The 71838-nt window shown below is 41.4% G+C and overlaps 4 protein-coding genes and 1 long non-coding RNA gene across 12 annotated transcripts in view; all 5 read left to right on the top strand.

Moving 5' to 3' along the window:
* pnpla7a (patatin-like phospholipase domain containing 7a) overlaps positions 1–5064 on the top strand; it is a 19668-nt gene extending 14604 nt beyond the window's left edge. The window contains exons 28-36 of one of the 2 annotated variants that reach the window (XM_085164590.1): positions 127–243; positions 321–390; positions 588–704; positions 853–1001; positions 1122–1274; positions 1486–1605; positions 3148–3232; positions 3691–3803; positions 4316–5064. In XM_085164590.1, the coding sequence (XP_085020716.1) occupies positions 127–243; positions 321–390; positions 588–704; positions 853–1001; positions 1122–1274; positions 1486–1605; positions 3148–3232; positions 3691–3803; positions 4316–4321 (930 nt within the window). In that variant the 3' untranslated portion in view covers positions 4322–5064. Of the gene's footprint in view, positions 1–126; positions 244–320; positions 391–587; positions 705–852; positions 1002–1121; positions 1275–1485; positions 1606–3147; positions 3233–3687; positions 3804–4315 lie in introns of both variants that reach the window. The other variant, XM_085164589.1, reaches the window with a different exon arrangement.
* An 11258-nt stretch (positions 5065–16322) lies between these two features.
* On the top strand, positions 16323–19497 carry LOC146514447 (uncharacterized). 2 transcript variants are annotated; one of them, XR_014875220.1, is made up of 5 exons: positions 16323–16462; positions 17803–18823; positions 18922–18987; positions 19094–19170; positions 19300–19497. It is a non-coding gene; the product is annotated as an uncharacterized LOC146514447 (long non-coding RNA). The 2 variants fall into 2 exon arrangements; XR_014875219.1 differs by having other exon boundaries at positions 16323–17931; positions 18072–18823.
* A 59-nt stretch (positions 19498–19556) lies between these two features.
* On the top strand, positions 19557–30056 carry LOC146514446 (uncharacterized). Of its 3 annotated transcripts, none has more exons than XM_085167530.1 (3): positions 19557–19726; positions 19976–29453; positions 29645–30056. In XM_085167530.1, the coding sequence occupies exon 2, from the start codon at positions 20217–20219 to the stop codon at positions 25947–25949; it is 5733 nt and encodes a 1910-aa protein (XP_085023656.1). In that variant the 5' UTR covers positions 19557–19726; positions 19976–20216; the 3' UTR covers positions 25950–29453; positions 29645–30056. The 3 variants fall into 3 exon arrangements, with proteins under 3 accessions (XP_085023656.1, XP_085023655.1, XP_085023654.1); XM_085167529.1 differs by having other exon boundaries at positions 19557–26181; positions 26431–29453; XM_085167528.1 differs by having other exon boundaries at positions 19557–29453.
* A 10433-nt stretch (positions 30057–40489) lies between these two features.
* LOC146514445 (patatin-like phospholipase domain-containing protein 7) lies at positions 40490–46626 on the top strand. Its single transcript, XM_085167526.1, has 3 exons — positions 40490–41101; positions 41250–41398; positions 45816–46626. Exons 1-3 carry the CDS (start codon positions 41017–41019, stop codon positions 45975–45977), a joined length of 396 nt encoding a protein of 131 aa, XP_085023652.1. The 5' UTR covers positions 40490–41016; the 3' UTR covers positions 45978–46626.
* Positions 46627–70471: 23845 nt separating this feature from the next.
* nsmfa (NMDA receptor synaptonuclear signaling and neuronal migration factor a) overlaps positions 70472–71838 on the top strand; it is a 51755-nt gene continuing 50388 nt past the window's right edge. For 3 of the 4 annotated variants that reach the window (XM_085169070.1, XM_085169071.1, XM_085169069.1), the window contains exon 1: positions 70477–70818. In XM_085169070.1, the coding sequence (XP_085025196.1) occupies positions 70748–70818 (71 nt within the window). In that variant the 5' untranslated portion in view covers positions 70477–70747. Of the gene's footprint in view, positions 70819–71838 lie in introns of all 4 variants that reach the window. The other variant, XM_085169072.1, reaches the window with a different exon arrangement.

The following is a 71838-nucleotide window of genomic DNA, read 5'->3' as shown; positions in this document are numbered from 1 at the left end:
AATGAAGTTAAACTTTTAGGGATTAATTCTGCTTTGCACTTAAGCAAGTAGATCTTGAGTTGCTTAGAGGTGGGAAACATTTATTTGAACCTCGTTTTAATTTGACTCTTTTGGCTTTTCCTGTAGGAAATGACTTCAGTATTTAGGAAGGTCTTGGATTTGACATATCCAATCACATCCATGTTTTCTGGTGCTTCCTTCAACTCTGGCATAAACAACGTCTTCAAAAGCAAACAGATTGAGGTGAGCTAAATGACAGTAGGTGTGACCCAGCTGTTGGAATACTGATCTGAGGCCAGTGTAAATTCTGTGTCATGTAGGACCTTTGGATCCCATATTTCAATATCACAACTGACATCACTGCCTCTGCCATGAGAGTACACACTGATGGTAAATACAGTGTTCAGTTTATTTATTTTGAAAGAATCATTCTGGTCTTGAGTTTTCTGAATTGTGTTTTTTGTGGTCATAGATGAACTGACTCTTTTTAATAGTCTCTGATTAATTTTCGGTTGATTCAGATTGGTTGCTTGCAGTTGGGCTTTATGCCTTTTAAGTAAGTTTAAGTTGCTTGTTTGTTATTTGAGGTTCTCTATGGCGGTATGTCCGTGCTAGCATGTCTCTATCGGGATATCTCCCTCCTCTGTGTGACCCGAAAGATGGACACCTGTTGATGGATGGAGGCTATATCAACAACCTGCCTGGTTTGTTACATTCAGTTTGTACTTTCCCTTATTAAGTATTAAAAGTTGCCGTACTTTGATGTAGTTACTCAGCTGTTTGCTTATAGCAATATATTTTTAATTTTACCAGTACTGTATGCTGTTTGTCTTCTTCCCCTGATTCTCCCAGCTGATGTTGCACGCTCCATGGGGGCCAAAGTGGTAATAGCTATTGATGTGGGCAGCCGGGATGAAACCAATCTCACTAATTATGGCGACTCACTCTCGGGCTGGTGGCTGCTATGGAAACGCCTTAACCCCCTTGCTGAGAAAGTTAAGGTGATGGATTGATTAGGAGTAAAGACGCACCATGCTGTGCAGCAATGTTTTTAATTCTATCAATAAAAATAAGGATATTTTTGGAAATCATTTCAGTGATTTATAAGTTAATTTCAACAGGTGCTAAACATGGCAGAGATTCAGACTCGGCTGGCCTATGTGTGCTGTGTGAGACAGTTGGAGTCTGTGAAGAGCAGCGATTACTGCGAATATATCAGACCTCCAATCGACAGATACCGTACACTAGAGTTTGGCAAGTTTGATGAAATTGCTGTAAGTTTCAGAAATTTGTTTTCACCTGAACTCTTTTACCCCTGATCATGAACAAGTATTGAAACTTTCAGATGTTGTAAGACAAAGGTTTTTCATTATCTGACACACTAGACCAACTTTTAAAAAGAACTTTTTTGGCAAATAGAAAATGGTACTGATATGTGAATATGTTTGTGTGATTTTTTTATTTTTTATTTTTAATTTTTTTTAGGAGGTGGGGTACCAGCATGGCAAGACTGTGTTTGATGTGTGGCGTCGCAGTGGTGTGGTGGAAAAAATGCTGAAAGACAGACATCAAGAAGAGTTCCACAACACGCAAAGCAGAAGCAATGTAAGGATGTTGGCAGTGAACAACACATGGACATACACTAGAACATGAAAGAGTTCAATAAAAATCAACAGCACAGTATAGACTTTTCTTTGACGTAAAACCACAAAAATATTGTGATGCAATACAATATAGTATATTGAACTTAATCAAGTTGTTTTAAAATGCATTGCTTTAGGGTTGTAATCACATTGAAAACTTTTGTTCTCTAGCTTTTAGCAGCCAGATTTTGAGATGCAAATTAAAAATGAAATACTAGTAAGTAGCCATATTCAAATCTCACTCCTCTGAATCTAATGTAAAAGCAACAAATGGACTTGTAAGCAGTCCTATTACAAATCCCTTTAAAAGAATACAGCCGTTAACAAAATGTGTCAGGAAAAAATTAGAGGGTATAAAAGCTATTTTCTACAAAAGGGAAGCTCGAGGAGGAGAACACTTCTCTGCTGTAGTTTATGGTCTTAAGTAATCTTACGAATCTGACTAATTATCTTCAAAATCCACGTTCCTTTCATCCAGAGTTTAATAAACTCACTTTAAGATACAATTTATTTATTTATTTAACACCCCACTTGCAGTCCTTTCACATTCAATTGACCAGTTGGTTAATTAAATATTTTGGGATCATTTTCTCACATTTTATTGGTTGTGCTATATGACTTGCTGTTAACAGTGCAACATTTTAGACCTTAAGCTCTTTTTTTCTGACAAAGTAATAACAATAAAACTATGAATTTGCTTTTAATGTGCACAAAAATAGATTTTTGTGCACCAGATTTGTTCCAAGCAATGTCACAGAAAGACAAAGCTCCTAACCAAAAGGTGACGAGAATGATGAAGAAGTTGTTTACTCCCAGTTTGAGCAACAACACAAGGATGAAGGGTAAAACAGCAGGACTCACACTGGCAACCTCCCCCTCCCTGATAAGAAACAACAAAGGCAACAGAACAATTGCTGAAAACAGGATGGAGCCACTTTTATGATTGCAGATCTGAGACCGTAATGTTTAAGACTAAATAGCTTCGGTTCTCATTCTTTTAAACAATAGGCATCCCACACAGTTAATGAATGCCTTTCTATTTTCAGATGCTACTGGAGAGTACAACAACCAGGGGATGCAATGCTTCTCCTTCTGTGATACATTTGATACTATTTATTTGTATGGATGCACAAAATGCAGATCAAGACTTAAAAACATAACCAAGGTTTTGGGACTAGTCGAGCTTAAAAAAAAAAAAAAAAAAGGCAAAACCAGATGTGCTTCACCAAAAAGCTGAAATTGCACAAAAGTCTGCAGCAGATTTATTTATTTATTTATTTATTTATTTATTTTATTTTATTTTTTTGATGCAGTTAGTTGCCATTATACTTTGCTGTGTGTTGGAAATTACAGCAATCTAGAGGAGGACGACTCCATTATAGTGTTTCTTGCAGCTGGCATGCTTTGCACACAGTTTGGAAGCTTATTCAAAGACAATAAAATTCCATAATGCGTCCTCAGTAGTCCCTGTAACTGACTGTGGCTTTTTTTTTTTTTTTTAAAGGTGGTGACATGTCCCAATGCTTCCTTCACTGACCTGGCAGAAATTGTGTCCCGCATTGAGCCCATCAAACCTCCTCTTGTGGATGGTAAAACTACTGACACACACTCCAACACTGCAGCTTTCAGCCACACTCAAAGTACTTTTTAAGTACGCTCAAGTCTCCATGTTTATATTTGTCATTCTTGACCTAATGAAAAACAAATCAACCCCACAAACAAAAGGTCATATTTTATTAGGTCAGAAGTTTAACAAGTCAGGAGACTGACTTGTTAGCCTCAGTGTAAAACCCGGAAAAGGGAACGTGTTTTTATTGTGCAATTTAGTAACTAAGCATTTACAAACTTGTTCTTATTCCTGTTTTCTCTATTTATAATGCATTTGTCATCCATCACTCATCAAAGTCCACTCTGTATGACATTTCTAATGTTCTGACTTATGCACCTGCACACCCACGTGTATTTGTCACCATTCTGCACTCCAAATATTCCAGTTTATTCACCCACAGTGTGCTTCCTGTCCCCCACTCTTTCCTTGCATCAGAAGAATCCGACTACCACACTGACTATGAAGAGGATGCACTGGAGAGTGCTCTCTCTGACATGGAGACGTATAATCGCTATGGAGAGCATACTGAAGGGGAGGAGACGGCTGACACGGTGCGAACTTGTGGTAGTAAGATTAGAAACTGTGGGCTCTCTTTAAAGAGAAGAAGAGCAAGCAACCACAGTGAGGAATTTGTTTTTACTAATGTCTAAAACAGGCTTTTCAGGTTCCATTATAATTAATTTTATTGTTTTGCAACACAAATTTCCATTATTGCAAAGGTTTGTCTGGCTTACAATGACAACACACTTGATCGGTCCTCTCGGTAAAAGGATTTTCATAAATCACTTCTTGGGAAACCAGACTATCCTGCTAGCTACTATTCAAAGTCAGATTGAGGTTCATACTGGAGTCTGGCCAGTTTATGCTTTAAAAGTGATTAATATCATTAAAATAAGTTTGAAATTAATTTTGAAGCCGTTGCAGGGGCACCTAGTTCAACTAAAGTGATATAATTTAGAAGTTGGGGCTTGAGAACATTGTATACCTGAAACAATACAATTCAGGTTGTGTTTTGTATTTATTTATTTTATGGCTGTCTGACAATTTAAACATTCATTTTTAGATTTAACAAAGAAAAATGGGGATGACTATGCACGCCTCAACCTGATTCTCAGGATGTAGAACTGGATGGGAGATCGACATGCTCCATTACCCCGCCCCCCAGCTGCCACCATCAGTTTCCGGCTATCCCTAACAGTTCACTGGAAGCGATGTCAAACCAGCAAGTAAATTCCAAGTAGTTTGTTTTTTTGAATGGTGGAGTAATAAAAGTTGCTTAAACAGGTTAGCACAATGGAAGCATTCTGTCTTTGCTACATTTTACCCTCCAGTGTGAAAGACCAGACTCTACCTGCAAAACTTGTCATTTTGTGTGTGTGTGTTTTTTATAACTTGCATTTCTGCCGACGCCTCTCGTTATCGATACAGGGAAGAAAATGAGCTAGCAACATAGGGTTGACAAGCAATTTCCCTGCAGAATAAGCGAAGCACAAACTTCTAACCTCCTTAGTCACCCTTCATGCAGTCATCTCACTTTCATTTCCACTACACTGTTTAACATACTTGTGTGGTTTTTTTTTTTGTTTTGTTTTGTTTTGTTTTGTTTTTTTTAAAAACAAGCTGAATTATATCAAAAGGTATTTTAAGGAGCAGTTATCTGGACTGTTAGACAGTGTAAGGCTAACATGTCCAGCCTTTGAGTTTGAAACTTTGTTCTGGCCATGTTGGATTGGAGCTTAAAATATTTTCAGTGGTTGCAATCCACTTCAAAAAACTAGTTTCCCCGCTTTTCTGGTGAGAGCCCCCCCCCCCCCCCCCCCCCCCAAAAAAAAAAAAAAAAAATCTGTTTTGAGGCTGCTCAAGGCTGAACAGCAGACATTGTGGATCTGTCAAATGAAATCTGTAGCTCAACTTGTCTCTACATAGTTTATGCACAGGAATATGTGCTTGACCAAGTGTAGGTTGTTTTTGTTTGTTTGTTTTTGTTTTGCTTGTTTGTGTTTTTGTTTTGTTCTTACCTCTGCGATGTAGAGCTAGGGTAAATAATTTTTTTTTTTTTTTTTTTTTTTAATTAAAAACAAGTTATCTGTGCATACAGATTTTTCAATGTAGTCAAAATATATATTTAAAGAATATATACATATTTTATATATGTGCCAATTATGTAGGCCTTCTCGATTAAGAGTTGTTCAGTCATTCCAAAAATGCAATTCAATGCACAATCGGTTAAGTACATAGCTTTGATTAACATGCATACTTGTATGACACAATTAAATTAATACACTGCTAATTTAATCTACATAGTAACAAAAAGATGACTCAGAGGAAGGATCTTCGCCAAGACTAATACTCCAATAAAAGATTTTTCAAAAAACACCATGCTCAAATTCATGTTATTTAATAGTAAAGGAGTACTGTATTTTTCAGACCATAAGGCGCACTGGATTATAAGGCACACTGTTGATGAACGGGTCTGTTTTCATACATAAGGCATACCGAATTCACTTGGAGCTGCTCTATTACGATGTTGTTGCAGTATATTAATGACTAACCTCGTATTGTGGATGGATTATCTCAGTTGTTCTCCTGACTGAAGTTTGGTCCATTTACAGCATCCTGCCATGCGATTTCATTTGTCGCTAACCATTGGGAACCCTCACGTTAACCTTACATCTTACTTGAGTGGAAAAAAGTTAGCGTTCATCCACCAGCTTCACTGTGTTTATGTTATGCTAACATAGCTGTGTCGCTAGCAATCACGTAGCAAATCATTATACCAAGTAGGCCGATTCAGTAACCCTGCGAACGTCACTGGTTTTTAGTTTTCTGTCTTAATTTATGTTGGAAGTGATAGCAGAGCTGTACATTTTAGTTTTTTCAGAAATCTCTGTCAGGACATGCTGTATCATGTTTAGGTGGGAACTAGCGAGCTAACTTCCTGCTAACTTCTAACTCAGTTAAATTTAATAAATTCTGTTTTCATGGATGCCTGGATGCTAAAATTAATTGTGTTCATTTGACTTTGGGACCTGAAGCGAACAGAGTTTTGGCTCCTGACTACGGTAGCCGTAATGCTACCATCAAGCGGTGTGGCTTCATAGCTTACTAAAGTCGTACTAAAACATTTTTGGACAGAATTTTGAGCGTCATGTACCACATAAAATCAGTTTGAGGTCAGTAAGCACAACCAGAATTCATACATACGGTGCACAGGATTATAAGGTGCACAGGATTATAAGGCGCACTGTCGATTTTTGAGAAAATTAAAGGATTTTAGGTGTGCCTTATAGAGCGGAAAATAGGATTATGTAAAAGATGAAATGACAAAAAGATGGTGTTCTTTCCATGGAATCCTAAAGTTTGATTTGAAGTCCTGTGTTAAGTCTGTGCTGTAGCTGCACCATAGCCTTAACATGCAGCTTTACAAAAATATAACTTCATGTACACATCATATGCTGTACAAAGTATATTTATTAGCACAATAAATCTAATACAGCTGTGAAACAACATGTGATAGACTGCCAGTGTAGACAGCTCAGCTTAGTTTAACAAGTGACTAACAGGTGACTAAGCTAATTTTCATTTGGCTGTTTTAAAGGGGAAGCTCCACCGCTTAATCCTGATGTCCAACAAAATGTAATAAATTCTTCCTTTGCTCGTTTTTTACCTCTCCAAGTGTCTTCATATGTGACTTCATATTTTTTCTTTTTGTGTAATCCTGCTAATATAAGAAACTACAACAAAAGCGTTATGTCTGTGGTGGAGGTAACTAGTGCTGACTATTATTTCCTGTATTTATTCATGTATTACTTGAAACTAAATTTGTTTTGGTTTTTACACCAATAGAGAATGATAAATGTGAATATGTAAGTTTTTTTTAATGTAACTTTTTTTTCGTGGCTAACATTCAATGATCCAAAGATTCTTACATTAAGTTTTTGTGCTGCTTTTTTTTTTTTTTAAAGACATTATACGAGGTGAATGATTATCACATTGCTGTTGTTGAACTTCTAATTGCTTTTTCAGTATTACCAGAACTCGACCAAGGCTGTTTTCTCTTGTTGCTTTTGTTTGCAGCAGATACAAACATGGACTGAGTGTGCGTAAATCTAATTAGAACTTTGCCGATGCAACTTTGCTTTCCTCGTCTTTAATTTCCTTATAAACTCTGATGCTACACTGCCTGCAGCCTTACATTATGTGTACACTGTGACAGAAACCTTGTGATAAACACTTTGGGTTCTCATATGATGTTTGGTTAAATATGGTCTGTACAACAGCTCGAGACAAGAAAACGTTTGCTGTTTACCAATGAGGTGATGGAGTTCGCTCTGATATTGTTTGTACATAACCCTCTGCACAGGGAATCAATCTTGTCTGGCAGAGTGAACGTCTCATGGATGAAGTGCTGATGTAATGTGTGGAACTGTGCCATGAATTTAATGCAACCTTCGATGACCCACGTTGGGGGAGGGGAAAAAACGACCACTTGTGCCCTTATTTGACACCCATTCCAATACTAATGATGTAGACTGAAGAAGTTTACTGTTAAGCCTGTAATGTACAATTACTGCCCAAATGTGTGTTCTGATAAGCTGTTATACTAATTAAACACTTTTGCGTTATGTGTGTTGTTTTGTTTGTTTGTTTTTCCTTTTCTCCAATTGTCTCTATTACAGTTTATTGTAAGAGAAATTGAATTATTTTGGGCTGCAGAGAAAGTAACTAAAATGAAACTATCAAGGGCTTTAGTTACTAAAAGGGCATATCTTATGAATAATGTTGTAAGGCACTTGGTTCTTGGTTAAAAGGATTTCTCCATGCCTTCCAGGTGAGGCAAAATATTAGGAACACCAAAAATGTGTTTCAGGAATGGCTATAATATCCTATAGGTAACCAAAAACATTAATAACTGTTATAATTAATATACGAGATCATACTTTTGATTATTTAACAGTCTAAGCATTGTCTCTCAATTTCCCCTTGGCATGAATAGGATTATTTTAATCACCACTAGCCTGCTGATGGAGAGCAGGACGAATCATCCTTGAAACTAATCAAACAAGGGAACACTTTTCCAGTTTTGGTAAACCCTTGTGAATTGTAGCCTCCGTGACCTGTTCTTATGTAACAAAAGTTACACTGGGGGAGTTCAATGTGTTGTGCCTTCAGAGATGCTCTTGCACATACCTTGTTTGTAATGAGTGGTTATTTTCAGTCTTGCTTTCCTATCAGCTGGAATCAGTCTGGCCATTCTCCTCTGACATTGGCAATGCTTTCTTGTGGAGAGAACTAACACTTGATGGGTCTGTCTAGCACAAACCCCTCGCTGGAACAATCAGAGACAATTCTACTACAACGGCAAAAAGCATTAGACACCAGGCAGAACTCTTTGTGTGATCTCGTGCATGAGGGAGAGAACTGTGACGAGCGCTGCTCCTGACGCTCGAACTCCACAGAGATACTCCAGCAGTTAAAGAGATGGTTAGCACACAAAACTTACAAGTAGACGTAGCTGTATCAGTGGATAAGTTAAGCACCCAAGAGTGATAGTGGTGTCTGGTATTTCAGACTATTGTAATGCAGATGAAAGGGGCTATGTACTGAGTTCAGAAGTGAGTGTAAACTCTGTATCACTACACAAGGCTCACGACTGTAGTTTTGAGAGCTCTGGCTGCTCTGCATCAGCTGTTAATTCAGATAATACTGATACTGACCTTTTAAATAACAAGTTTAAGACACTTGGCTTCTACATTTTCAGCCTCTTTAAGGGCATAACTGCACTCTATATAATATACCACATGAACCATATATAATGGTGCCAGGGCATTTCTCAGGACGCAAGGTCAAATAAGAACTATGATAGTGGATGGTGGGGATTACCATCATTTTGGCTTGGCTATAGGTTTGGTGTCATGGCTATCTTTATTCTTGACTGCTTAATTAAATAACACTGCAGTTTAATATAGATGGACTCCCCCTTTTCAAAAGCGGTAGACTTCAGCATTGTCTTAGAAAGCCAAAAAGTGTTGATCAGTTTTTAGGCCCATTTATTCACATTTTGAAGAATGGCATTATTTACAATGGCTGACAGTCAAAGTATGTCCATTTGTGTGTGATGCACCTGCAATAGCTTTCATTAAAAACACAAAGGCTCATAATCATTATTCTGGTTGTGATAAATGTGTTCAAGGTGGTGAGTGGAAGAACGAAAAGTTAATGCAAAGTTAAGAACCGCTAATTGTCACTTAATGACTGATGAAGACCACCACTTGAATCAAATCAAACTCCCACTCCCTGTTCATAGCCTTTACATAGCTTGTACTCACTACAGCCTGTACATACTTATAGTTATAGAATATTCATAACATACTTCATACCGTGTACATTATAACATACCATAATAGACCCATTTCTGTAACATACTTACATATCTATATTATTGCTAATATATATTGTAATATATCTATATCACTAAAGCACTTCTGGATGGATGCAAACTGCATTTCGTTGCCCTGTACCTGTGCATGTGCAATGACAATAAAGTTGAATTCTATTCTATTCTAAATATTGTCTCCTTTGGGTGGTATAGTGAAAAGGGTTACAATGTTTCCCTTAGATTATATGCATTTATGTTGTCTTGAAGTCATAAGAAAACTCATAAACACATGGATGAAGGGCAAAGTACAGCAGTCTTGGTGTAACAAAGCTCAGCTAAGCTTAAATTGTCCCTTGTTCCTGGATAAATGGGGAGAAGCTTTCAAGGCCTCCATATCCTCCTCTAGAAACATTTAAGCAAAAAGAAGTGAACTCTGTGATACATCAGACTTGCAGTCTGAAGACAAAAGCCAGACCAGTCTAAAAATAACACCACAGAAAGACTGTTTGGACTACCAGCGGACGTTAAAACAATGCAGACAAAAACGTAAAAAACTAAAGAGTAATTATCAGGCCATCAAAGACTGAAACGACCAGAGTGGGTGCAACCAAAAAGTCTGGAAATGGTACATATTTCATTGGGAGCGACTTAACTTTGAACAAGCAAGGACATTTCTAATAACTCATTAGCTGTGTCCAAATTCAGAGGCTGCATCTTCCTGAAGCTGCATTTGTAGGCCGATTACGTCACAGTGATGCAACGAAGGCTGTCCAAATTTGAAGACTCCTCCAAATCCGGCCGACAAATGCGTCCTCCTTTTCCCCAGATTTGAAGGCTGGGTCAGGTGTGTCCTTTGTGGCTCAACCTATCCCAGAATTCATAGTGCGGCCCAGCCAATTCCAGCTGGGCCGCAGTTTCCATTGTTTCCAACAATGGAAACTGTCGAGCAGCCAATTCCAGTTTCCATTGTTGGAAACTGGAATTGGAATTGGCTGCTCAACCGATTACAAAAAAAAATAAAAAAAACTTATTGGTTGAAAAGCTGTTGTTCTGCTGTCAGGTGTTTGAAAAGGTTTTACGAGCCAGCCCTGCAAGGGATAAACTGAGTCTTCAAGGATGTAGTAAGCAGTATTCACTGAACCTAAGCTTCTCATGTGAGCTGGTAAGCAGTTTCCCCGGCTGGCTAACTCCCACAGGACAGTCTCACTCACCGAAGGTTGTGTCTTGTTGCTCAGGAAGCTTAACATTTCTTAAGACATACTAAAGTTCTGCAATGAAATCACACCACTGGGAAGCTCGGCTGAATGCCCAGACGGATGATTTGCACCAATAACTTTGCAACAAGAGAGTAGACTTATAGTCAAGACCGCCTAAACCAAGACCAAGACAAAGTCGAGCCAAAAAAGTCTATAAACTGTTCATATATATATATATATATATATATATATATATATATATATATATATATATATATATATATATATATATATATATATATATATATGGATGGATGGATGGATGGATGGATGGATGGATGGATGGATAGATAGATAGATAGATAGATAGATAGATAGATAGATAGATAGATAGATAGATAGATAGATAGATAGATCACACAGGCAAATGGGAATCATGAAGAGGCTGCTAGGAAAGCTGCAACCACCTGCAGAGGGTGAGGCAAGTTCTGAGGAGTCAGCTGAACGGTAAGAACAAGATCCTATGCCCTGCCGGTGATCAGGTACCCTGTTGGGATAATAAGCTGGCCAAAGGAGGCGATAGAAGCCACTGACATCAAGACAAGGAAGCTCCTGACCATGCATGGAGGGTTTCACCCCAAGTCCAGCACCCTGAGGCTGTACGCTAAACAGAAGGAAGGAGGCCGGGGACTGGTGAGTGTCAGCACCATGGTCCAGTATGAGACAGCAAACATCCACGAATACATCAATAACATGGCCCCAACTGACCACGTGCTCAGCGAATACCTCAGGCAGAAGAAACCAAAGAATGAGGAAGAACAGGAGGAACCATCATGGAACGATAGGCCCCTACCACCGGCAGAGGAAGTGGCTGACATCCAGAAATCCTACCAGTGGCTGGACAAAGCTGGACTGAAAGACAGCACAGAGGCACTAATCATGGCAGCACAGGAACAAGCTCTGACCACAAGATCCATAGAGGTTGGGGTCTATCACACCAGGTAAGACCCCAGGTGCAGGCTGTGTAAAGATGCCCCTGAGAGAAGAACTTTGCTAAGAACTTTGCTGTATGCACTGTGGTTGCTTTGATTGCAAGGGAGGGGTTGGAAAAAGAAGACAGGATAGCGTCTTGAGCTGAAAATACATATTCATCATGCATCATCTTGAATTTAAACAGTAGAGGTCACCCTTGATCTCTTTTTGAGCACATCATTAGCTCACCAAGCTTTTGTGTGTTGGTGGCTCCCAGTAGGATTTTCATAGTGTGCACGTTTGGAGAATCAGCCAATCATATCCCTAGAATAATCATGTGAAAGACTGCTGATGCTCCAGTATAATTTGACAGCTTTAAGTCACTCATGCATTTTAAGCATATTTACAGCTAATTTTGTTATGTAGGTATATAGAGCAAACATATATTGAGAACTGTCCTTAAATACAGATTGTATTATTTAATAATAGCATGTATAAAGTGCTAATTTCTATCAAGTTTTTGCTTCAATCATTTTTTTGAAATAGGAAGTGGTGATTCCTAAAATCAATCCATGTACCACAGTGGCATACCCGTCATAACCTCTTTGGAAACCTTTATAATGACCGACCCCCTCAGGCATCTGGTGTCCATCTCCGTCCTCTGTGGCTCTGTCTTGTCTATGAGGAGGCAATGTAGATAGGTCTACCTCTTGCTTTTGACACCATTAACAGTAGTAATTTTATGGACGGTTTAACAGTTACACATTGACTGAAAATTGTAGTTAAATTCATGTACGGCAAAATTGTTCTGCACCCTGCTCTGGTGGCTTCTGAGCATCTTCAGATTTCACTTGGACTGCATGAGACAATTTCTGTAGAGAACAATCGTATTTTTAAAAAGTATTTTAATGACAAATTTGAAATACAATAAGCTTAAAAAGTTGTTTAATAGGCCACAAGTGTAGTGTACCTGAGATGGCCGCAAATAGCTTCTTACTGTACAGTGGACACAGTCATACCTAATAAAGTGGCAGAGATTTTAAAATTGAGATGCGTGTTTGCGTAACCCATACTGTATGTTCACACTGAGAAACTGAGACAGAAAAAAAGTCATAACAAGTGTTCTTTAACCTTAATTAAAGTACCATTGTGTGGGACCTGTATTGTGCCATTGCTGTTCAGATTCACTATGCACAGGGGCCACAACTGGCACTGTCAGTGGTGAGTAATGTGTCATTTGGAAGAGCAGTGCCACTGTGCGGCTGCACATAAGAGTGCCCGCTAGACAATGCACTGGCATCGGTAATGAATCCAGAAGCTTAATATCTGAGAAGAAAGAGAAAGAAAATTAGAAATTTAAAATCATCTTCATGGAAAGTTGCCAGCAGGCGCATGGTTCCTAATTTCTTTCTTTCTTTTCTTTTTTTATGCATATTTCTCACACTGTTCACCAGAAGTTTTTACTTTTACTCCCTCTATTTTGAACAAATATCTGTACCTTCTACTTGCATTTTCAAAACGGGCTTGTTACATTTGGCTTAACATTTGAGGAATGTTATTATTTCAGGTCAGTGCAGCCCTTCAAACATCAAACTGATTTGAGCCTAAACAGTAACATGTGAAAGGCAAACCTGTTTGTGTTATAATCACCAGGGGACCTGGCATAAAAATAAATGAAAGAGGCAAAAACGTGTGCTATAGCGTCTTCTCGTTGGAGAACTCCTCATGTTTAAAAATCACATGCTGGGTCTGTACATGTGGCATTGTGTTTTTTCATATTGTGAAACATGCTGCTAAACAAACTGAGGTTGACTGTGTAATTTAAAAGTTACATAAAAATATTATGGAGTTTAGTGCAGCATAAACAGGTTAGTTTGCTATGTGGTGGATTTAAACTGTGTGTGACTGGTACACAGTTTGCGGTGCTCATGGTCAGAGTTTAGTCACATCTGTGTTGCAGAGATTAATATGAAGTTAAGCTGATGATATTAGATTAATTCACTGAATTCCAGCTTCATACCAACTTTATACCAGTCCGGTTGTCCTGGCTGGAAATCAGCCAGGACAACCGGTAAAAATATCTGCTTACATCTTGTTGAATTCACTTTGGTGAACCTCTGTTCTTTTTAAATGTGCTAATAAAATAAATTGACTTGATCTGCTAATTCAGCTTTAACCCCTGACTGTACTCATTTTCTGTTTAGAGGCAAACTCACCCTCTATAATGTAGGCAATAGGAAATAGAGCTACTTAAAAAAAATTGTTTCTTTTTCTCTGCTCATGTTCTGCTTAACTGATTCAAGCTGAGTGCATTTATTACAATTAAAAATTAAAGTTTGTACTCCCATGTACTAGTAAATTTAATTATTACATTAATATAGCACAAAATTCAGTTAGCTTTGCACAAAATAGCGGGTAGAAAACTACTTTTTACTTTCTTTGAGTATGTGGAGATCAGGGAAATATTTTACTGCTACTATTCATAACCATCATCATTACCATTACATGAATTATCATTTCATCAAAGCATTTATTCAGTAGATTACACATGTTCTTAGTTAAGATTATTACACCTATCACAGAGAGCTTCTGTCTGGCAAAAGGTCAGAAGCATCAACGGGCGGGGTGAGGCTGAGTGCATTTTGAGGTCGAGACATACAGACACACAAACAGTAGTTAGACTCATGTTTAGGTAACAAGTACTTTTTCACTTAGTTGAGTAATGAAGTTGAGTCAGTACCTCTGCTTTTTTAACACTGTCATGAATTAACATTTGGAAAGAATTCATTGAGTGCACTTAACATGTTAAAGGCATTTTTGTGTTAAGGATGCTCAGTATTTAATTTATTGCTAATGTTTAATATCAAATATATCATCTCAAAAGTAATTTTGACCCCAGAGTCTGCAAGATCCCTGAAGGGAGTCTCTTTAAAAAAAAAATTAAACTAAGGCTTTTCAGACATTTAAGACCACTTGGCAAAAAAATGGCAAAAAAACATATTTTGCATGGTTGGATCTTAACAAAGTTCCAAGTACAGCTTTAACATGCAGCAAGAAGAAATGAGTCTCTCACAGCACGCCATCACTGCTGAGGTGGGACACAGTCAGGCAGTCATTTGAAATTTCTTGTTCCTGAGGGTTATAGAACAAAAAAGTCAAGTGGAAGACCCCAAAAACTTTCAATCCTTGGCCCAAATGAATGCCGTGACTGGTGCTGACTGCAGCCCCATAACCATTAGCGGCATCTGAGACTGAAGGGCTTCAAAAACAAAACCCGTCTTCAAAGGTCTCGTCTCCTTGATCCACAGAACTAACTGTTTGGACTTTTCAACAGAGCACCAAATATGGGACATGGAAAGGTGGAAGAAAGTTTTATTCTCTGATGAGAAAAAATTTAACCTTGATGGTCCTGTTGGTTTTTCAGCGTTACTGTCATGACAGATCCCACCTGAGATGCAGGGGGCGCTATAATGGTCTGAGGTACTGTTTCCTTCAGTGGAGCTCAGGAGGTGCAGGGGCGTCAAATGGCTGCTGGCAATGTCCAGATGTTGCAGAGAGCATCCCTCAAGACTGAGGGACGTCGTCTGTGTGGTAAGGACTGGGTTTTTCAGTACATAATGCCCACAGGACAAGGGACTTCTTCCAGGAGAATAACATCACTCTTTTGGATCATCCTGTGTGTTCCCCTGATCTAAACCCAATTAAGAACCTTTGGGGATGGAAGGCAAGGGAAGTTTATAAAAATGGACAACAGTTTCAGACAGTAGGTGCCCTTCGTGCGTCCGTCTTCACCACTTGGAGAAATGTTCCCACTCACCTCATGGAAGCGCTTGAATCAAGCATGCCGCAACAAATTTTTGAAGAGATCTACAATAATGTGCTACTCTACTACTTGGAGCTACTCATTACTGAGTTCATGTTTGGAACTTTGATTTCTGTTTTGGTGGGGTTTACAGTTTTTTTTTGAAGGTGTGGTCCTAAACCTTTGATCAGCTGTAAAACAGCCTGTTTCAGTTTAAGCGTTGTTTTCAATAAATTACATGCTGTAAAAAATGATTTGTCTCACTCATCACCATTTCTTCTTGTTGCATGTTGAAGCTCTGCTTGGAACCTTGTTAAGATCCATCCATACAATATATGATTTTTTTTTTTTTTTTTGCCATTTTTCAAGTGGTCTTAAACATTTGATCGGGACTGTATGTAAATGACATGTTGATCTGCATCTGACTCTCTCTTCAGGCTAATCTTGAAACTTAATTGCTTTATATTGTATTTCTATGTCAACAGCTGTGTCCACTGGTCATTTAATAAGGTCAACTGAAAACTGTACCTAATTTAATTTACATTCATTTTCAGTGTTCTTTTCTATTTTCCAGTTTCCGTGTTTACATCTAATGATAAAGCATGAACACCAGAGGACAGTAGAATAAATAGTAACTACTTAATTTTTTGCCATCACAACAAGTGAGTGGCATCCCAATATGTTGTTGGCTTGCTTAAATTCTAATCATGTCCACTTTTTTACCTTATTAATATTATTTTGTTGGCATCATGTCCTGTATTCTTCTTTTTTGTATTGCAGGATGGCACAGATTCAGTGGTGAAGGATGTCCTCCCCGGAGACAGCGTCCACAGCCTGCTCAGTATTCTGGACACTATCACTGTGAGCTCCTGTTTTTTCTCTCTCTAGGTTATGTCCTCATTTGCCTTCTGAAGTGTCTGTGTCAGTTTGATTTGTTTATTCATTACCTTCATGCCCCTGAAACAAAATTAATGTACTTTGTATTTGCTGTAATTTGTTTATGTCACGATCCTGGGTCTTATGACCCAGTGTTTTGAGTTTAGTTTATTTGGATGTTTATATGATTAAGCTCATGAGTTTTTCTAGTTCTTTGTTATTAGATTCCCCTTGTGTTTTCCAACCCCTGTTAAGTCTCCCCTGCTCTTCATGTGTTTCATGTCTGTGTCTTACGTTGTCAAGTTCTGGTTGTCATGTCTCCATCTCATTATGTTTCCTATTTTATTTTGAAGAGATCTTGTGTTTTTATATTATGGATTATGTTTTGAGTCCCTTGTTGTACTGTTTCTTGTTTCCCTAGATTTCAGTTATGGTTATCATAGGTTTAGTTTTTTGGCTTTGTAATATGGCTTCCCTGTGTTCAATGTTGTTTCTACTGTGACCGTTTTGTACCATGTTTCTGGTCCCTATGTTCTGTCTTCTCAGTTGCTGTTAAGTTTGCATGTTTAGAGTTCAGTCAGTGTGTTTCCTGTTTTACTTTGAAGGTCCATGTCTCATGTGAGTGTTTCTAGTTTTGCTTCCCTTGTCTCGTCCAGCCTGATTACTCCCAGCTGTGCTCTCCTTCTGTGTCTCATTCCCTCGTTATCCCTCTGTGTATTTAAGCCCTGTGTTTCTCTTTGTCAGTGTGGTAGTCTCCCTCATGACGGTGGTTCCCTTTGTGTCAGTTTAGCCACGCCCCAGTTTAGTTTTGTTATATTTTTGTGCCATTCTGCAATAAAGCAGCTTTTTGAGTTTTATTCCTGCGTGGTGAGTTTTGCGTTTGGGTCCTTCTCTTGCCTGCACACAGCCGAAACATGACAGTTTATTTAAAGCTGCATCTTTTGGACTTTGTTTTTCTCTTCTTAAAATACATCATTGTCATCCTTTTCACACACTCAGATTGATGTTGTTTGGAACTGATTGTGCAGTAATGAACTCAAACCACGTATGTAATGTATAGACAAATCAGTTATTACAATAGAATAACTTTTTCATATCTTGTTACTTTGTTGCCATTGCATAGAAACCATTTAAACACTATCACACTTGTGTTATAGAGCTTTGAAGTGTTGACAGTTATTTAGGCCAGGTACACGTACAGGTCACGTAATAAACCTTAGGGAAAGTATCCTTAGCCCAATTTATTACTTAGAGGACAGTTCCAAATAGATAGCTGTGAAAGATGTGGATAAGATTTCTCTGATTCTTATCTTCGATTTTGCCAGGGTTATCCAGCTCCATATAAAACTGTGTCGGCACGAGCTGCAACTCGCTCCACCATCTTACGCTTACCTGCTTCAGCCTTCGAGTCAGTGTTTAAGAAATACCCTGAGACACTTGTACGCGTCATTCAGGTAAAAGAGTGCATGATGTAGTGTTTGTTTTTTCTCCAATTAAACATCTCATTTGGATGTAGCTACAACATGATATTATAACATGATAGTATATTCTGCTGGGGTTTTTTGTGTGTGTGTTTTTCCCCCCCGTGTTTCAGATAATTATGGTGCACCTCCAAAGAGTCACCTTTTTGGCTTTGCATAACCATCTGGGCCTAACAACTGAGCTCTTCAATCCAGTAGGAGGAGATTTAATTAGTGCACACCTACAGTATTTATGTGCATACACATGGTCACATGTTATGTGCTTGTGTATCAACAGGCATAGAACACACACGCACATACACACACGCACGCACACACACACATGCACAGGCTAATTTCGCACAACATTAAGCACAGCAATATAACCTGGTCCATCATAGATCATAGAAAATGCATAAAATAACACTTCAACAGAAACAGGGAGCAGTAACATATATATCTGACTTACCTCTGGATTTATGATTATTAAATCTAATCTTTGATTTAGAGTTAGGAAATTTATTTTTAAAAAAGTCCATATTTCAATGTACTTTAAAAATCTTTAGATTTTAGTTATTCTATATTTCAAACTAGCCTTAAACTGATTAATTCATAAAGTAAAATATTGTTGAATGTGTGGTAGTGACATTATTGGTGACTGTAAACTGTTGATGAGGAATATACTTCATCTGTACAGAGCTCTGTTGCATATTTTAAAAGAAATTATTTACAATTATTTTAACTTGATATTTCCTACATAGTTGTAATTGCCAGCAAACCTTTGAAGATTACCTATCCCGTCCATATTTGACTCATCATTGAAAGATTATTCTCCACTTCCAGGACGAATCACCTGCCGGAACCACTGAAAACACTGCAGAGACAGGTCAAGCACACACACAAACATGCACTACATGCGTTCAGTTTCAGCTTTGTCTTGTATTGAAACTGATCCAGTGCTGGCACTGACTTTGTATTAAACAGATGGTTTAAAGGACAGCCATTCAACCAGGAAGCTGCGATCTACCTCTATGCCCACTGAATGCACAGGTGTGTCACTGCCTTGGACATAAGCGATCATCAAATGCCACATGGCTGTATTAATTTCCTGCACAGATGTACTCATTATCCTAATCCTTTGTTTTCTGAGTTACAGGTAATGACCTGAGCATGGCCTGCGAACGAGCTCGAGTTACCATTGAGGAGGCTCCATCGAGTCCTATCACTCACAAAGTAAGGTCTGCTTTTTACATTGAAGCGTGGTGACAGGTCTTGTGTGTAAATGTAACACAATAGCACAGTATCTGCTGCATCTTACCTACTTCCTCCATAGTAGTTTCTCTCCTGTGCCTGTCTTTGTAGCCTAGTCTGAAGAAGAGTGTGACAATGCAACACACACCATCTGAAGTATTTCACTATACAGACAGTGGAGGGCACGCTGATGCTACCTATCTTGGTAAAAGCGGTGCAATCCTCCAAGCTGCTAAGAAAGACCTGCTGGGAATCATCCAGCTGCAGGTGAGGGGTTAATTGGAGAAAATTCAGCTGGTGTCAGTGTTTACATGCCACAAAATTTATTTTTGTGGCATGTTAAGTGTTATGTTACTGTTTAGTTAATTTCATGTTTTGAATGTTAGTAAAATGTGCCATCCTGTGGCCCCTTTAAGTCGATGTTTTATGACAGTAGAAGAAGAGTTAAACAGGAAGTGGATGTTTTCTTGCTATGCTCTTTCAAGATGGCCGCGCCACATTCATGTCCTTCTTTTGGGTGTTTGTTAAAGCATTGTCTGTAAGTATTTAATGGTGAAAAGCAGTGAGACACTTCAAGTGTTGTCTTTATGTGTGATGGACCACAGATAACAAGTTTTCAATGTGCTATTCATATGTAAATGAGATCGCCAGTTCATATGCTAATTAGCGGTGCTAATCGTCATGCTAGCTCCTCAAATGCATTGTTAGGTAATTGGTTTAAGGCACATGTTGTTGTTAACAGTACAGATGAGTAATGTACATTTCCATATATGCTTTATTGTTACAGTTTCACAAAATGAAAGAACCAGTAAACTTCATAAGCTCTCATCTATTGTCTGGAGTTCCTGGGTTCATGTTTAGCTGTTTGGATAGCTAGTCAGACTTCTAGCGAGGCCATTTACAGTGAAAAGACAGCACCACGGCAAGCATCATAGCTACAGAAGCCACCGCGTGGAGCTACGACCATCCTATAAAGCTAAGTAAAGTAAACGGACGGACGGACGCAATCAAAATACAACAAATCCAAAATGTCTGAAAGTAAATCCTTCAAAGCCGAGACAGAGTCAGTCCGTTCCCACAAACCACCATCAAGAGCAGGCTCGTCAGCTAGCATTGAACTGCTCAGAGCAAAAGCAAAGGCTGAAGCTGCTCAAACAAGAGCCTCATATGCAAAGAGAGAAATAGAAATTAAAGTCGAGCAAGCACGCTTACAAGCTACTCTTGACGCACTGAGAGCAGAACAAGAGAAGGAAGCTGCCATAGCAGAAGCTAATTCTTTAGAAGCTGGTCTACTTGAATTAGGCTTCGAAACACGCAGTGTAGCTTATGGGCCATCCCTATCTGAGAACAAAGAAAAACGCACTGCGCAGTATGTTTTGGAACAAACAGCTATCAATGCAGCAGAATCAACAGCCCCAGTAAAAACTGAATACAAAGACCCTGCACCCGCCTTTCAAGAAATTGCTGTAAAAGAAGGAAACAAAACAAACTGTGCTGCTACTCATAACGAACTGTACAAGCCCCTATTCACCAGCTACAAAGAGTTTACACCTCTTGTTCAGACACCATACAAATCCAGTTGTGCTCACAATGAACATGCCCCGAGCCAACCAACTTACGACCTTGCCAAATATCTAGCCCGCAGCCAGCTCATTACTACAGGCCTTACCAGCTTTGATGACCAACCCATGAGTTACTGGGCATGGAAATCATCTTTCAAAACCGCAATTGCAGGGTTAGACCTTTCACCAGGAGAAGAGCTGGATTTGCTGGTGCGCTACCTTGGTAAAGATTCAGCTAAACAAGCCAAACAAATGAGAGCCGTCAATATCAGATGCCCTGAAGTTGGTTTAGCTATGACTTGGGACAGACTTGAAGAAGTATATGGTTCCCCAGAAGCTGTAGAGCAAGCTCTCTTTCAAAAGGTTGACAGCTTCCCCAAAATCACACTTAAAGAGCCTTATAAACTCCGTGATCTTGCCGACCTAATGTTAGAGCTAGAGGCAGCTAAGCTGGATGGTTACTTACCTGGCTTGTCCTACTTAGACACATCAAGAGGGATCCAAGCGATAGTCGAAAAATTGCCGTACAATCTACAAGAAAGGTGGATGAATATTGGTTCAAGGTACAAGCACGATTATGGCGTCAGCTTTCCCCCCTTTACTGTGTTTGTCAACTTCATTCGCACTGAAGCCAGAACACGAACTGACCCTAGCTTCAGTGTCCACAGCTCTAACCAACCCATAACACCAGAACGAAAACACATGTACGAAAGGTTCCCCAAAGGGTCCATATCTGTTCACAAAACTCAAGTACAGGACAAGGCAGATGCAGAAAAATCCAAATGTGCTGTGAATCCGAATAAACAGTGCCCAATTCACAACAAGCCTCATCCTCTGAAAAGGTGCAGAGGGTTCAGAGAGAAACCCTTGGAAGAGCGCAAACAGATTCTCAAAAAATTAAATGTCTGCTTTCGCTGCTGCTCATCTACTGACCATTTAGCCAAGAACTGTGAATCAGAAATCACGTGCACTGAGTGTGACAGCAAAAATCACATTTCTGCCCTCCACCCAGGTCCAACACCACGGGAGTCTAAATCCCCCCCTTTCCCACAGCAAGGCGGGGAGAGTGACAAAGCAGACACCCAAGAAGTCACGTCTCGGTGTACTGTGGTGTGTGGTGAAGGAGTGAGCGCCAGAGAATGTTCAAAAATCACACTAGTGAACGTATATCCTGCTGGACACAGAGAGCAAACAAAGAAAATGTATGCAATCTTAGACGATCAGAGCAATCGATCGCTGGCACGTTCCCAGTTCTTTGATGTTTTTCAGATCCAAGGAGAGAGTCGCCCGTACATGTTAAAGACGTGTGCCGGACTCACAGGAGTATCAGGAAGAAGTGCTTCTGGCTTTATAGTAGAGTCAGTGAATGGAAAGGCAAGTCTTCCTCTGCCAACACTCCTCGAATGTAACGACATTCCAGATAACCGCTCTGAGATACCAACTCCAGAAGCTGCCAACCACCACGCCCATCTACGACAGATTGCTAACTTGATCCCGCCATTAGACCCAAATGCCGACATACTACTACTGCTGGGACGAGACATGCTTCGAGTCCACAAAGTCCGGGAGCAAATAAACGGCCCAGACGACGCCCCATTTGCTCAGAGACTCGACATGGGTTGGGTTGTGGTAGGTGACGTCTGTCTTGATGGAGTGCACAGACCCCCACACGTGAACAGCTATAAGACTTTCATACTGGAGAATGGCCGTGCAAGCCATTTTCAGCCATGCAACAGTCAAATAACTGTTAAAGAGACATTCACCAAAGCTCCTGAGCACAGTCACAGCCCCTCAAGCCTTCATGTGTCAGGATGTAATGTGGACAGCATTGGTCAGCAGGTTTTCACACGCACAGCGGATGATCACAGACTTGCACCATCACTTGAGGATCTGCAGTTTCTCCAAATAATGGACTCAGAGTTCTATCAGGGCAGTGACAATAGCTGGGTTGGTCCTCTGCCTTTTCGATCGCCACGGCAACGGCTCCCGAACAACAGACAACTGGCCTACGATCGCCTTATGTCACTCCGGCGCACTCTTGAAAAACGACCTGAAATGAAAACACACTTTCTGGAGTTTATGGAGAACATGCTTACCAGAGGACATGCTGAAGTGGCACCAGCTCTCAGTCAGAACCAGGAATGCTGGTACCTCCCTTTGTTTGGAGTTTACCATCCAAAGAAACCTGCCAAGATTAGGGTCGTGTTCGACTCAAGCGCCCCATATGAAGGAGTCTCTCTCAACGACGTGTTGCTAACAGGCCCCGACCTCAACAACAGTCTTGTTGGGGTGCTCATAAGATTCAGAAAGGAGCAGGTGGCCATAACGGCGGACATTGAACATATGTTCCACTGTTTTGTTGTCAAAGAGAGCCACAGGGACTTTCTCCGCTTCTTGTGGTACAAAGATAACGACATGTCTTCTGAAGTTATAGAGTATCGCATGCGAGTGCACATTTTTGGGAACAGTCCCTCCCCCTCTGTCGCCATATATGGGTTGAAGAAAGCAGCAGCGACTGGTGAGCTAGATTTTGGAAGTGAGGTGCGGACATTCATTGAACGAGATTTCTACGTTGATGACGCTCTCAAGTCATTTTCTACTGAAGAAAAGGCTATACAAGTTCTCCAACAAGCTCAACAGGCTCTTGCTTCCTCAAATCTCAGACTACACAAAGTAATCTCCAACCGACCTACAGTCCTAGAGGCATTTCCACCAGAAGACAGGGCAAAAAATATTGGAAACTTGGACCTGTGCGCTCAAGACTCGCCAGTGCAACGCAGTTTAGGGCTGCTGTGGAATGTTAACACGGACACTTTCACATTCAAACTTGACAACGAGCAAAAGGCCTTCACACGTAGAGGTGTCCTCTCTACTGTCAATAGTCTCTACGACCCCCTAGGGTTTCTCGCTCCAATCACAATTCAAGGCAGACTGATTCTCAGAGAACTTACCAGCTTGACGGATGACTGGGATGCAGCACTCCCAGAGAACATGAAAGCAGAGTGGAGTAATTGGAAGGACTCACTTCAAGATTTAGAAGATCTCCAAATACCACGCCCCTACACTTCTCTCTCTACATCTGGCGCCCAAACCAAAACACTTTGTGTATTCGCTGATGCATCCGTGAAAGCCATTGCAGCTGTCGCTTACATCAAACTGTCTACTTCAAACAAAACAGAAATCGGCTTTGTGTTTGGAAAAACAAAGCTAGCTCCTCAAGCCGGCCTCACGATTCCAAGGCTAGAGTTATGTGCTGCAGTGCTTGCAGTTGAAGTTGTGGAGCTGATAGTAGCAGAAATAGACATCACGTTTGACGACATTGAGTACTACACTGACAGTAAAGTCGTGCTAGGCTACATCCACAATCAGTCACGAAGATTTTATGTGTACGTGCATAACAGAGTCCAACGCATCCTCCAATCAACATGCTCCAACCAGTGGAAGCATGTTCCATCCGAACTCAACCCAGCAGATTATGGGTCCCGCTCTGTTGCAGCAGCGCAACTGAGCAGCACAACATGGTTTAAAGGGCCGGCCTTTCTCCTCAAACCGTCTGCACAGTCGCAATCTCCAGTCACGTTTGACCTTGTGGATCCCACCCTTGATACGGAAATACGTCCGCTGGTGACAACAAATCTGACACAAGCCACAAAGTCAACAGTAAGTTCATCTCATTTTGAGAAGTTTTCCAACTACAGTCCTCTCCTCAGGGCAGTTGCCCGCTTGACCCACATTGCTCGTTCCTTTGGTCAATCCAACCAAACATCCAGCTGTCGTGGTTGGCATCTCTGTCAACCCACAGTGGAAGAATTGGAAAATGCGAAGGTTTGCATCATAAAGAGTGTTCAGAGTGAGTGCTACAAAAAGGAAATAAAGTGTATTCAGGAAGGAATCAAGATTTCCCCCTCAAGCAGTCTCTGGAAAATGCATCCGATTCTAGATGGTAATGGACTCTTAAGAGTTGGAGGCCGAATCATGCAATCTGAACTGGGCATCGACACCACTCACCCTCTCATCATCCCTGCCCGACACCACTTGGGAACTCTCTTAATACGGCACTATCACGAGACTGTGAAACACCAAGGAAGACATTTCACAGAAGGTGCCATTAGAGCTGCAGGGTTCTGGATGGTAGGGGCCAAAAGGGCTATCAGCACAGTGCTTTTTAAGTGTGTCACATGCAAGAAATTGAGAGGAAAAGCGGAATGTCAGCAAATGGGAAACTTACCATCTGAACGAATGCAAGTTGCACCCCCCTTCACATATGTGGGTGTAGACGTGTTCGGGCCATGGGACATTGTAACCCGGCGCACGAGAGGAGGACAAGCTAGCTCCAAAAGGTGGGCCGTGATGTTCTCATGTCTGTCGACAAGAGCAGTCCATATCGAGTTGATCGAATCAATGAGCACAGACAGCTTCATAAATGCTTTAAGGCGGCTTTTTGCAATCAGAGGCCCGGCAAGACAACTAAGATCGGATTGCGGTACGAACTTTATCGGCGCCTCTCGTGAACTGAAAATGGACAGATCAAACATGTCAGTCAAGGATGTCGAAGGCTACTTAAGCAAACAAAACTGTTCATGGATCTTCAACCCACCACATGCATCCCATATGGGCGGTGCCTGGGAGCGAATGATTGGGATTGCCAGGCGTATCCTTGACTCTATGTTACAGGACTGCAAAAGGGCACTACTAACACATGAACTGTTGTCAACATTCATGGCAGAAGTCTGTGCCATCATGAATGCTCGCCCCCTGATTCCTGTGTCCACTGATCCTGAGTCACCTCTCATCCTCACGCCGTCAATGCTGCTCACGATGAAACCAGACTCAACAACGCCACCCCCTGGTGACTTTGGAAAGGGGATACTTCTGAAAGAACAATGGAAAAGAGTACAAGGTCTTGCTGACATGTTCTGGTCCAAATGGAGACGGGAATACCTTCATACTCTTCAGTTGCGACACAAATGGCAGGACAAGAAACAAAGTCTCAAGGAAGGGGACATTGTTCTGCTCAAAGACATTCAGGCGAAGAGGAGCGATTGGCCCATGTGTATCATAACCAAGACCTTCCCAGGGAAAGATGGACTTGTAAGGAAAGTCGAAGTAACTACTTCGCACTCAGGCAATAAGAAGACTTTCTCTCGTCCTGTAACAGAAGTGGTTTTGCTGCTGTCCCCCGAAAAGTTTAGTGACTGACAGTTTAATGTGGGATTGTTATAATCCCAAGCGGGGAGTGTTATGTTACTGTTTAGTTAATTTCATGTTTTGAATGTTAGTAAAATGTGCCATCCTGTGGCCCCTTTAAGTCGATGTTTTATGACAGTAGAAGAAGAGTTAAACAGGAAGTGGATGTTTTCTTGCTATGCTCTTTCAAGATGGCCGCGCCACATTCATGTCCTTCTTTTGGGTGTTTGTTAAAGCATTGTCTGTAAGTATTTAATGGTGAAAAGCAGTGAGACACTTCAAGTGTTGTCTTTATGTGTGATGGACCACAGATAACAAGTTTTCAATGTGCTATTCATATGTAAATGAGATCGCCAGTTCATATGCTAATTAGCGGTGCTAATCGTCATGCTAGCTCCTCAAATGCATTGTTAGGTAATTGGTTTAAGGCACATGTTGTTGTTAACAGTACAGATGAGTAATGTACATTTCCATATATGCTTTATTGTTACAGTTTCACAAAATGAAAGAACCAGTAAACTTCATAAGCTCTCATCTATTGTCTGGAGTTCCTGGGTTCATGTTTAGCTGTTTGGATAGCTAGTCAGACTTCTAGCGAGGCCATTTACATTAAGTGTTAAGTGACTTAAACTGTGGACCCCGATCGGACACAGTTTCTTGAGGTATGCCATGAAGGCAAAGCAACACATGATCCATAAGCAGTCTCGCCGTCTCTAAAGCGGTGGGCAATTTGGGCAGAGCAACAAAATGTGCAGCCTTGGAAAACCGGTGAGTATGGTGGTGTTACCTGAAAATAATTACAGTCCAGTTATGAATTCCAGGGCGATGTGCGACCAGAGCCTCCTCAGGATAGGTACGGGCCTGAGAAACCCAGAAGGCAAAGAGTTGGACGTCTTATTCTGTGCACAGGTAGGGCAAACAAAATCATGGACATCCAAAGCAGGAGATGGCCACCAGAACAGACGTTGCAAAATCGTGCGGTGTCCTGTTGAGTGTTTCTGTTCAGGGTCTCTGTCTCCCATGTGAGAGCCCCAATAATGCAGGCCGCAGGGAGGATAGCCTTCTCCAAGGTCTCACCTGATGAGGAAAGCACATGTGGCTTCACATTTGGGAGCTGGGTCTGTAAGGAATGGTTAAATTGAACTGAGTAAAGGACAGAGCCCGCATGGCCTGACGGGAGTTGAGGCATTTGGCTGCTTGCAAGTACTCAAGGTTTTTGTGGTCCATCCAGATGACCACCCGCAGTTATCCTTGCTCGACAATAAGAAAAAGAAAAGCGACCGACTGTAGGTGGAACTCACATTTCTCTCCTTTGACGAAAAAGTCAGTTCTCCAACAACTGTTGTAGTACCTGGCAGACGTGTCCCCCATTCATGGTCTGCCAAGATCAAAATGTCATCCAGGTACACAAAAACACAGTGATTAATGAAATCTCTCAACACGTCATTCACTAGGGCCTGAAAAACTGTGGGACCATTGGTGAGGCCAAAAGGCATGACCAGGTACTCAAAATGTCCCAGGTGCATATTTAATGCTGTCTTACACTCATCTCCCTCCCTGATCCTGACCAAATGAAAAGCATTTCTTAATTCAAGCTTAGTAAAAATGGTGGCCCCTTCAAACAGTTCAAAGGCAGAAAAAAGCAATGGCAGGGGGTACTTGTTCTTAACAGTGATTTTGTTTAACACCCAAAAGTCAATGCGTGGACAGAGAGATTCCAAGTGGGGACTTGTAGGGGCGGATTATTCCGGCAGCTAGTGAACTGGTTATGTATCAATCAATGGCCTCCTGTTCTGGCTTGGAAAGACTATACAGGTGACTGGTGGTGAGAGGCGCGCCAAAAAGCAGGTCTATTCCATAATCGTAGGATCCATGTGGAGGAAGGGAGAGAGCTCAGTCCTTGCTAAATACAACGACACAAATGGAGGACAAATCAGGAACTGTGATTGGTTCAGATGGAGTGGATGGCGAGACACTGGGAGTGGCTGAGTGCAAACAGTTCTTATGGCACCACATGCTCCAACCCGCAATACAACTCTTGGACCAATCTATCTGTGGGATGTGTGTGTTTAACCAAAGGTAACTGCATCCCTACGTTTACCGAAGGGCCTGCTATTTTGGCCGAGCTGGGCATGAGTCTGCATAATGTCCTTTTTTTCCCACAAAAGAAACACTCCCCGTTCACTGCCTTTGATTCCAGTCCGAGCGTGAAAGTCGGGCCCGGCTGAGCTGGATCGGTTGCTCCTCTTCCCAGCAGCCTCCCACCTCTCGGGGCTCTGTCCCCCAGAGGCAACCTCCCAATGGAATCGACAGAAACCGGCAGCTTGCCCACCGTACTCCTGGATGTGGCCATCCATCTTAACACACATTGATAATAATGCATCCAGTGATTTAGGTAATTCTTAGGGGACAAGTCACACTTTAAGTCTTCATTAAGGCTATTGAGAAAAGCCCCTCGGAGACCATTCTCCCCCCACCCTGTCTCCTCTGCCAAAATCCAAAAGTCAGTGTAGAAGTCCACCAAGGCTCTCTTGCCTTGCCGTAGGTGGAACATTTTGTGTGTGGAAGCATCTGGGCTCGAACCTTTGTAGAAAACTCAACGTTCTGTTGTGTTTTCTACAAAGTTTGTAGAGAACACAACAGAACGTTGAGTTTTCTACAAAGTTTCAAGCCTAGATGCTCGACAAAACAGAAATCTATCTGTTTTGTCCAACTCAGCCAAGAATTTCTCCGGGATGGGTAGTGGGTGTTTCCGTGGCTCGGAGGGCACCGAAGGAGGAAGCGGGCAGGCAGCTGCGATGCTGTGTGGCGGTATATGTGGTGGAGGAGGCGCAGACGGGTGAGGCTGTAACATACCTTTAATCTCTGTTACACATTAAAGGAGAGCGCTCTGTTCCTTAGAGAAATGCTGCAGCATTTTCTCATGCCGATCCAATTGATCCCCCTGAAGTGACAGGATCCAAGTCCTTGCTGAACGGGATCCAAGTCCGCTGGGTCCATTTCTGGCTGGATTGTTCTGTCAGAGTGGTGAAAGCAGGACCCACACGCAGGACTTCCTGTGTAGAATAAAGTGTGTTTATTGACAAAAGATGCAAATAATCATCTGTCACAATAATCATTCTTCGTGTGCTCGTTCCCTGCTCGCGTGCTGTGACTTCTCCCGATGTCCATGGTGAGTAATTCCTCTCGCTTCGGTGTTTATGTACAAACGTGCTCGACTCCTTTGAGCTCAGTGAGATTGCAGCTCCCTCTCTATTTCCAAAACACATTTTTATAAGTGAGTGACACACATCCTCACACTGTTGTGATGTTCAGCACTGTAGAGTTGGAGGGGAAAACAAAGATGGCTACTTCTACTTTGTCCTTTTGTGGATTCTTTTTTATTCCTTAGGATAATGCGAGTGGAGCCCAAAGTGGTGCTTAATGTTGCTCATGCTGTGGTTTGTCATCTTTTGTCAGGCAAATAGACTTTGCTCTTGACTGGATGGCTGTCGAAGCTGGCAGGGCTGTTTACAGGTATTCCTCTGCTGACCTTGTGTCTCATGTGTGAAATCAACTCGTAACACTACAGGCATTACTTGGTTCATGTGGGACAAGTTAATAAATACTAATCGAGGGAGGGGAAGCTGAATTTGGAAATGTGATTGTGAGTTGTTTGCAGATTTGCAGTAGACTGAAGTTATCTGTATTTTCTTTTCTTTTTGCAGGCAGGGAGAGAAATCAGACAGCACTTTCATAGTGCTGAGTGGTCGACTGCGCTCAGTAATCATGAAGGAGGATGGCAAGAAAGAGTTGATAGGGGAGTACGGACGTGGTGACCTGATTGGAGTGGTAAGCACCGTGACAGCCAGAGGGAAGACAGCTGGGGAAGAGTTGATGGAAGACTATTAATATCCATGTTGTATCAAACAACACTAGCTGTTTGTTTTCATATAAGAACCTGTTAAAAGGTTAGATATAAAAAAAATTACAGTGTTAATATCACAAATGGAGCTGCCTATTAGCGGTCAGTATACTGCATATGGCTGATTGACTGGATTTCCTGTATGTTCTACTTTCTACTTTCAGTAAATGCAGACTAAGACTAGTACATCTTGGGATATATTTAAACAAAGGGGGAGGGGGGGGGGAGAGAGAGAGAGAGAGAGAGAGACCAAAAAATGTATCCAAAAGGCAGCTGAAATAGAATATGCATAAAAAACAATCCAGATAATTTTTTTTATCTTTTTCATGCTCTTTGTCTCGGGCTCTTTTTGGGACAATTCCAAGTGCATTTAGTCAAAAGCATGCACTAAATTCATTTGCCAGGCTGCCAGAGGAGTGTGGGTGTGCACACTGCAGTAGTTAAATCATTTCTCATTTTGTTTAGTGGCCTTTAATCTGATTAAAAGGAAATTAGATATTCATTCCCTGTTGAGTTATCCAGTATATCAATTCATTTACCAGTCCTTTAAGTATTAGGATAGTTTACATTAACCTGAATATATTGAAACACATAATGTGGAGATGGCTAAAGCGGTTGACACTACATAAATGTGCCACACCAGAGGTTCAGTATGTCTAGTTTTACATCAATAAAGCAAGATCTATGTAGATGTTTTAGAATGTCATTTGCAGTTAATGAGTGCCTAAAGTCTTTGAGCCATTAATGCCACCAGATCCTTTTTATCCTTCCCCATTATGTTCTCCCAGCCACCTTCAGCTCTTGTTGCTGTGGGGTCTCTGTTTTCAGTCTAGTCTTTAGCAGGTGGTATGCAGTTCCGTTAGAATAGGATCAGGTGACTGAGATGGACAGTAAAGCCATTCATTCTCTAACCCTCTAGATTCCTTGTATATCTAGGGTTGTTTTCCTGCTTAATAACTAGATGGTCAAAGGAGCTTGCAAAGAAAAGCGTCTGGACTTCTTTAAGTTACTTGAAGACGTTTCACCTCTCATCCGAGAAGCTTCTTCAGTTCTCAGAACTGAAGAAGCTTCTCGGTGAAACGTCTTCAAGTAACTTAAAGAAGTCCAGACGCTTTTCTTTGCAAGCTCCTTTGACTACGATGACCTGGATGACTGAGAACCTTCACAGACTTAATAACTAGATGTTTTTGCATATGTTGTGATCCATTTGACTGGATCCAATTTTGCTAGTATAATACCTCCCTTCGAGTCTCTTGTTTTTTGCTTTTATATATAAAGTTTTATTCAGTTTTGAGCTATGTTTGAATTTTTGCATGCAACACACACAGCTGGCTGAAATTATCCAATTATATTTTTAATCCTTGCAATTTTAGTGCTTTGAACACTTGTTTTTATTTTGATACAAATTAACCTATCAGTTGAGTTTATACACTACATTGGCAAAATATAGTGTTCACATGCAGGAAGTTGAGTGATCTCAATCTGAATCCATAGTGTTTATTAAAATGTCAGTACACACTTTGCATCTATAACCTTTCCACAAGGTCTAGGAGTGTGTTTATGGGAATTTTTGGACATTCTTCCAGAAGCAGATTTGTAAGGTGACCTGGCTCACAGTCTCTCCTCTAATTTATCCTAAAGGTGTTCTGTCAGGTTGAGGTCAGGACTCTGTGTAAGCCACTCAAGTTCTTTCACACCAAACTCGCTCATCCATGTGTTTGTGACCTTGCTTTGTGAGCTTTCATGCTTGAACAGGAAGTGGCAATCCCCAAACTATTGCCACAAAGTTGGGAGCCTGAAATTGTCCAAAATGCTTCAGCATGCTGAAGCATTAAGAGTTCCTTTCACTGGAATTAAGGTCGAGTCCAACTCCTGAAAGACAATCCCTCGCTATAATCCCCCTTCCCTCTATCCCTCCACTGCTCTACAGTCCAGTGTTGGCAATCCGTTACATCGTGCTTGGTGATGTAATGCTTAGATGCAGCTGCTCAGCCTTGGAAACTCATTGCATGAAGCTTGCTATGCACTGTTCTTGAAATAATCCGAAGGCCACGTGAAATTTGAAGGTCTGTAGCAACTGACCTTGCAGAAATTTGGCAACCTCTGCATACTATACACCTCAACATCCGCTGACCCTGTTCTGTGGTTTTCGTGGCAGTTCGAGTTGCTCTTCTTCCCAGTCACTTCCACTTTGTATAATAACACTAATATTTCTCTGTGCAATATTTGGTAGTGAGGAAATTTCATGACTGAACTAACATAAGTGACATCCTATCACTGTAACATGCTAGAATTCAATGAGCTCCTGAGAGCTACCCATTCGTTCACAGATGTTTGTAGAAGCAGTTTGCATGGATAGGTGTTTGATTTTTATACATTTGTGTCCATGGAAGTGATTGGAACACCTGAGCTTAATTATTCAGATGGTTGAGTGAATATTTATGGCAACATGGTGTATGTAGCATGCATTTCCTATTGATTGTGCTTAGTAACAAATCCTAAAGAACATGAATAACTCAACTGCATTTACTTTGTTGTAAAACATTTTAACATGTAATACTCAAAAGTGTTGGGTCTGAAAATTAAAAAGAGTATAAAATCAAAACAATATAATAAAGAGATAGATGCAATTAAATGGAAAATATTTAGAATGAGTTTATGGCCAACTTTTATAGAAACATGATGTGATGATGATCAAATCTGATTCTAAAGTATCTTCTAAATATTTTAACAGTACTGCTAAGTTTTTCTCATATTAAACTCTAAAATGGTATTTTCAACCTGTGTAAAGCAAAGTCACTTGGTTTCACTCACCCACCTCCCTGTTGGCTGGCGTGACTGGTTCCTGTCACAATGCTTCTAATAATACCTGGGTTAATGGATGCTATGGTTACTGTTACCTGGAGGAGAAAAGCTGTCATTGGAGCTTCTGTAATAGTGGCAATAAGATTGTGGGACAAATTTAGTACAGCCGTGTTGGCGTCAGTTTTAGATGAAGGGTAGAAGGGTAGAGGTTATTCTTAGCTCCCCCCCCCCTCTCCCCCCACACACACACTTACTGCATCAGTAGGTCTGTGGACTAGCAAGACTCAAAATTAATTAACTTGAATTACGTACTTGTAGGTGAGCTTTTCTTCCTCTGTATGTGATGTCATGAAACATGGTTGGAAAAATGAGGATGAGAGACTGCAACAATGCCTTTACACACACACACACACACACACACACACACACACACACACACACACACACACACACACACACACACACACACACACACACACACACACACACAGACAGACAGACACACACACACCCTCTCTCAATCCATTTATCTATTTCTCTCAAACACACAGATACATCACATGTTGTTGTTATTTTGTTGTTGCAGTTTGCATTGATTGAAAATTATTTCACACACGCATCCTGGTCCTGGCCCCTGGTAATCACATGGGTCCATAAAATAACAAAACAAGAATTTCATGCATTGGCCTAAAATGGGAAAATAGATGAATCTGGTGGAATATCACAACTGTTCTTCAAAATGAAATGCTGACATTACAGAATGCACGGTTTTATACTGCATTGGTAGAGAGATTTTAAAAAAAATGTGGTTTCAATGCAAGTGAATGGGGCATTTTTGTCCATGAAGGTGTTGAGAGGGAGTCTCTGGCACTACACAAGGTAATCCATGACGTTTTTAAAATGTTCATCGTGTTAAGTTTCAGTGAATGCAACATGTTAATTTTTATTAGTTATTTGTATTATTTTCATGATTACTTCGATTCTCTCTTTTTTTTAAACCAAGAAGTCCCCGAGTGGAACAGCTGGACTACCCTTTTCGGTAGGAATGATGGGTGCTGGTCTTTGGTGCGTTGACTTTACATGCACCTCAGACACTGAAGGTGTTGTGGGAGGAGGCGTTGATGAGCGCACCCCCCCCCCCCCCCCCCCCCCCCCCCCCCCCCCCCCATCGTAGATCGTAACTGGTCTCGGGATTGGCTGGTGGTCTGGGCAGAGGTTGACTGCTGGCTATGGGGGGCACTTGTCCATCCACACTTCAGAGGGTGGGGTGGATGTTTGTCTCTGAGCAGTCTGTGTGTGTGCTTGTTTATGAAAAAAAGAGCAGAAAAAATTGTTGTATGAGGATTTTATGTCGACGAAGGTGTCGAAAAGCTGTAAAATGGATCAACACAGTATGGATGACGCCGGATTTCAAAATTCTGACTAAAAAGAAGAGGAGGGCATGAGAGTTAAACATAAGAGCTCTACTCTGTTATCATTTTCCAAAACTTCTTATCAAGGCATGGAGACAGGATTAGATGTGCTGTCTGTCTTCCATGATGGAAATACTCTCTCCTTAAGTATTATGGATTCCTGTTTGCACCCTAATTTGAACTGGAACTGAGCCTTCAGGACAGATGTTCATTTGCTTTTGGTTAAATAACACAGTACAGACAAATTAACACCAAATTAAGGAATTAGATTTTCACTTTAATGAGCATTAAGGGCTTTAGAGATTGACCATATAAGGAGGAGGACTTTAGAGATTACAAACAGTTAAAAGGTTTAAATGAGGTACTTGTGTTTTCAGTGTAGTACCTTTCCTTGCTTTATTACAATGTATCACATAAAATCCTTTCACCAATGCTTCACAATGTGGTGGATGTTTGACTTTAAAAGATCTGAGATGCACCTGAACAATCAAATCACCTTTCAGCTGTCTTTAACCTGGACGTAACACCTCCTTGAAGTAGACATTCATGGGTGTAATTTATCATCTCTCACATAAAGGTCCCACTCTTCTACTGACAAGTGGTATTATCAAACAGCGTCTTGCAGCTGCTGCACTTGACAGGTATGTTTTGTGCCAGATTCAAACATTTTATGCAATTTTGCAGGTCCATCTTCTCTTATTCAAACCTCAAATAAAATGAGTCTTTTTCGGTGTCTTACTGCTGTCTGTTGGTTTTTATTTTCTTTGTGCTTTGTCTTTCACGCTCATTAAATTCTGCTAAAGTTTGCTCTATTGGCACAAGAGGAAAATGGATGTCTTGGATGCTGCCAGCAAAGCAATGCTGCCTGTCATTAATGGACTCCTTTCCTCTTTAGTGTTCATGAGTACTGTCTGTCCAGCTGGCTGGGCCAACAAGAAGACATCCATCGCATAGTTCTTTACCAGACTGACTACACACTGACCCCGTGGACACAGAGGTGCATCCGTCAGGCTGACTGCATCATTATTGTGGGACTAGGAGAGCAGGACCCTACTGTAGGGGAGGTGAGGTGTTCACTGGTTCCCAGGAGAAGAGAGCGGTGTATTACTAGGAGCTGTTAGAGCTACACTTTCAAATCCAACATTTGTTTTTATATGTACAGTGCATGAACCTCATTTTATTACTAATTTATTGATAATTCATTAGTTAATTACTCTGATATTTTACTGCTGTACCTGCGATGCAAAGACACCCCAAAATATTTTTTAACCTAAATTTAGTGCTTTGCATTCACAGGGACTTACTGCAGAATACCAGTACTATCTAGTTAGTTTAAATATCAAGGCATGTTCACACTGTCATTAGTTTTTATTGATTAAATAATTTGTGACCTCTGCCAGCAAATTAAAAAAACAGGGTAAGTAACTCAGTTAACAAAGATTCTGCAGTTTAATAAAACCAGTTCTGTGTGAAATTGGCAAGTTTGGTACTGGAAGCTTTCTGGTTTCTGTTTTTCTCCAAGTCATTTCTGAACCATCTTTGACTTCATGCAGGAAAGCGGTCCATGTGGAGAAGAACCTCAAAACAATGAGCTTTTTAAAAGAAACCTTTAAAGCACTGATAGACTGCAATTCATGCAGTGTTTGTCAGCCGGTGATCAGCTGATCACCAGCTGATCACGGGGCCGGGTTTAAAAGAGAGACGCCACCCACCTGTTCGCCGCTCAGACATCGTTCTCCTCATGTCAGAAGCTCCAACTCTTTGCCGACGTCAGTGTCCGTCTGATTCAGCAACCGTGAGTGTTTTTCCTCTCGATTCTTTTTCTCATCCCGGCTCCGCTCGCTCTCCGTCTGTAACGCCAGTCCGAAGCCTGGCTTCATGCACTGATCGTTACTAGATTAACTGCGTGTCTGTTCCAACCCATCGCTAGCCTTCCCCGCGTTTGGGTCTAGCCAGCACGCCACACGGGCACGCCGAATTACTGTGTGTAGTCCGCCCGATCGTGACAGGATGTCTGAGCCATATATAGACCCAGCGGAATTCGAACGGCTGAAAGCTGAAGTGACATATCTTCGCGGTGTGGTAGATCGGATGAGCACAAAAATGGAGTCCCTCACCGAAACTGTCCTCCAACTTTCCTCTTCCGTCACCAAGCTGCAACGTCAGCCAGCGCCGGTGAGCGCGGAGCCACGGATGGGACTACCAGATAAGTGGAACGGAGTTGATGGCCGGCCTGATGGGTTGCTTGCCACTTTAGACATGCTGTTTGAATGTCAGCCCACTAAATATGCCACTGCCCGTGCAAAAGTGGCAATGCTGACTTCTCTCTTGTCTGGCCAGGCTCAGGAATGGGCCGCGGCCCTCTACAACAATAAATCTGCGGCTTGCAATGATTATGCCCTGTTCGTGGAGGAATTAAAAAAGACATTTGTTCCCCCGAGCAGTGAAGTGGAAGTGGAGTCACAGCTGCTTCATTTACGCCAAGGCAGTCGACCTGTCTGTCACTTTGCCTCCCAATTCCGTACCCTGGCCGCTAAGCTGAAGTGGGGTGATGCCTCTCTACGCTCCATTTTTCTGGAGGGACTGGCTGGTTACATCCGAGATGAGATGACCGGCCGTGAGGCCCCCAAGACTCTGGATGAGGCCGTGGACCTCGCCCTGAAGATCGACCAACGACTGATGTCGCGGCCTCGCCACACCCCCCGGGCCTTCAAACCCTTCCAGCCTCAGAGGGCCACGTCTTCGCAGTCTCCTCCCCCCTCTGAAGGAGCCGCTGCTAGCTCAAGCAGTGCATCCAGCGAGGAGCCCATGCAGCTGGGTGGACTCCCTAAGGGAGAGAGAGAGAGATGCTGGCGTGAGGGCCTCTGCGCCTACTGTGGATCAGCTCGACACCGTCGTCCCCAGTGCCCGCTACGTCCGGGAAATGACGACGCCAGGTAGGCTGCAGGGGAGTCCCACCTGGCCCTTCACACTTCTCTGGCCCCTCTCATTTTCTGTTACCAGTAACATTCCACCTGAAACACCGCCAGTTCTCTTCTGAAGCCCTCCTGGACACCGGAGCCGCTGAGAACTTCATCGACCAAACACTAGCCTCCCGACTACGCATTCCGTTAACTCCTGTTGATCAATTTCTCCCGGTGACCTCAGTAGACGGGCGACCCCTCCAACCCTACCCGATCCAGTTCCAGACCCAGCCGGTTCGCATGTCTATTGGGGATCATCAGGAGGATATCCGGTTTCTTGTAGTCTCGGCCACTACCTCTCCTCTCATCCTTGGATACCCCTGGTTCCGTCAACACGACCCCCACATCTCCTGGTCTTCCTGCCAGATCCTGGATTGGGGTCCCCAGTGTCCGCGCCGCTGCCTTCTCTCTCGGACCAAAAAGGACCCGGAGTCAGAAGAGGCCTCACCCCCGGAGCCCACTGATCTGGATAAGATCCCTCCGGCTTACCATGACCTATCTGAGGTCTTCAGTAAGAGGCGAGCCTCTACTCTACCGCCTCATCGCTCCTACGACATGGTCATTGAGCTCCTCCCGGGAGCGGTCCCTCCTCGTGGTCGCCTGTTCTCTCTGTCTCCCGCAGAGAATAAGGCCATGGAGGAGTACGTTGCTGAGGCTCTCCAACAGGGCTTTATTCGCCCTTCTACTTCTCCTGCTGCTGCTGGATTCTTCTTCGTCAAGAAGAAAGATGGCGGGCTCCGCCCCTGTATAGACTATCGGGGCTTGAATAAAGTCACCATCAAGAACCGCCATCCTCTTCCTCTGCTATCCACCGCACTCGATTCCCTCTCCCAGGCCTGCGTCTTCACCAAACTGGACCTACGCAGCGCCTACAATTTGGTGCGCATTAGGGAAGGGGATGAATGGAAGACGGCCTTCATCACCCCTCACGGGCACTGGGAGTACCTGGTGATGCCCTTCGGCCTCTGCAACAGCCCTGCTGTCTTCCAACATCTAATCAACGACGTCTTGCGGGATATGCTAGGCCGGTGGGTGTTTGCTTATCTGGATGACATCTTGATCTACTCCCGCACCGAAGTGGACCATGTTCGCCATGTAAGGGCCGTGCTGAGCAGGCTGCTCGAATACCAGCTGTTCTGCAAACTAGAGAAGTGTGCTTTCCATCAGCGGTCCACCTCCTTCCTAGGCTTCACCATCTCCTCTGATGGCCTGACCATGGACCCGCAAAAACTCCAAGCTGTGACCCAGTGGCCTCAGCCCTCCAGCCTTAAGCAGCTACAGAGCTTCCTGGGCTTTGCCAATTTCTATCGGCGTTTTATTCGGAATTTCAGCACCGTTGTCGCCCCACTGACATCCCTCACCAAACCAGCTAACCTGCCTAAGCCCTTCTGCCTCTCCCCAGGCGCAAGACGGGCATTCCGCGACCTCATCCACCGGTTCACTACGGCCCCCGTCCTGCTCCACCCCGATCCTGCCAGAGATTTTGTGGTGGAGGTGGATGCCTCCGATGTCGGCGCTGGCGCCGTCCTTTCTCAACATGGTCCGGATGGAAAACTTCACCCATGCTGCTATTTCTCAAGGAAGTTTTTGCCCACGCAGCAACGGTACGGAGTCGGGGACCGAGAACTCCTGGCCATCAAGTGGGCCTTAGAAGAGTGGCGGCATTGGCTCCTGGGGACGAAAGACCCTTTTCTGATCTGGACTGATCACCAGAACCTGATCCATATTCGGTCTGCCAAGCAGCTCAACCCAAGGCAGGCCCGTTGGGCCTTGTTCTTTGAGCCTTACAATTTCCACCTCGCCTACCGCCCTGGTTCCAAGAACGCTAAGGCAGACGCTCTCTCCAGACAGTTCGCCCAGGACGGCCTCACGTCAGACCCTGGACCTATCCTACCTTCTCAGTGCTTCGCCGCCCCCTTTCGGTGGCCCCTGGAGGACTCTATCCGGGATGCCCTGACCGCCGAACCGCCTCCGCCTGACACCCCTGCTGGGAGGCTCTATGTACCTTCCCGGTGCCGTCAGGAGGCCTTGCTCTGGGCTCACTCCTCCCCGCTCTCTGGTCACCCGGGGCCTGACAGGACCCTGCAACTCCTCCGTCGTGCCTTCTGGTGGTCCTCCATGGCCCGGGACGTCCGTGAATTCGTTTCTGCCTGTGACACCTGTGCTCGGGCCAAGTCCTCCACTCAGCCTCCCACTGGCGACCTTCACCCTCTCCCTGTGCCGGGACGCCCCTGGTCCCATGTCGGCCTTGACTTTGTTACCGGCCTCCCATCCGTAGGCGGTCTTGACACCATCCTCACCTTTGTAGACCGGTTTTCGAAGGCAGTGCACCTGGTCGCCCTGGCTGGCCTCCCTTCTGCCAAACGGACGGCCGAGCTCTTCTTGGACCATGTCGTCCGGCTTCATGGGTTCCCCAAGGACATTGTCTCCGACCGGGGGCCCCAGTTCACCGCCAGGTTCTGGAAAGCCTTTTGCCGCCTGATTGGAGCCTCTCCCAGCCTCTCGTCCGGCTATCACCCGCAGACCAATGGGCAGGTTGAACGGACCAATCAACAGCTGGGGCGCTTTTTGAGGTGCTTCGTCTCTGCCCAACCGTCGCTTTGGCCTCGTTACCTGCTGTGGGCTGAGCTGTCTCATAACCTTCACGTCTCTTCTGCCACCGGCCTCTTGCCCTTTGAAACCTGTTATGGTTTCCATCCTCCTATCTTCGGCCATCAGGAGGTGGAGGTCGACGTGCCTGCTGCTGAACAGATGGTCCGCCGCTGTCGTCAGGCTTGGATCAAGGCGCGGGCTGCCATTTCCCGAGCCAACGCTCTGTACGCCAAGCAGCATCGTCGCCGCCATCGCCCGGGTCATCCTTTTCAGCCAGGGGATCGCGTCTGGCTCTCCACGAGGCACCTGAGGCTCCGCACCCAGGAAGCTCACTCCCAGGTTCGTTGGTCCGTACGAGATCACTGCCCGGCTCAACCCCGTGACTTACCGTCTCCGGCTTCCGCCCGCCATGAAGGTCCATCCGGTTTTCCACGTCTCGCAGCTTAAGCGGCGTGTTACTTCCTCGCTGACCAGGAGATTTGTTCAATGAATGTGCAGCTGATAAATCTGAAAGGATTATGTTTGACAATGACATAATCGTGGACCATAACATCAAAGGAGTTTTTAAAATGGTACAGTCCGCTTGTGTAATCTGTCCCTCAGAGAACTGAGGCGATTTTTGAGAGCAAATTGATGTTTGGTATAGTGCTCATGACATGTATTTTATGTATAAGGTAGAAAAACATGCTCTCATTTAAGAAATCAAGAACCGAGTTGGTATTTTTGTTTAAAATAATTCTCAAATTTTTTTTTTAATCATTTGGGACTCATTTATCTGTACAATGATGAATATAATGACAGGAACCTACAGTTTTGATTCACTTAATGCAGCGAGGTCAGCTTGATTACATGAAGTCATGGACTTATTAATATTACTAGTATAAGACACACACACACGGGGTTCAATGGTTAGACAAGCTGTGAATGGCTTGTACTGACTCTTGGGCATACAGAAGAAGAATGGCTGTTGTGAAAGAGGAGGGGTGTGAGGAAGAGAGCAGAACTTTAAGCACTTTGCTGGTCTGGATCATTCAGAGGTGATTGTGTTACACATCAGTGTTCCTCCCCAGTCAACATCACAGCAAATTCACCTCAAGATCAGGCTGTGCTCAGAGAAAAAACCCATGACATGCATCTGAGACTCTACAAGCCAGTTAGCTTGTTAAAGTTAGCTTGTTAAAAGACTGAACAGGTAAGGCTTGTTTGGAAAACTTACCAGCAGAAAGCCTCCTTGTCCTTTGGACAGACGAAGTAAAGCAGACATGTTCCGCCCGGTGGTGGAAGGGTGATGATCTTGCCTTGTTTTGCAGCCACAGTACCCTGGGCACCCTACAGTCCATGGATTGCTCAAACCCGTACTGAGGCCCCTTATGTGGCAGCTAACACTTGCCTGAAACTGGGTCATGCAACATGGATTTCACCTTCGTCTGTGTCACCCAAAAGATGGACACCTGCTGATGGATGGAGGCTATATCAACAACCTGCCTGGTTTGTTACATTCAGTTTGTACCTTCTCTTATTAAGTATTAAAAGTTGCCTTACTTTGATGTAGTTGCTCAGCTGTTTGCTTATAGCAATATATTTTTAATTTTACCAGTACTGTATGCTGTTTGTCTTCTTCCCCTGATTCTCCCAGCTGATGTTGCACGCTCCATGGGGGCCAAAGTGGTAATAGCTATTGATGTGGGCAGCCGGGATGAAACCAATCTCACTAATTACGGCGACTCACTCTCGGGCTGGTGGCTGCTATGGAAACGCCTTAACCCCCTAGCTGAGAAAGTTAAGGTGATGGATTGATTAGGAGTAAAGACACACCATGCTGTGCAGCAATGTTTTTAATTCTATCAATAAAAATAAGGATATTTTTGGAAATCATCTCAGTGATTTTTAAGTTAATTTCCACAGGTGGCCTCCACGTTGGCAGTAGCTAAAACGTTACTTAAAAAGCCATCTCTAGCTGTATTAGCTAATTGTAGCCAATCTCCAACCTTCCTTTTTATCCCAAAAATTCTTAAAAGAGTAATTGTAAAACAGCTAACTGATCACCTGCAGAGGAGTGGTTTATTTCAAGAGGTTCAGTCAGGTTTCAGAGCTCATCGGAGTACAGAAACAGCTTTAGTGAAATGATCTTCTTATGGCCTCTGACAGTGGACTCATCTCTGTGAGTGTCCTGCTAGACCTCAGTGCAGAGTTTGGTGCTGTTAACTATAATATTTCATTACAGCAATTAGAGCATGCTGTAGGTATTAAATGTACTGTGTAATATCTTTCTAATAGACTCCAATTTGTTCATGTAAATGGAGAGTCACACACTAAGGTTAATTATGACGTTCCACAGGGTTCAGTGCTAGGACCAAATCTGTTTATATTATACATGCTTCCCTTAGGCAGCATCATTAGAAGGCATAGAATACATTTTCACTGATATGCAGATGACACCCACATTTATCTATCCATAAACCAAGATAACACACATGCAGATAGAGGTCATTGTACTCGGCCCTGAAAATCTAATTACATGCTTACTCGGGATGGCATTACCTTGGTTTTCAGTAACACTGTGAAGAATCTTGGAGTTGTTTTTAACCAGGATATGTCCTTCAGTGTGCATATTAAACATATGTACAGTAGAACTGCTTTCTTCCATTTGCATAATATCTCTAAAATTACAAACATCCTGTCTCAGAGTGATGCTGAAAAACTAGTTAATGTGTTTATTACTTCTAGGCTGGACTACTATAATTCGTTATTATCAGGATGTCCTAAAAACACCTGAAAGGCCTTTTTTAAACACAGGGCTTAAATACACAGAGGGAGCAATTAGTGAATGAGAGACAGAAGGGAAAACACTGCTGGGGCAAATCAGGGCTAACGAGACAGGGGATGCATAACCCGATACAGTAACCTGAGACACGGACTTCAAAGTAAAACAGGAAACAGATGCGAACTTGACAAGGGGATACAGCAGACAGGGGAGACACCAACTAAGGAACACAGACAGAAGCCAAAAGACTAAAACTCTAACATAAACCACACAGAGAACCCAAACTCAGAACAACCCTATAACCCAATAGACAAAGAAAGCTAAAAATATAATAAACCAAATCAAAAAACCAAAAACACAAAACCACTGGGTCAACGATCCAGGCCCCCTAACAGAGTAGGCTTAAAATTGTCCTTTTTGATAAAGCATATAGTTAGGGTTGGATCAGGTGACCCTGAATACTCCCTTAGTTATCCTGCAATAGGTCCAGGCTGCTGGGGGATTCCCATGATGCACTCAGTGTTTCTTCTTTAGTCACCTTTTTTCACTCAATATGTGTTAATAGACCTCTCTGCATTTAACCATCAGATATTATTAATATCTCGCCCGTCTTCCACAGTGTGTCTTTGCAATGTCTTCCTCCCCTCACCTCCAGCCGGTCGCAGCAGATCACCCCCCCCCCCCCCCCCCCCCCCCTCTAAGTCTGGTTCTGCTGGAGGTTTCTTCCTGTTAAAAGGGAGTTTTTCCTTTCCACTATCAACAAAGTGCTTGCTCATCGGGGTCATATGATTGTAGGGCTTTTCTTTGTTTTCTTTGTGTTATTGTAAGATCTTTCCCTTACAATATAAAGCACCTTGTGGCAACTGTTGTTGTGATTTGACACTATATAAATAAAATTGAATTGAACTGAAAGCATTGGAGAGGTCAATAAAAAGCAATAGCAGAGTCTGGGCTTGATTTTGTGTGTGTGACTTAAAACCACAAAATATTGTGATAGGCAATGAAATAACTAATCCAAATGCTATAGAGATTAATAACTAAAATACTGTGAGTTGACAACTTAAGTTTTTTTTTTTGTTTGTTTGTTTTTACAATGCATTGTTTTAGGGTTGTGATGACATTGAAAACTTTTGTTCTCTGTTTTTTTCACAACCAAATTTTGAGGTACAAGTTGCATGGTCTGAATAAGTACATTGGGATTTACCATCTGGAGCCTATGTTTTCCTGTGCCCACCCTAGCGGGTGGAGTTCCTGGTGTTTCACCTGAAATCCATCGGGTGGCTAATCAGCAGAGGGAGTCTTAAGGCCAGGTCTCCCATTCTCTGCCAGTTTGTCTGCTACCTGGTGGTAACTGGGCCTCCACGGTCCAAGGTCAACGTGGCTTGTGCTTATACCTCGTGCTTAACCTTGTCTCCTTGTGCCTCTCTGCCACTGCTCCAAATCAGTTCTGCACTGGAAATCTACTGGACACTGGTCTCACCTGCAAAATCCACCTGCAACCTCTTTTTGGAAAGAGGTTACCTGCCTGCCCTCCTGCCTACCGTGCCCCTGCTGGACTCCCTTGGAATTCAAGGTCTGATCTTCAACACACTCACTCGCTCCTCAATCCAGCCTGGACACTCACTCTGATACCCTCCACGAAGCTTCTTACCTCTTTCTTGCAGGTAGGGAAACATCCGCCATACCTTTACTCACCTATAGTTCTCTGCATCACCATTGTGATATTAACTGCCCTTTCCTCTGTTTCAGAGCTCTCCTTCAGAGATCCCGCTCCGCTCCTCTCTCCAGCTTCTGTATATACATACATATCTCGTTCACTCTGTTTAAATAAAGTCTTGTTAAGAACCAATTTTGCATTGAGTCTGCTTTTGGGTCTACAACCTCGTACTGGCCTCCGGTCTTCGATAACAAGTAATTTGTACCACTTATTGGTATACCAGGTAGTCATGCTGCTCTAAGTTCAAAGTACACGCAATATTTATTACTGCAGAGCTTTACATAAGTCAGAGCTTTAAAAAACCCCAGACATTTAACAACATTTTCACAGTAGTTCAGTTCCTGTTTGGACGTATATATGCTGAAGAAAATAGCAGTAGTGTCTTCTGAGCCAAAAATAATCAAGTTGGGCATTGAATTAATAAGCAAAATATTAAATGCTGTAAATTTAAAGCTGATGAGTCTAACTCAGTAATAAAAATGGAGGGAAAAAAACTACTGTGGAATTACTGAAATATTAGTAAGTAGCCACATTCAAGTCTCACATGCCTGAAATCTAGTGTAAAGACAACAAATGAATTTATAATCGCTCATATTACAAATCCATTAAAAACATATATATATATATATATATATATATATATATATATATATATATATATATATATATATATATATATATATTCTAGCTGAATCATTTCAGTCCTTCAGCCCCTTTTTCTGATAAAGTAATAACAATAAAAATAAAAAAGTAATTGTAATAAAATGAAATTGTTTGCTCTTAATGTACACAAAAATAGATTTCTGTGCACCAGATTTGTTCCAAGCAATGTCACTGAAAGACAAAACGCCTCCTAACCAAGAGATGACGAGAACGATGGAGACAGATGAGTTATTTACTCCCAGTTTGAGCAACAACACAAGGATGAAGGGTAAAACAGCAGGACTCACACTGGCAACCTCCCCCTCCCTGATAAGAAACAACAAAGGCAACAGAACAATTGCTGAAAACAGGATGGAGCCACTTTTATGATTGCAGATCTGAGACCGTAATGTTTAAGACTAAATAGCTTCGGTTCTCATTCTTTTAAACAATAGGCATCCCACACAGTTAATGAATGCCTTTCTATTTTCAGATGCTACTGGAGAGTACAACAACCAGGGGATGCAATGCTTCTCCTTCTGTGATACATTTGATACTATTTATTTGTATGGATGCACAAAATGCAGATCAAGACTTAAAAACATAACCAAGGTTTTGGGACTAGTCGAGCTTAAAAAAAAAAAAGGCAAAACCAGTTGTGCTTCACCAAAAAGCTGAAATTGCACAAAAGTCTGCAGCAGATTTTTTTTTGATGCAGTTAGTTTCCATTATACTTTGCTGTGTGTTGGAAATTACAGCAATCTAGAGGAGGACGACTCCATTATAGTGTTTCTTGCAGCTGGCATGCTTTGCACACAGTTTGGAAGCTTATTCAAAGACAATAATTTTTTAAACATAAGAACAGTTGTAGATTCCTCAAATAGCTTCAAACTTGTTTTTATTCCTGTTCTCTCTATTTATAATGCATTTGTCATCAAAGTCCACTCTGTATGACATTTCTAATGTTCTGACTTATGCACCTGCACACCCACGTGTATTTGTCACCATTCTGCACTCCAAATATTCCAGTTTATTCACCCACAGTGTGCTTCCTGTCCCCCACTCTTTCCTTGCATCAGAAGAATCCGACTACCACACTGACTATGAAGAGGATGCACTGGAGAGTGCTCTCTCTGACATGGAGACGTATAATCGCTATGGAGAGCATACTGAAGGGGAGGAGACGGCTGACACGGTGCGAACTTGTGGTAGTAAGATTAGAAACTGTGGGCTCTCTTTAAAGAGAAGAAGAGCAAGCAACCACAGTGAGGAATTTGTTTTTACTCATGTCTAAAACAGGCTTTTCAGGTTCCATTATAATTAATTTTATTGTTTTGCAACACAAATTTCCATTATTGCAAAGGTTTGTCTGGCTTACAATGACAACACACTTGATCGGTCCTCTCGGTAAAAGGATTTTCATAAATCACTTCTTGGGAAATCAGACTATTCTGCTGGCTACTATTCAAAGTCAGATTGAGGATCATACTGGAGTCTGGCCAGTTCATGCTTTAAAAGTGATTAATATAATTAATAATATTAAAATTACTTTGAAATTAATTGGAAGCCGTTGCAGGGGCAACTAGTTCAACTAAAGTGATATAATTTAGAAGTTGGGGCTTGAGAACATTGTATACTTTTGTGAATAGTGGAGTAATTAAAGTTGCTTAAACAGGTTAGCACAATGGAAACATTCTGTCTTTGCTACATTTTACCCTCCAGTGTGAAAGACCAGACTCCACCTGCAAAACTAGTCATTTTGTCTTCTGTGACATCAAATGATCAGACATTTAGAAAACAAATCTGTGGTATGAATTTCAAACCTACAGGTACCCCTTGTTAATAGAGCAGCTGCATGCCCAATCATTTCACATATTGATATGGATTATTTCTTATAGCTTCATCTGAGTCATCATCAGTGGAACATCCCTTGGACCAAAGGTGAAAACTGCATATTTGCTTTTATTTTTATTTGCGAAATTTCAGCTTGATTTTATACAGCCGAAGGGACCAAATTACAACATATCTTTTGCAATCTTCTCTCTAAACACACAAACAGTTTGGGGATGTTGTTCACAAATTTGAATGTCAATTTCTGAGATCTTTGCCTGACAAAGTTTTTTTTAAAACAGATGACCTAAACAAATCAGCACACTCAATTTTCACAAATTCTGTTGTTTTCCTTTGGAATTTCAATATTTACCTCTTTTCTTTGAACTTCAATTCTTTATTAATTGATTTGATTGAATTACTTGCAGCTAGTCTTAACAGTATTGCTGATTCCTGAAATGAGGAATCACAAGTAGAAATGACCTCATTTTATGTGGAACTACGTAGACACAATACAAAACTGGTCACTTTTTAAAATTCTTTTATTATGAGCGCCACAAATACTATTTTACTCACATCACTTATATTTGGAGCAGCTCAGAAACTGGCATCCAAGAATTATAATGGGGTATTAAGGATGTGGAAAATGTTGTTCACCTGGCTGTTGATGTGAACTGAAATCACAACCGGAAAACTTCTCAAAGAATCTGGTTCTGGCTTCATAAATATCCCCAAGTGTGAGTAACATGTGCAGAGCAGAAAGCTGGGCAACATAGGATTGACAAGTAATTTCTCAAACACTGCAGAACACCCTTCAGTCACCCTTCATGCAGTCATCTCACTTTCATTTCCACTACACTGAGAGGTTTTATGGCATACCTGCATTGTTTTACTTATGTCTATTTTTTTTTAAAAAAAATCTGAATTATATGAAAAGCTATTTTAAGTAGTCGTTATCTAGACTGTTAGCCAGTGTAATGCAAAAGTGTCCAGCCTTTTTAAATTGCTATCTGTAAATGGCTGACAGTGGTATTATTGTGTCTGAAACTTTATGCCCTGGCCATGTCGGTTTGGAGCTTAAAATAGTTTCATCCTTAAAAGGTCAGGTTGACTCTTGACCTAAAAAGGTTAAGCAGAACTGCTTGAAAGTTTTGCACACTCATGCCTGTGTAATGATCATCACCAGGAGCAGCTTGCCAAACAACACTCATTTAAAAATAGAAAGAGACCAAAACAAGCAGCATACTCTGCATCCATGGCTGTCAGCACAGTTTTGTCGTACCCTGTGTGCCAGGGACATGGAAGGATTTAATGATTGCGATCCACTTCAAAGCACTAGTTTCCCCCTCGGCTGGTGAGAGAGCCTCCCCCCATCTGTTTTCTGGCTTGAGTCTATTGGACACAGACTGAGCAGCAGACAGTGTGGATCTGTCAAATGAACTCCGAAGCTCAACTTGTCTCTATAAAGTTTATGCACAGCAGCTATGACAGGAACATGTGCTTGCCCAAGTTTTACCTTTTTTTCCTCAAGTGATATGGAGGTTTGGTCGTTTGTTTGTCTTTTTAATTAAAGATATTCAGGTCATACAGATTTGTTGTATTTAGTATTTAAGGAGTAATAAATATACATACCTATTAAGTCTGTTAAGTCTGTGCTGTAGCTGCAGCATAGCTTTAACATGCAGCTTTCCCAAAATATAACTACACATAAATAATATGCTGTATAAAGTGTATTGATTAGCAGAAGGGTAATATGGCCGTGAAACAACGTGTGATACGCTGACAGTGTAGACAGCTCAGCTCAGTTTAACAAGTGACTAACCTAATTGGTTATTGGTCGTTTTAAAGGGAAATGGATAAAGATTGTACGTCCTCACTTACTTGTAACAGGCTGGAGCCCAGAATAATTGTCTGACATGCCGGTTCATCAGTGTCTGGTCTATCTAAAATAATACAAAAAAGTCATAATTTGTGTCAGAAAAATTCAATTCAATTCAATTCAATTTTATTTATATAGTGTCAAATCACAACAGTTGCTTCAGGGCGCGTTATATTGTAAGACCCTACAATAATACAAAGAAAACCGCCTAAAGGGGAAAAACTTCCTTTCAACAGGAAGAAACCTCCAACAGAACCAGGCTCAGGGTGGGGCAGCCATGTACTGCAGGAGGGGGCCGCAGATTAATAATAACTACTGATTCAGTGCAGAGAGGTGTATAAAGACAAAGTGAGTGAAAAAGAAACACCCAATGGATCATGGATTCCTATGACTATACAGCCTAGGACAACTCCAGCGTAACTAAGGGAGGATTCGGGGTCACCTGATCCAGCCTCAATTATAAGCTTTATCAGAAAGGAACATTTCAAGCCTAATTTGAAAAGTGGAGATGGCGTCTGTCTCCCAAAATCAAGCTTTCTTATAAGATTATTTGAATTTCTTTAATATAAGAAAAAGCCCAGTTATATCATTAAATTGCTGTTGTTGAACTTCTAATTGTTTCGGGAGCATTTTCAGTATTACCAGAACTTCACCAAGGCCGTTTTCTCTTCTTGCTTTTGTTTGCAGCAGATACAAACATAGACTGAGTGTGATGGTTTAAAGTTGGGGGGGATGAAAACAAGGCCTTTTAGTGATACCTTTTCTGATCGTAAAAAACTTTCTACACTACCACAAACCCATCTTAAGAATCTCTTTACTTAAAAATTTAGCCATTGTTTATTAGCTGCACCCTACATCAATATAACAATATCTAACGGCGGCCCCCTCGGGCGTAAATCTAATCAGTACTTTGTCAATGCAAATTTGCTTTCCTCGTCTTTGATTTCCTTATAAACTCTGATGCTACACTGCCTGCAGCCTTACATTATGTGTACACGGCGAGAGAAACCTTGTGATAAACACTTTGGGCTCTCATATGATGTTTGGTTAAATATGGTCTGTACAACAGCTCGAGACAAGAAAACGTTTGCTGTTTACCAATGAGGTGATGGAGTTCGCTCTGATATTGTTTGTACATAACCCTCTGCACAGGGAATCAATCTTGTCTGGCAGAGTGAACGTCTCATGGATGAAGTGCTGATGTAATGTGTGGAACTGTGCCATGAATTAATAAGCCTTAGATGACCTGTGTGGAAAAATGACCACCTGTGCCCCTATTTGGCACACATTCCCATACACATCCCCCCCCCCCCCCCCCCCCCCCCCTCCTCCATCCCCGGGAAGAGAGACTCACATCAGCTAATTAATGAGGACACAAGGGGGAATTTAGGTCACAAGACGATCTGAGAGAAGAGAACAAGGGGGTAATAAGTGGCCCTTACCTCAATCAATACATCACAGGGAAGAATGTGAAAGGCCAAAAGATGGGGTGAATGAGTACAAGCTTCCTGAAAATTACAGTCTCTTGACAGAAAGGCAAGGTTGACAGAGAACAAGAAGAGTCACAGCACTGGTGTGTTGGTGGACATTGACCTCGTCCTGAGCAGATTACTGTGACAGGTAGTGAGAGATTTGAAGAACCGTTTATGGAAAAAATGGGACATTTCTAACCTTAAACAGAGGGAGAGGTTGATTAATAGAAGGTCAAACACTGACATACTCTTTATCTCTCAGATTGCCGCTCCAGCCATCTATTTTCTCCCTCTAGCTTCATTGCCTCCCCGTCTTCTTCCCCCTCCTGCACGGTTTTAGAAAACGGGGACAAAAAGGACCTAAACAGGTAAGTGGGTCACACCTTTTGTTGCAGTAGTGAAAGTACATCTGTGACGTGTTAATGCAAAAATAGACTGCCAACAAACAGAAAGGTTCCCTACACACACAGAAGTGTATCAGCAGGCCTTCTGAAACAGAAATAAAAACTCACACAGTTAATAGAATCCCTAAAATAACCAGTAGAATAATAGAAATTTAACTATCCTTTTTTTTTTCCTGAGAAGTGAAATCATTAACTAAACAGCCAACCCTCTGGAGCTGCAGTGTGTATTTGGTATTAGTACATACATCTCATTTTCTTCTTATCGCTCTGTCGTGTACTTGCCTGCAGCAGCGGTCCACTGATTCTGGCAGATTAAAAAGTAGACCAAAAAAAAAAAGGCAAATTCTAGTGATAACAAACAACTTCTAAATTGCTGGACTCATCTGAACCCCAAGCTGATAAACCAAGCTTTAGGTCAGGAATATATGTAAGTATTAACTTACATAACACAGCACAAGGGTATTTGTTATAAATGTGCAAAAATTCATGCAAAATAAGATGATAACTTGGTAATCTGTATAGTCATTAGCTGGGAGCCTTTTTAAAATTTATTACTAAAATATGTCCAAATGAAAGACATGAAGAAATGGACAGATCAATAGACCTGACTTTAAAAGGTTTAACTTCCACAAACCATAACTACAATTCTCATTACTGAGAAGGAGACTTTGTAAAATAAGCAGTGAACATGTCATTCGTTTCCGAATTCTAAGGTCATGGCATGTACAAAAGACAAAAGTTTTAATGTCAGTGACAGGATGTTTGATAAATGAGTAATCAGCTATTAACTGTATTATTCATGAATGTTGTGCTGATTAATCAATTATTTAATTTCAGTTTAAGTTCTAACTATATTTACTGAGCTATAAAACAGTTAATGAAGTATATTAATTTCTGGGCTCTTCCAAAGCCCACACCACCAATGAATGAACCTGCTGATTGCACAGAGTGCAATACAGTTTATATTTATGTAACCACTATTAGCTTTGGTAAATACACCAGTTCTACTAAGTATACTTGCATACAGTTTTTCAAGACTCTTGGCAGTTCCTTCCGAAGCTCTTGGAGAACTCATCACAGTTCATGCCTCTCATGTAACCCCAGATGTGACATCAAGGCACGCGCCATCTGCTGCGAGACTCCTTGTTCTTCTTGTGGCTGAAGTAAGTTCTTCATGACTGTGGAATATGTTGAGGGTATGTGTCAGATTGGATGGCTCACTGAGGGGATCGAATCATGTATATATGTAATATGGCATTGTTTTTTATTGAATTTAGGTTTTAATTTTCAGTGCCTAAAAATGCTTGCTGGTAAAACAAAGTAGTGCAACAAGTGATGATTTTAGGGGTGAAGACTGTATTGCAAAGTATCCTAACTTCCCCTTCTCACATTGTAATTCCAGGTTAGTTACTAATTAGTTGTTATTTATGAAATTCTAGTATAGTTAGTTTGTTTTAAAACCTCCACTTGTTCTCCACTTGTTCTGCTTGTTTTAATCCCCTTTGTTCTGCTGTAAATAAGGGTAATAATTTTTATGTGCTGAAAATGAAACCCTAATTAAACCATAACTCAAACTTTCATGGTAAATGTTGGAATTTCATGATAAGTGTATTATAATACGAAGTGCTACTGAATGTTTTAGTAAAATGTGATCATATGGTCATTACTTCTGCTTCTTCCCTCCACCTCTCATGTTGTAGATGACTTAGATATACTGCTTGGGAAAGGCTGATACAAGTGGTTGCTGCAGGCAACTGGAGGGTGGTGAAGAGAGCTGATTACAGTAGAATGATTTCACCTGAAAGGCTTTATTTTATGATTGCTTCTAAGTTGTATTGTTGCAAAGTGGAAATGTTTAGAAAACAGCACCTCAGATCTTATAAGGTTACATAGCAGACTTTCTGAGTGCTGAGACACAATATGCAAAGTGCTAATGCTCTGCTGACTCAGTAACTGCAGAGTTTCAAATCTCCTCTGGCATTAACATCAGCACGAAACTGTTAGCCAGGTGCTTTATGCCATAGGTTTACATGGCTGAGCAGCTACTATCGGTATAATGAGTAGTGGCCCAGTACCTTTGTCCATATAATGTAATTTGCTTTCCTATTGAAGTCTGGACAAAGTGTGTAAATATTCAGATATGAGAAGCTTGATATGCAATTTTATTTTAAATATTCACAGAAAACATGGTGAAATGTTACAGAAGCACTCGTGAATCTAACTGTGTCACCATGAACCACTCTCATATGCAGTCCATTATACCTCTTAGATGTCTTCACAATGCTGCAAAATTGGAAACTGTCTCTCTCTCTCTCTCTCTCTCTCTCTCTCTCTCTCTCACACACACACACACACACACACACACACACACACACACACACACACACGCACACACACACGCTGATGATTGAAGCACTCACACATTCTGTCACCTGCCACAGATTAGTTGATTTCCAGAGACAAAATGTGTGTGAAATTTGCAGCCCACTTGTAAGAATTTAATTGTTAGTTAGCATGTCTGAAATATTTCTCTTACAGATAAAATGAGATTAGTTGCAAGTGGTGTAAAAGGACCCGATAAGAACAGAAACTAAGCATCATTTCTGAATAGAAATTGTATTTATTTGTCTGTTTATTTATTTATCTATGTCCTCCTGTGGCAACAATTGATTTGTCTTATTTAAAGTCAACATTGTTTAATAAAGTATTAAACATTTTTGAGCAAAAGCATAAGATACAGAAAAAACAAATTTGCGTCATATGAGAATACAAAGTCTCAAAGAGTTAAAAGGACTCCCCATCAAAGCTGTTAAAGAAATGTACAAAATGGAGAAAACAACTTAAGTTGAGACTGCAAAATCATTGAAGTGATAATTACTTCAGACTGTGATCAAGGAGGCATGAAGCAAAGTGTTTCATCAGAGTACAACTGAAATGTCCAGCCTGCACCCCAGTACAACGTGTAATTACAACATAAGAAGCGAGCTTAGAATACTCTAACACAGCATGCATGAATAATAATGTGAGACAGACGTTTTCTTTTCTTTTCTTTTCTTTTCTTTTCTTTTCTTTTCTTTTCTTTTCTTTTCTTTTCTTTTCATGAGAATCCAAAGACTCTGTGGCACTTTAAAGAAATACCCACTGGGTTACTGCTTACAAAACTACTCACTATATGACTCGTTTTTAATTCCTTTAAAACTTCCAAATGTTACCTCATTGTTCTATTGTATTTACTATTTAAGCTTCATTAAAAACTGCTAACCACTGAAAAGTACACTATTATTCAGAAGAATTACATGATAAATATTGGGAAATTATACCATAAGTCTGCATTATGAGGTGCCACCAAATTATAAATAAACAAATAACAGTGTGTCTGGTTATTTTTGTCAAATGAATACAAAGAAAAAAAAAACATTAGCCCGATTACAGTAACTAAAGTTATGTTTATTAAACAAATTAAACAACACAGAGCTTTTAAAATAAAGATCCTGAAAGCTTTTGTTTTATCACTGACTGAAATTAATACAAGATTAAAAAACTAAACTACTAATTAAAAATTAGACTACATAAAACTTCCATCCATCCGTTCTCTTCTGGTTATCCTTACCAGGATAGGGCGAGAGGCGGAGTACACCCTGGACAGGTGACCAATCTGACGCAGGGCTAACACAGAGAGGTAAACGTCCATTCACACGTATGGGCAATGTAGCATCACCAATTACCAGTTAACCTGATCCCAGTTAACCTGATCCCACTCCTTCTTGCTGTGAGGCAACATTTCTAATCAGAATGCCACCAATTAATACAACACTTTGATTAAACCCTGAATGGTAGTGGCCAGGATTAACTCCTGCCAAATAGATTAAACTAACCAATGGAATTAATTGCTTCATAATCATGGAAAATACAAAGCTGGAACGATCAAATGAGTCAAAAATGATCTTTTATTCATGCACAAATTTGTTCTGTTTTTGCAAATAACAACAAAAAACAACTTTGACACAAGGCTTTGTTCATTTATTTATCTATTTATTTTTTTGGCCACGCGATTTGTTTGGCATTGAAACGAACCCACAGGCAGGAGAACTATGTTTATAAAAAAATGAACAAGCAGCGAACAAGTGACGGGCCATTAAGCCATTATTTCTAATTAATTTCATGCAAAATTTGTCACCAGTAATCAAAGATCTTTAATCATAGATCAATAGACATTAATATGCCCATTTAAGTCTCACGAAAACGAACATGAGACAATCAAAATCAACTTGCAGAAAGAAAAGTGCAAGCACAAATAATATCCACTTTTGGCAAACTGTGTGAGAACGCAGGTCCTGTGTGTTGTATATGTGCAATATGTTAACAAGCACAAAGCATCCGAGGTCAGGATGAAAACAAAGATACACAGTCACAGCTGTTGGTTGATGTAGCATAAGGTCTGAGTCTGCTGCTTCTCTCAGTTCTGCCAGGCTAATAATATCCTGCTGCTGATTAGGAACACGAGGTGAGAGTACCTCACTGTCCACGCACGTCAGTGAGGTTTGCAGATTCTAAAAGAAGAAGAACTTTTCCCCAGATAGAAACACAGCCATGGGTTTTAAGTATTCTCGGCACAATAAAAAAAGCTCCCACGCATTTGATAAGTCGAAAGAGCAAATGCAGAAAGCAGTGACGTTAATAATGTATTTTTACAGCGTTTTTTATACCGTAGCTGCTCACTGCTGTAAGTTGAAAATACTTAGATCTTGAGACATGTACTCTGACGTCATGACCACCATGGAGAAGTTTAAAAGAGAGGCTATTATGTTCTCTTTTTTTCCCATGAGGATTTGTTTTTACAGTAGGATCAGATTTTCTGTACTAATCTTGGACTGATGGCAAAGAATCCCAGGCAGATCTGTAGTCCATTGCTTTCACTCAGATTTTAAGATCTAATCCACATAATTTATACTGTCTGAACAGAAATCATAAGAAACACGTCTAAAAGCATCATACATATCATCAGCCCACCCTCTGTTCTTTCTGTGAATTAATCAGGCCACCAAACTAACAACGAACTGTGAATTCAACAAGTAAAGGCACAGAAATGGGGAGGCGTACATTATAGTAATTGGACTGGAAACAATATATGAAAAAAGCAGGAAGTGACTAATGCAAAAAAAAAAAAAAAGTTCAGGGTTTTTGCTCCATTAGGAAGAAAAGTTATTAACTCCCAGATTCAAAATGTCATGTCCAGTATTACATCCATTATTTCCTACATGCTCACTATCATTGAATGTGGCTTTAATGAACAAAGCAAGCACAGGTACCACATCAATGTCCTTCTCCACAAACCTGGTGTGTGCATCAGTGTTGGGGTCTGCAGCAGTGCATCGTCTGTCAACACCAGGGTCTCCCATAGCTCAAAGACCCAGCTTACCCATGACCACTCATTTATCACTTCCCTCTTTGTCTGATAGCTTGCAGGTTCATTGAAGCTCCAGACAGGGCTCTCATCATGAGCCAACTCTCCTCTTTCTTTTAGTTATGAACTTGCAAAGCTCTTTCTCATTGGATTTTACACTACTTCCTGCTTTCATCACTGGAAGCTGCCATATAAGATGTTTTAATCTCATTCACTAAGTACCCCAGCTCTTCCCTTTTATATTTGTACCTGTGTCAAACCTGAAATGCCATCATAGGTTTGACACAGGAGAACCTTCCTTCATGCAATAGTCTGTCATCTATTGTTTGCCATCTCAGAAAGATTTGAGACATTTTGCCAGGTCTGCCCTCTGAGGCATTAGACCACAGTGAGTGAGAAACCCAGTCAGGAAGTAATGACCTTTTCTCCGCTGAGCAACGGGAAAGAGCAGAGAGCTGGGAAGCAAAGGGGTTTAATCGGATCAATGTGCCCTTTGTCATCTCGCTGTCTGCCCTGTCAGTCTGTGTGTCTGTCTACCCGTTTGTTGTTTGTTGGCTGAGTGTTTATGTTTACTCTGCATAATCCATCTGCCTATCTGCTGGCTGTCTGTCTGCCCATCTTTCATTTTGTTGGATCTGTTTTGCTTGTGAAACCAGAACTGTCAAAGCAGCCCAATTTCTACGGTATCTTAAAATGTTTTTGGTATCTCTGCTCTGAAATGAGTCAGCCAACATACAGCATTGTGCAAAGGTTTTAAGGATTTTAAATGGTTAGAGTCACATCCATCACATAATGCCACCAGGGAGATGTTAATTTCAAATTTATTCTGCAATGTGATAACGACCCTGTACATAGAGTCCAGCAACAGATGGTGTGGCCCTTTATCTAACAGAACTGTTGCTGTTTTAAAGGCACAGGGTAAACTCACCGAGTACTGATTTGATTTCCAGTTTTCAGTAAAATCTTAACTGCAGTTTATGTGAAGTGTCTACAACAAGAGTAGCAACTCTGTGAAGCTGCTTTGACCTTATACTACTGTCAGCATGCCCATAATCGCAATGAAACATCTAATGTTTGCTAATTAAGACACAAATGTTTAGTTTAGCCTGATAATGGTGCTCAATTAATAAAAATCAGAGGCTCAGCTATTGCAGTTCAGGCTAAGGGGATGCTTATTTACACTGGCTACCCTCTTCATTAGCTGCTTTTTAACGCAAATATCTCATCAGCCAATCACATGTCAGCAACTCAGTACATTTAGGCATGTAGATGTGGTCAAGATGATGTGATGAAATTTCAAACTGAGCATTGGAATAGGGAAGAAAGGTGCTTTCAGTGGCTCTGCATGTGGCTGTTTGTGTCCGAGTGACTAGTTTAAGTGTTTCAGCTGATCATGTTGAACCTTTAAGGAGATGGGCTACAGCAGCATAAGACCCCACTGGGTGCCTCTCCTATGAGCTAATAACAGAAAACTGAGGCTCCACCAAAATTGGACAATTGAATCCTGAAAGGAATCTTCTTTTCTACTTCAACACTCGCATGGTAGAGTCAGAATTTTATATAATTAACATAACAATATGAATCCATTCTGCCTCATATCAGTGACTGAGGCTCCTGGAGGCAATGTGGGATATTTATTTGGCACAGTTTGGGCCCCTCGGTACCAACCCAGCGCCTGCCTGACTACCCTGCTTACAGAAGGATAACACCACATGTCACAAAGCTCAAATCATTTCAAACCGTTTCCTTTAACGTAACAACTGGAGAGTCACATCATGAATGTCAACATATCTGTAGAAACTGTGTGATGCCATCATGTCAGCATGGACCAAAATCTCTGAGGAATGTTTCCATCTGAATCTGTGCCACAAAGAGTTGAGGCACCTTGCTAGTGAGATGAGTCCATCTCTCATTAGTTTGCTTAAATTAAAAAATGTCAACCCCATGGTGGCACCACTGAAAAGTTTTTTAAAACTCAGTTGAAAGACTTCAGACCCCAGGGGGTACCCTGCCTCTTGTCCTATGTCAGGTGGGAAGGGCTCCAGCTCCCCTGTGACCGCGAACTGGATGAATGAATAAATGGATTCAATGAGGAAATGATGGTTGGATACACTGATGTGTGATGATAAAAGACTCTGTTTTTTAAAAGATTATTATTATTATTTTTTAAACACTGCTGTGGTTAGTGCATGCTTTGTCTACTACAAATATATCCAATTATGCAAGAAGCGTTTTTCATTTCTTTTTCAACAACAAGCCATCTACATGCAGTGTAATGTGATATGTATGTTAACGTGTCATCTTTTGAGTGTTCTCTGTGTCATTTTAAATTCCTCTGTATCTGCTTTTCTTTCATGTTGTCTCTCCATCTGTCTCTGTTACAGGCAGTAAATGATGGAAAGCTGCAGCACAGGGCTGTCCCTGTCCGTGCTGTCTATGGGACAGACGGACTCTGTCTAGCACTTTGGCTTCACATTCAGTTTCACCAAGCTGCAGTAAATCACTGTTCTGTTCTGTGACACTGTTCTGTTGTTCCTGCAAAGGACAATTGTTCCTGATGTTCATAGTTTATAGAATAAACCATAGTGCGTTTGCAAATATGAAAAGGAAATCTGTTGTCAGCAGATGCGTAGTTATATCTTGACCTTGAAACTGACAACCTCAATATTTCCCTCTCCTTTTCTCTTTGCAAATAAATGCTGAAATTTGTCTGGGTAAACGGAGATGAACAGGCTTCTATCATTCATCACTGAGCCTCTAGAAGGATAATGTGTAAGCCGGCAAAATCATTCATTTAACTGCCGTAAAGTCCACAATAACAGAACGACATCCATTCATTCATGTATACCCCTATGCTACTGGAATTGTTTACATAACTCTTGCAAACTCTGCAGTTAAGTAAGTCTCCCTGGGGTTAATGCTCTAAAAACTGGACTTAACACATGGATGGATAAAAGTGCATGGATAAATGGATGGTTGGAGTTAAAGAGTTGGGTGATCCGCTGACTTTTAAAGGGAAAAAAAACCATACCCACTCCTACAGATGATACATCAACCTGTTGTCTTTTGTGATTACCCTAAAATATTTCAGTTTTCCCATGTTTTGCAGTCATATCCACAGGCCTACTCCACACCGTTTCTTCAACCTGCTTCTCCTTTACCTCTCAGAGAATCAAACCACTCTCTCCTCAGCCAACTGGAGAGCACAGGAATCTATTAAGCTCCATATGGGAAATATGTCACCGGAGAACCAGTGTTAGAAGTGATTTAGTAGAGAGGAAAGGGTAGAGAAGAGGAGAAATGGATGAGTAAGGTGTGCTGCAGTTCCAAGGTGAGACAAGGTGGAAATAGGCATGGGTGTCACGTAGGGAGAAGGACTTCCCACTTCTCTCTCTCTCTTGTATCTACACCACATACACAACCACACAAAGTGTAGTTGAATCTTAAGACTCGACACGAATGCCATTATTCTCAGGGGTGATTCTGGACCAGTAATGAGATTGTAGGACTGCCCTGTTAGAGTTATATCACCCCTTACAACACCGTAAATCCCCCTGCTTACACTGCAACAGTCAGACTGAATAAAAGTGATCCATTTATTTTTCAACTGACTTGTCCACTGAAAATCCTGCAATTCTGTGCACGGGATTTAACAACATCTAAATCCCCATCGGAGGAGAGTTGTGAGGTTGCTGATTATTCACAGGAAAATGCTGATCTTTCTGATGAAACCATAGCCATGCAGAGTTGTTGGAGGCGATAACCTGGCAAATAAAATGCATACCTTTATTGTTGCTACATGTTGGTTTTAGTGGCCTTCTCAGTTTCTGAGATTCAATTCAGTTTTATTTATATAGCGCCAAATCAGGGGAGGCGACGAAGACAAGACAAAAGTAATGCTGTAGGAGAAAGACAGAGATTAATACTAAGTTATGATTAAATGCAGAGTGGTGTATAAAGCATGGTGAGTGAAAAGGAAATAGTGCATCATGGGGAGCCCCGAGCAGCCTAAACCTATTGCAGTATAGCTGATCCAGCCCTAAGTATAAGCTTTATCAAAAGGAAAGTCTTAAGCCTAATTTTAAAAGTAGAGAGGGTGTCTACCTACCAAATCTAAACTGTAAACTGGTTCCATAGAAGAGGGTCCTGAAAGCTGAAGGCTCTGCCTCCCATTCTACTTTTAAATACCCCAGAAACCAGAGGTAAGACAGCATGAAGTGCTCTATTGGGGTGATACAGTACTATGAGGTCTTAAAGATAAGGTTATCTGATTATTTAAGACCTTGTATGGAGGAGCAGAATTTTAAATTCGATTGAAAGCGTTTTATGAATGAGTGCATGTGGCTTGTACTGTAGTGTGGTCAGTAGGACTAGCAAAGTGGTACATGACTGCCAGTCAAAATGTATGAATTAACAGGCTGTCAAAGACCACTGCAGAGGAGGGTGTGACACTTTGACCTTCTAGCTGACGGAGCAATGCTCTGACACTTCTGAGCTTTGCAGTCTGAAAAAAAGAGAGTGCCTGTTTTAGTTCTGGAACACACAAATCACAGGGTTGATAGTAATAGCCGCCTTAGTAGGGTAAAGAGCCACGCCATCACTGTCAACACCATCTAGAGCTGCGCTATGCAGTGCTCACACTGCTGCTAAAGTGATTCACTATACCAAGAAAGAAGAAAGGAAGAAAATCTTTGTATGCAGCAAGTGTAGTGTCCACAGCATCTCTGAAACACTTAAAATTATGACTTGCCTGTAGGAATGGCAGCTATGACTGGTGCAAAATTCTCAATCCTTTCTCATTAGTAGGTGTGGGTGATGGGTAGCCTACTGACAAAACACATCGAGACCATAACTGACGGGTGGAGCATGATGTTTTAAATTTTGGCATTCCCTGTGTTGTGGTTCCTCGCGTCATATGATTGAATAAAGGCCTTTAATCCTCCCCATCATATCCGGGATTCCATAGCTCATTTATTGCAGCAGTGTGAATGTCACAGGGGAGTGGGTGGATGATGTGTCCACGGGATTCCCGTTATCCATGGTGAATGCAATTACCATCCTGTGATGGAAGAGAAAGGACATTGAGAAATGGTGGGTGAGTCACTTGGAAAGAGACCACGGTTCGGCCCTCTAATGAAGCTCATGTCTACTGGTGATAGATAATAAGGGCTTGCCCTGACTCCCTGAGGAGGAAGTGGAGGGGGGGCTCTGTGTGTGATGCAAGCTCGCTTTTTGAAATGCTATGTACACATGTAAGAACCTGATTTACAGATCCCTTTTGTCAAAGCTAGTAAGAGTCTCTCTATCTTTTTATTTAATGTCTTATTTCGTCAGTCAGTTTCATTTCCCCCATTGGTCCTATCTACCTCTATCTATTAAATTCTCGTCTCTCATCTGCCCACTTACTGTCCTCTATTTTAAAGTTTCTTCTCTTTTTTCTGTTTTTCTCCTTGGGCTCATTTAGGGTCAGCCATCTTTTTCCCAGACTCTGCCAAATGCTCTGTCTAGGTCATTCTGAACATTAGTATTCACAGCAGTCATTTTCCTCAGTTAGTTCTCCTTCAAGTCTTGATAGTGTCTGCTGTAAGCAGTATGAAGAGCTGCACAGACTTATTTTCTAAATTCAGGAAAAGAAAATTATTCACTATATGAGAACATTAATATCCAGAAATCTTATGTAACTTTTTTTTTTTTTTGCAGTTTTGGTGATCATTCATGTACGTTTTTAGTAAGAAGTCATGTGTGTTTCTGGAATTTTAAGATTCACCTTTTTAAAGGAGATGCAATCACAGCATTTTAACTTGGTTACATGGTATCTCTGACTTGGTCAGCCAAAAAAGATGCATTTTCTTATTTTCATTTACTTTTGTGTTTGCAGTTTCAGCCAGCCTCAAAGTGCAGAGATTGTCTGACCTGTGCGGTCCACACAAAAGTGATGTCAGACTGTGTTTCATGACTGTGCAATACAGAATGTAAAAATCACATACTTTAAAGCTATTCTGCTGGATGATTTAATATAAACAGTGTCCCACATCCTCACTTTAAATTGAACAACTTTTTTTTAAAAAGCCATTAAGATAATTTACACACTTCAATTACTGCTACTGGCAGTTTTTTCTGTCTAGCATGCAAGGATAACGCACAGCAAAAGTGAAAATTCTTCTGCTTACACTGTGCAAAGCTGAGAAAGTGCTCATAGTGCTTTAATGTTTGCCATTATGATGTTCTCACATGTGCTTCTGTGGCAGACACAGAGGGGGGAAATTTAGGCAGTTTATTTGTCTATGTTAGCTGTAGACTGTTAGGTGAAAACGGGTACAAAAATGAGATACTCTACCAGACAAAATGTGTGATTCAGAGTTTTTCCAGAAAGGCTGTGATGCCTGTTGTGTGGTGGAACAATATATCAGACTTGGGGGACAAATAGTTACTCCATGCTACAAGAGCACTTTTTATATATGTGGAGGCTTCAGGGTAAAATGTAACTGATTCAGGAGATTTTAAATACAACAGCACTTAATTTTATAATAGTCAGACTGAACTCAGACCTGAGCTCCCAGTTGAACTTAATACACACACACACACACACACACACACACACATACAAAGAGCAAAGTCCCTGCCCACGGATTGCACTATCCATCATCTGCCCATGAAAATCTCTTCTCCTCCACAGCACACTTCATTTCTGTGCCACACTTCCTGTCATTTTACTGCTGCCATCCATCTCTCCTTATCCCCTCCCTTTATCAGGTGAGCAAGGTCCTCACTATCACAGATATATGCAGCAGCTTCTCCAATGCCCTAGACTAGGAAATGTGTAGACTAGAGAGAAAGAAAAAAAATATCAGACACACATGTATTTATTAACCCTTTTGTTTGTCTGATTAGTATCGTTCATGCAAATCATTGTAAGCACTGAGGCATCATTTTCTCCCTTTGCATTCCAGTGTGCTGTTACCTAAGCACCATCTTTATTTTTCCTTGACTCCAGACAGCCATCCTGCCTTCCTCAAGAGGCAGGGCTTACTGTAAAAGCTTTTGGGGTTATTATGCCGAGAGATACAAGGTTTGTCTTCATGGAAGCATTGGCAAGATTTATGGGCAAGCCTATTAGCCTAAAGAGTTTTCAAAGGCATCTGCACCTTCCCTTAATAAAGAAACCCAAGGCAGCTTAGTCTATGCTAAACTGAGCGATAGCAGCAATAATGGTGGTTTTAGCAGTATCATCATTTACATCTTTTTAATGTCCCATAATTCACCTGTTTACCAATTATTCTTCAAAGGAGTTAAACACCTTACATTCATGCTAGCTGCTCTGGAATACTGTAACTAGTGTCCCTTTGAAGTACAAGCTTACATCTGCATGCTTACACGCTCAGAATCACAATGCTAGCATGCTACATTTAGCTGGTTTTCGACATACTCGGCATGTTAAAATTGATGCTAACATCAGCAATAACTGACAATTGATTAGGTGGATGGAAACGACAGTACTTTTGTTTATACCTCCAAAGTGCTGGTATGCAAGGAGCTTGATGAAAATGCTAGATGGTAGAAATGCTAGAAGGAGTTTTTCATTTCTGTCTGTCTGCACATATGTTGTTGGATATGTGGTGGTGATATAAAAAGGAAATGCAAACCTCACAGTGATAGAGGAAATAGAATAGAGGATCCCTTTAATCTCTGATTCTAGTAATAAACAGGAGCAAAGTAGCGTGCCTACCAATATAACCATTCCAGTAATAATCTATAGAAAATATCGAGGCTAGATGGCCGAATGGCTGGATAGATGGACCTAACTAGTCCAAAATATTTTTTTTCTATTGATATGCTTATTTTTCTTAAATAAGTGCTCATAGATAAGCTGCTCTGAAGCACAGACCATATATGTTTGTACTAATTTCAGTCTGGACCAAAGTAGATGACAAACCAACTTTCCCACACCTAGAGCTAAATGTAGCAAAAAAGCATGCAAATACAGAAGTGATTCTAATGATAGGATAATGGTAGGATTAGCTTGCAAAACAAATAGGATTAGCTTTGTTGGTGATCAGGATTTCCTTCCTTCCTTTCTTCTTTGTAATTAAAAATGTCTTGAAAGTATAACTAAAATGCCTGTGTTTAAATATCTAGATATATAGTATAGAAAACTATTACAAAAAAGATTAACACATAGCGTTAGCAACAGGTTTAACATGTTCTGACTAAGATGGTGGCTCAGTGTTCAAACCTTTCCTCATCGCCTCATAAAGTCTCAGAAAGGAAACAAAAAGTAATATTGCCATTTTAAGAGTTGAAAAATCTTTTCCATCTTTTTAACTGTTTATCCAGCTTGGGTTTTAAAAAATGCAATGCTCAATAAAAAATATTAATTTGTCAAGTGTGAAGGAAAAGTCTAAATTTTAGCTTTCACACTTGTATTCTAGTGCACAGACACCTGTGTTTTTACAATTTAACATTTATAAACAATTAGATGTAATTCAACTTATTTAGGACAGGAAATGGTGGGTGACACAAGCTGTGGACTACTTTGTCATAAGTGTTTGTGCACCTGTCCACTCTAATGAGCACATGACATAATTGAATACTGTAAGCAAAATACACTATCAAAGTTCATTATGACTGGGCAATACTGTCCTTTAATGTGAACTGTACCCTCCTTTCTCCCTCTCCTCACCCCAACCAGTCACCGTAGATGGCTGGCCCCTGCCCAAATCTGATCCTGTCAGAGCTTTCTTCTTGTTAAAAGGGAGTTTTTCCTTCCTACTGTCACCAAGTGTTTTCTCACTTTGTACGGGCTTTCTCTGTATTTTTGCAGGATCTTTAGCTTACAATATACATTACCTTGGCATGACTATTATGGTGATTTGGTGCATTATAAATAGAATAGAAGTGATTTGAATAAATGAAACAATGTATGTGAAGATATATGAATTTTACGAGTTATTAATTTTCCTCTGAGTGCAGATTAGCCTAAGACCAAGCAATATATATTTGTATCAGACATGAGTCTGCAAGCCAAGTTTATCCCATGTATTTGATTTGAGTCCTACTGTACTGTCAAGAGGACTTCCTGGTATTTCCATGTCATGGAATGGGATGGAAGAAGGCCAGACATTTGAGTTCGAAGGTGAATAGCTCACAGGAGGACATATCAGCTTCTGAGGAAACTAAACAGGTACAAAGTGACAGCACCAACTTTCAATGTATAAGCTAGCTGAATTTTTTTTTTATGTGTAGAAGAAGAATTAAGAGCATTTTCAGCTGAAATCATACACACACACACACACACACACACACACACACACACACACACACACACAGACACACATATAAATATATAGAATACATAATAAGTTTAATTTCTTAAACTCTTAATGCAGTTTTATTTATAATTAACATTAGATTTGCCAAAATTGCATTAAATTGTGCCTCTCTTTGTCTTTGTGAATTAACTTTAGCCCCACCTGCTGAACTTGGCTGAAGCTGTTTTGAACATGAAACATGAAAACAGGCTAGTGCGTCCCACAACCAGCGGGGCTGCAGGTGCTCTGATTACATCAAACATAAAATAGGTAACCGGGTTTTTGAAGATCTCAGAGCACATTAACCAGAGGCAGGTGCTCTACTCTGAAGGCAACCCTAAAACTGAAACCCTACCAGATCTGAAGACATTTTTCAGCTATCTGCTCATAGCATGACCCAGATACCCGTGGATACTGGGTCCTCGTAGAACCTTATCACTAGTTCAATAAGATTCTTGAAGATTAGGTATGGTGAGACCTCTCTTAAACAGTGTGCAACCAGGCTGCCCCAATCTGCCAAGACTTGGACTCAAAAAAGTGAAACTGGGTGGTGGTGGGCGATATCACAAGATCACGTGAGATTTTAAACCACTGGGGTTATAAAGGCAGAAAAGCATACATACCCCACCTGTTTGCTTTTGCCATTTATTGTTGCTTAATCTGTCAAGGACAAAAATGTAAAGAACATTTTGTAACAAACTGCGGTGGTTACTCTGTTGCCCCCCAGCAAGAGTTCAATTCCACCAACTGGCCAGGGCCTTTCTGTCTGGAGTTTGCATGTTTTCCCTGTGTTTGTGTGTCTCTAGGTTAGGTTAACTGATGATTCTAACTATGTAAACAGGCAGAGGAAGTGTGAATGTGGGTGCAAATGGTTGTCTGTCTCCCTGCGATAGACCTGTCCAGGGTGTGCCCCACCTCTTGCCCTACGAAAGCTGCTCCAGGCTCCTTAGGCTCCAAAAAAGCTGGTATGTTGACCTTTCACCTGGCCATCCTAAAAAAAAGTATGACTCCCTGTACACATTACTGAGCAAAATCCCTTCTCACTCAGCCTTCTGTCATACCACGCATGGTCACGTGTGTGTGAAATGGATGGTGTGACCTATAGACTTAGCTTAAGGTGATAACCAACACATTAGATCACATCATCAAGGTAGACCCGACATCTACTGCAAGGAATAGAAGATAAAAAAAATAAAAGTAAGAGCTTTGATAAAAGAAATTGCTGTAGGATGTTTCTTTCATCCACAGTACCTACAGTTATCTAAAAGGGTCAAAATATCAACACATTTTTTCCCCTGGGTCTTAGACGGTTAAAGCACATCTAGCTTTTAGAGTTTTAATCCACTCTTAAGCTTTACTACATCACGCTATGCTGTCTACACATGCCTCCACCTTCTTCAAAATGTCCTCAGTGTCTCCAAAAATGGTGTTTCGCAATACTGATTTGAAATTTGCACCAATGTATACAGAACAGTTCCGTTCATTATCACTATTCAGACTTGCTCTATAGTCTTTGTAAATGATCCAACTGCTTTCCCTGTTGGTGTTTTTATCATCTGTTTTCCACACATTTCCTCACTGTCAGATGGACTGATAAAGTTTCAGTTAAAGGACTGATAGCATGTGACAGTTTAATACGCTTGGACTGTGTAACTTTGATCATGATAAAATGAAGCGAAACCGAATTTTATTGCCTTTGAAAGCTTCTGTGATCCACCAGAATGTAACAAGACACCGAGCATACAGTAATGGCGATGGCCATCTGAGGCCAGCTCCAGCACTTTTAGTGGGCATAAAGTATATCCAGCTGACAATGCTAGTTTAGCAGCTGAAGCTGACTGGGATTTCATCATATAGGAGGTATTTAAATATAAAACAAGGTATTCTAAAAATGTATTTTTTTACCTATGGGTTGCACCACAGCTACTATAACTCAGTGTCGCATGTGTCAGAGCTGGCCTGTGAAGAAATGGAAAATATGGCCTCAAAATGCGACTCATCACAAAATACATGCATCACTTTTTCTTGTATCTCCTGGCCAGGTGCATGTGCATCATTAGCTGATGGCAGCAAAATGCACTTGAAGGGTGGAGAAGGAGAACAGCTTGACGCTCTTGGCAGTTCTCCTTGGGAACACTTTGTTGACTTTCCTTTGACATTACCACCTATCTAATCCTAGCAGCTCCATACTGTGGTGGTTAACATTCACTTGACAAGATCAAGCATCTTTGGGATGTACGTGGAACAAAACAAGCTTGATCGATGGACTCCCCACCTTACAATCTATAAGAAGAACACAAACCTAAAGGAGCTTTAGGCACACAGGACACCTTATGAGGTTGATGTCTTGAGGAGTTAGAGGTGTTTTCGAAGCAACGAGAGGAAATTCACAATATTAGAGAGATTCTTTTAATATTGTGGCTGTGGAATTGTGTGTGCTGTTTTTCATGGGTACACGCCATGTAGTTATATATATTTTACCATCAATCACAGTTATCAACTTTATGAAAGTGCTGGAGAGAATCAGCAAAGTCATTAAGATTCAACTTCTGTGACCCTGTGCAAAATTTCTTGTCAATCAATATATTAGTCATTGATCTATTTCAGTCAACTGAACTGAACGGCTGATATTGCCAGGCTGTTTCTATTTAACAAAATGTGCACTTGTGAAAAATCTAATTTGAGACTGGAACGTACGTTCAGCCCACACAAAGGGACTATCGGACCACTTGGCTGACTGCTGTTATAAACATTGCAGACTCAAATATCGATCTGCTTTACAATCAATCAAACGGCGAGTGCTTGTCAGGGTCAGAGGAGACACTAATATCTAGCACAGATCTGGATTTATGGTTTGCGTGTCCCCCCCCCCCCCCATCATTGATTTGTCGCCCCTATCTTTTTTGTTTTTCAACATATTTGGTATCCCGCTGTGTTAGACTCATAGCTGCACCCCTTGGAAAATCCCTGCGTCCATTTCCCATCGTCTTCTTACCACATTTGCCATCTTTTTTCTCATTTGTTCTTTTTTCATTCATTCACTCCTTCGATAAATAAATGGCTTGTATTTGTATAGCGCTTTACTAGTCCCTAAGGACCCCAAAGCGCTTTACACATCCAGTCATCCACCTTCACATTCACACACTGGTGATGGCAAGCTACGTTGTAGCCACAGCCACCCTGGGGCGCACCTACAGAGGCGAGGCTGCCGGACACTGGCGGCACCGGGCCCTCTGACCACCACCAGTAGGCAACGGGTGCCCAAGGACACAACGACCAAGACTGTCCAATCCGGGGCTCAAACCGGCAACCTTCACGATTACAAGGCGAACGCCCAACTCTTGAGCCACGATCGCCACCATAAAGAAAAGCACCTCTTGGCTTGTGTGAGGTGCTGTAGGCCATTTGCAGTCGTCCCACATGAGCTCCAAGACTGTCATTAGAGCTACCTGGAATTATTTTCTGCTTAATGGCCTCAATGAATGAAAAGGGAGCAAAAGAACAAATGAGTTTCTCATACGTTTGTTCTCTTTTCATTCATTCACTCCTCTTTCTCTCATGGTCATTTGCAGTCTTCCCACATAAGCTCCAAGAGTCAGAGCTGCCTGGAATTATTTACTGCTTAATGGCCTACAGCAGCTCACACAAGCCCAGAGGTGCTTTCCTTTATTTATCGATTTTCATTCCTTTTGTCTTACTGTGTGCTGTTCCCGAGAGTGGTTGCGTGTGCTGTGTGCAGGACAAGTCAACAACAAATAGATAAAAAGCCCAAGGACGTCCTGTACATCTGAGCTACTGGCGAAATGGCCCGTGGATTGAAAGATTGATTGAGTTGATGTTTGAAGGCTAATCGGCTGTTAGGCTGCTTGGTGATTCATCTGCTGCCTGTGCCTCTGCCTGTTTACGTAATTTACAGTATGCATGTCCCACACTATGCATGCATGCGTGCATACACTGTGACAAACTGCTGTAAGAAATACTCACAGGGCCATAGTGTGAGATAGGTATTTTCTACTCTGTTAAATATTTCCTGGTTCCCATATAATATTGCAACCTACTGTGAAAAGAATTGCATTCAGGAGGAGATGCCAGCTTGTTGGTCTTATATTGTTAGTCATCCTATTTATGTTGCACTGAACTGTTGCCATCCTACAATCATCTCACAGAAAGGAATCTCAATACATTTTATAGTTTATAGCAGGATTGTGCAATTGTCTTCCACAGAGGTTGTTGTCCAGAGACCCTTACTCTATGTGCTTTACAAATTAGACTAAGTTCAAATCTATTTTCAGTTGATCTGCATATCAGTGAGACACAGATTTTTGTATGTTTCTCTCTCTTTGCATCTTAAACCTTGACTTCATGGCCATGTCATTATATCACAGGTTAACATTTAATCTTAGAATATTGAGTTTTTTAGACAGTTCTTAAAGATGGACAAAAAGTGTCAGGGCGGCAGGCGGAGGTGAGGATCCAAACACAGGACTCGTGAAGCAAAATTTCAACAGAAAACCACAGCTTTATTGCTGGCAAAGCACAAAACATGAACAGAACAACAAACACTGAGAACCGGAAACACACAGGCATGATCTGATGGTACAACACGACAGAGAGCACAGGAACACACTTATATATATACTTATATATATATATATACACTTATATACACAGGGAGGTAATCGGGGAATGAGAAACAGGAGGGAGACACAGCTGGGAGAAATTGGACTAACGAGACAGGGGAGCAGTAGAACTGAACACACTCACATGAGACACAGACCTTCACAAAAAAATAGGAAACAAGAACCCACTAAACAAAGACGCAGACAGAATATAACACATGCAACTCAAACAATACATGAAACAACAAATCCTTAAACACGGATAAACAGAAACATGAAACTAATAATAATCTATCATCATCACCACCACAAGCACTACAAGAGAATAAGAAAACAATCCATAATGCAAAAACACACCAAAATAACTGAAACACACATTTCAGTTATTTTGAAGAAATAGAACAAAGCACACGCTAAAGCTCCAGTGGTATTATTAATTGAAGAAATATTTACAGAGCGCTGCAGTGCCTCATCCTGTCAATGGTTGAGTAGGAGCCAGTTACAGCGTTTGTGTATGTGTGTGTTAGAGGGGGTGGATGGGGCTTTCACCAAAATGACCGTTTATGTAACACCAGGAAATAAATAAGTAAAGATACAGAGATCACAGTCCCCAAAAAGGAGCATTAGATGAATGCCAGAGGTGGAGGTGGATGACACCACTGTTGTAGATACACGGCTCCCCGCCTCCACCTTTGTGAGCACGATGAGGACGATGGTGATATCGCCAACCCAACAATCCTCCCATTGCATTTTTTTTGATCAATGAGAAAGAGAGAGAGAAAGGGGGAGGGAGGGAGAGAGAGAGAAAGAGAGAGAAGGGGGTTTGGGTATTTTCAGCCTCACTCTGGCAACTGTGCAGCTACCCCACGTACATGCTCATATCCGGAGAGAGACAGACAGAGTAAGAGAGAGAAAGAGAGAGAGAAGACTGACTTCCTTCTTTTTTTTGCTCTGCAGACGCGTGCGTGACCTATCTGCTCCCGGATTTCCCTGCAACTTTTTATTTTTCTTGCGATTTTTATACTGTTTTCATCGTGGCATTCCTCCTTCCTTTGGAATGAACTGTTTTCCTGCCTGCATCGTTTCCATGCCAGCATGGGAACTGCTGTGTCCAAGAGGAAGAATTTAAGAAACGATGCGATTTCTTCTGTGGCAGCAAAAGTTAGGTGAGTGACACTCGGAGCTCTCGGCTTATATCTGTGTTATAGTACCCTGAGGAAGTCTTGGCAGGTGTTTTAGCCTTCAGGTGCGAGCGACACGAAGTTCCCAGGTGTGACAGTTTTGCGTTTTGATGGATTACCACTGCGCTATCCTGGATATAGCCAGTCTGCCTTGTAATGCGCAGAGAGGCTCTTTGCGCTTTTGGTGGTTGCTGATTGTCCCGCGTCTAGCTCGGAACGTGCACTGGGGCAAATATCAATTAAAGATCTCCCAAAACTGAACCTGTAATCAGAAATTGATTACGTGATTAGGATGGCTTCATGCAATTTCCCCATATCTGTGTTTTATGTAATGTAAACCTGCTGCAAGATGTTTGGCGCGTCGGAGTGTTTCTAGATGTTGTGAATGAAGCATCATTGTATAACCAAAGGCATGCAGAGGCAAAATGGGACTGCCGTGACTCAGAGTGTCCCTGATACATTTTCCCACTTTGCCACCTCTTATTAGCCGTTTTTTTTTTTTTTTTTTTTTTTTTTTTTTTTAAATCCTGCTATCTGATTGTTATTTCAGTTTAACCAAAAACTGCCTTTCTGTCTGGCCGCAGAGAATCGAGAAAACAGTACAGCGATGAGGCGGCAGCCTTCACTCCGGGATGGGCAAATGAGCCAGCTGTCGATTAATCAGTCACGGCAATCGATTCTGTCGTTGCACTAATCACCTATCACGACCAGTCATTGGGTCAATCACAGAGGGCAGCACGGGAAAACGTCCGTTAATTTTTGCAGGGTGGAAAAACAAGACTCAGACTGTTTGGCACGAGTCCAGCCCTTTAAAACCTATTAGGGACTCAGTCTGAGAGCTGTGCGTGTTTTAAACAGCCAGAACCGCATCCAGCTGTTGCAGCACTACGCAGGGGGAGTAAGGAGGCTGTATCAACGATGCTGCCTTCTTCCTCATATCTGCGAGGCTGCAGTTCGCTGGAAAGCACGTGTGCCTGTGTGTTTCATGTGTCCAGGCATCAAGCG

The sequence above is a fragment of the Neolamprologus multifasciatus genome, chromosome 7, assembly GCF_963576455.1.
Source record: "Neolamprologus multifasciatus chromosome 7, fNeoMul1.2, whole genome shotgun sequence".
NCBI lineage: Eukaryota > Metazoa > Chordata > Actinopteri > Cichliformes > Cichlidae > Neolamprologus > Neolamprologus multifasciatus.
This window is presented reverse-complemented; position numbering and strand designations above follow the sequence as displayed.

Coding starts and splice junctions, on each gene's coding strand:
- LOC146514446 (XM_085167530.1), top strand. CDS start 20,217: ATGTCTGAAAGTAAATCCTTCAAAGCCGAGACAGAGTCAGTCCGTTCC.
- LOC146514445 (XM_085167526.1), top strand. CDS start 41,017: ATGCAACATGGATTTCACCTTCGTCTGTGTCACCCAAAAGATGGACAC. Junction 41,102..41,249: donor CTATATCAACAACCTGCCTG/GTTTGTTACATT, acceptor TGATTCTCCCAG/CTGATGTTGCACGCTCCATG. Junction 41,399..45,815: donor CCCTAGCTGAGAAAGTTAAG/GTGATGGATTGA, acceptor TCCTTGCATCAG/AAGAATCCGACTACCACACT.